Source organism: Crocodylus siamensis, chromosome 12, assembly GCF_052110815.1.
Source record: "Crocodylus siamensis isolate JL-2025a chromosome 12, ASM5211081v1, whole genome shotgun sequence".
Lineage (NCBI taxonomy): Eukaryota > Metazoa > Chordata > Crocodylia > Crocodylidae > Crocodylus > Crocodylus siamensis.
Window position 1 is genome coordinate 48,570,733 of NC_143406.1, and position 70,317 is coordinate 48,641,049.

General features: G+C 51.0%; 2 protein-coding genes across 2 annotated transcripts; one reads left to right on the forward strand and one right to left on the reverse strand.

Moving 5' to 3' along the window:
• Positions 1-3,257: 3,257 nt before the first annotated feature.
• On the forward strand, positions 3,258-32,786 carry SYNGR3 (synaptogyrin 3). The gene is made up of 4 exons (XM_090023397.1): positions 3,258-3,415; positions 16,581-16,821; positions 25,822-25,964; positions 29,405-32,786. Exons 1-4 carry the CDS (start codon positions 3,317-3,319, stop codon positions 29,612-29,614), a joined length of 693 nt encoding a protein of 230 aa, XP_089879523.1. The 5' UTR covers positions 3,258-3,316; the 3' UTR covers positions 29,615-32,786.
• Positions 32,787-36,260: 3,474 nt separating this feature from the next.
• On the reverse strand, positions 36,261-55,464 carry ZNF598 (zinc finger protein 598, E3 ubiquitin ligase). Its single transcript, XM_090023396.1, has 12 exons — positions 55,221-55,464; positions 50,465-50,577; positions 48,714-48,843; positions 46,448-46,659; positions 44,553-44,770; positions 43,908-44,025; positions 42,661-42,839; positions 41,660-41,741; positions 40,228-40,997; positions 39,094-39,223; positions 37,718-37,862; positions 36,261-37,569 (listed from the first exon to the last, which is right to left on the reverse strand). Exons 1-12 carry the CDS (start codon positions 55,392-55,394, stop codon positions 37,222-37,224), a joined length of 2,619 nt encoding a protein of 872 aa, XP_089879522.1. The 5' UTR covers positions 55,395-55,464; the 3' UTR covers positions 36,261-37,221.
• Positions 55,465-70,317: the final 14,853 nt, after the last annotated feature.

Genomic DNA, 70,317 nt, shown 5'->3' on the forward strand with positions numbered 1-70,317 from the left:
TCCCTTAATAGCCTTTTATTTTTTTCATAGTAAAATGTGATTTCTACTGAGCTGGTGACATTGAGGAATGAAAGGCTGAATCCTGCTCTTCCTGCTGGGAGTCAGAAATAGATCTAGAGAAACGATGACTCACCTGGAATTGAGAAAAACTGAATGGCATTCTAACGAGCCTTGGCCATTAAATCTCCTGACTGCACTTGTCAGAGACAAGGATGCAGATTTAACCCCGGGAGCTGGGCTGGTCGGGAGGGGAAGCACAGAGGGCAGTGCTAGGACCATAGCATCCCGCACGGCAGGACTCTCCAACCTTGTTGCACACGCCACCGCCAAGGCAAGGCAGGCCAGTAGCATTATCCCCCTGTCACAGGTGGGAAACAGCCGCTCCTTCCAGAGAAGGGAGATGGTTTCCCCAGGTCAGGAGGGGAGTCAGTGGCAGAGCCAGGAAGAGAACCGGGCTCCGACCACACGTCTGTTCAGGCCTCACGGTTACTTTTCCTGCCTGTTCCTGTCCTGAGCAGAGCAATGATGTCAAAGTTGTCATGGTATCGGTATCTATGAAACCAAAATCATCATCGTTGTGTTAGGAAAACTAAATAAGGATATGATCCTGCAGTCGGCAGGGGGGAAACTCCCTTGGAAACCAGGTGGGGTTTCCCTCCGTGGGGCTCGCTTCTTTTTCCTCGTTCCTCCACCAGCCGGCACAGGAGCGGGGGGCAAGAAGCGGCGGCAGATCCCTCCGGCCCCAGCAGACCGTCTGGGTGGAGCAAGATGGCTTGGCTTTTCCTGCAGGCGGAAAACATGAGCTTCAGCCCAGCCACCTGCCTCTCCTGCTCTTCAGGCGAAGGCTGGAGGCAGCAAAACCTTTCCCCCCAGGGTGACCCCGCCACTGCACTCCCTCCCTCCTAGCTGTGAGCCAGCCCCATCCACACCACGGCATCAAGGCCACCTTCTGCTCAGCCTCCGCTGCCTGAGATTTTGGGGGAGGCTCTTGACTCAGGGCCCATTGCCCTTTGGGCAGAGGATGGGGAACCCCTCACCGATGATGGAGGAGCCCATCATCCACCCATCATCGTTCCTGCTCGGAGCAGGAGGATGGACTAGACCTCCTGAGGTCCCTTCCAACCCTATTTTTCCATGATTTCCATCTTCTCTCCCCAGCCCCCCAGCAGCCTGCGTGGCTCAGGGCAGCGGGGTGCCTATGGATGCTGAGCTCCCCGGGGCTGGGCAGCCACCCTTGGCCCTGCACCCCCATGCACAGGGGATGCATGGGTGGTTCTTGGGGCTGAGCCCCTGGGGCAGGGCAGAGCCCCCCCGTAGCCACCCTTGGCCCTGCACCCCCGCGCACAGGGGTGGCATGGGTGGCTCTCCGGAGCTGAGCCCCTGGGGCAGGGCAGAGCCCCCCCCCGTAGCCCCTTCGGCCCTGCACCCCCAGGCACAGGGGTGGCATGGGTGGCTCTCCGGAGCTGAGGCCTGGGGCAGGGCAGAGCCCTCCTGCAGCCACCCTGGCCCTGCACCCCCGCGCACAGGGGTGGCATGGGTGGCTCTTGGGGCTGAGCCCTGGGGCAGGGCAGAGCCCCCCCCGTAGCCACCCTTGGCCCTGCACCCCCAGGCACAGGGGTGGCATGGGTGGCTCTCCGGGGCTGAGCCCTGGGGCAGGGCAGAGCCCCCCCGTAGACAACCTTGGCCCTGCACCCCCGCGCACAGGGGTGGCATGGGTGGCTCTCTGGAGCTGAGCCCTGGGGCAGGGCAGAGCCCCCCCGTAGCCCCTTCGGCCCTGCACCCCCAGGCACAGGGGTGGCATGGGTGGCTCTCCGGGGCTGAGCCCTGGGGCAGGGCAGAGCCCCCCCGTAGACAACCTTGGCCCTGCACCCCCGCGCAGAGGGGTGGCATGGGTGGCTCTCCGGAGCTGAGCCCTGGGGCAGGGCAGAGCCCCCCCGTAGCCCCTTCGGCCCTGCACCCCCGCGCACAGGGGTGGCATGGGTGGCTCTCTGGAGCTGAGCCCTGGGGCAGGGCAGAGCCCCCCCGTAGCCACCCTTGGCCCTGCACCCCCAGGCACAGGGGTGGCATGGGTGGCTCTCCGGGGCTGAGCCCTGGGGCAGGGCAGAGCCCCCCCGTAGACAACCTTGGCCCTGCACCCCCGCGCACAGGGGTGGCATGGGTGGCTCTCTGGAGCTGAGCCCTGGGGCAGGGCAGAGCCCCCCCGTAGCCCCTTCGGCCCTGCACCCCCGCGCACAGGGGTGGCATGGGTGGCTCTCTGGAGCTGAGCCCTGGGGCAGGGCAGAGCCCCCCCGTAGCCCCTTCGGCCCTGCACCCCCGCGCACAGGGGTGGCATGGGTGGCTCTCTGGAGCTGAGCCCTGGGGCAGGGCAGAGCCCCCCATAGCCACCCTTGGCCCTGCACCCCCATGCACAGGGGTGGCATGGGTGGCTCTCTGGAGCTGAGCCCTGGGGCAGGGCAGAGCCCCCCCGTAGCCCCTTCGGCCCTGCACCCCCAGGCACAGGGGTGGCATGGGTGGCTCTCTGGAGCTGAGGCCTGGGGCAGGGCAGAGCCCCCCGTAGCCACCCTGGGCCCTGCACCCCCGCGCACAGGGGTGGCATGGGTGGCTCTCCGGAGCTGAGCCCCTGGGGCAGGGCAGAGCCCCCCCCCGTAGCCCCTTTGGCCCTGCACCCCCAGGCACAGGGGTGGCATGGGTGGCTCTTGGGGCTGAGGCCTGGGGCAGGGCAGAGCCCCCTGTAGCCACCCTGGGCCCTGCACCCCCAGGCACAGGGGTGGCATGGGTGGCTCTCCGGAGCTGAGGCCTAGGGCAGGGCAGAGCCCCCCGTAGCCCCTTCGGCCCTGCACCCCCAGGCACAGGGGTGGCATGGGTGGCTCTCCGGGGCTGAGCCCTGGGGCAGGGCAGAGCCCCCCGTAGCCACCCTGGGCCCTGCACCCCCAGGCACAGGGGTGGCATGGGTGGCTCTTGGGGCTGAGCCCTGGGGCAGGGCAGAGCCCCCCGTAGCCACCCTTGGCCCTGCACCCCCAGGCACAGGGGTGGCATGGGTGGCTCTCCGGAGCTGAGGCCTGGGGCAGGGCAGAGCCCCCCGTAGCCACCCTGGGCGTGCAGGGGGGCTGGCACGCGTGCAGCGGGGAGGCACAGGCGGGCTTGGGAGGTGAAGCTGCACCTGCAAGCCCCCCCGCCCCCCGGATGGTTCCTCCCACCGCCCGGCGCCGCGGGCCAGTGGGCGAGCCCACGCTGCAGCGAGGCGGGGGTGGGCGGGGGCGATGCGGGCAGGAGCCGCACCGGAGCCGCTGCTAGGCGCAGCGCAGCAGCAGCGAAGATGGAAGGAGCCTCCTTCGGCGCCGGCCGGGCAGGGGCGGCCATCGACCCCCTGGATTTCCTCAAGCAGCCGCAGACCCTGCTGCGGATCGCGTCCTGGGTAAGGCAGAGCCGCTGCCCGGGTGCCTGGCACGCATCCCTTTCCCCTCGGGGGTTTGGGAGCCTGGCATGGCGTGGAGGCAGAGGGGCATCTTCCCCCCCGCCCCCCACCTGCTGCCATTGCTGTCCTGGCACTGGGGGTGCTCGCCCTCCTTCCCCGCAGAGGGGCAAGGCCCCCGGCTCCCCGCTGCCTGCCCCTGCCCGGGCGTTTTGCAGGGCTTCGTTTGGATGGGTGGAGGCGGGGGAGGGAGTCGGTGGCACAAGGCGGCTCTTCCCCTCGTCTGCTTGGCCGGGGGCATGTGTGCGCGCAGAGCAACGTGTGACCCGGCCCTGCCTGCCCCCCAGCGCCCGGGGAGCCGCAGATGATATCATAGTTTGCCCCTGCCCTGAGGTGCCTCTTGCCCAGCCGGCTGGCCGCGCCGCCCGGATGGCTCGGGTCCACGGGCGCTGGCGTGCAGAGCCGTGCGAAGAGCCTGGCTCACACGGATGATGCCAGGAGGTGCAGGGGTGTTGGGCCCACGCTCCGCCCTGCCTCGCCTCCTTGTGCCCAGGGCGGCAGGGCGGCCCGGGCAGCAGTCTGGGGACGCGGGAGACTCCAGGCCTCTCCCGAGAGACCTCCCCCAAGACCCTTGATTGCAAAAGCTCTGGGAAGGGCCCCCGTCTGCAGCCTCAGGAGGGAGGCCAGGGAGGTAGACGCTGCTCCTCTTCCTTGTTAGCGGAGGGGAAGAGCTTGCTCGGTCCCCGGGGATGGGGGGGAACGCTTGCCCCCCCGCTGTATGGGTGCTCAGGGGCAAGGCTGTGCTTGCAGTGAACCGGCTTCAATAAAGGAAAGGGGAAGATTGCAATCTGGGCGGTGGCAATAAAAGAAAGGGGCAGCCCATATTCTTCCTTCGGAGCCATAGAAGACAGGGGCTGGCCACTGTGCCCCTCTTCTAGGCTCCGTCCAGCAAGTAGCAAGGAGTGTGCTTCCCTTTAAGCAGGTGAGTAGCCCCACATGCTTGTGGGTAAGCACATGCTTAAGTGTCCTGCTGCACTGGAGCCAAAATCCGTTCCCCAGGGCTCTGAAAAAGCCCCCACATGCATTACCGGGCTAAAATGGAGGCTGGCTGCTGAGGCGAAGCATCAGGGAGTGAAGTCGATCCGCCGTGTTGCATGCGATTGACACAGTAACATGGCAGTGAACTCATCATAGACGCTCCCAATGTGTCACCTGGATCCAGAGCGGAGGACTGGGTTCCTGGGGGAGTGGGAGCGAAACGCAGCATACAGGAGTAACAGGCAGTTTGGAAAAGGCTCCTGTCCATCTTCTGTGGCAGGTGTATCCCTCCGCACCAGCTGGGTGATCTGAAAGCACCAAGAACCGGTCCCAAAGGCTCGGGAGGCAGAATCTGATGGCCTGGATGAGCGCTCACCCTGTAAATTGTCCCTTTTTCTTGGATAAGCCCCCTTGCAGTGCTGAAAGGGAAACAGCTGGTAGCATCCAAACCAATCATTTCCGCTGACTTGGGTGGGTTTGGGCTCGGACCCCAAACGCCTGCATGAGGCCGCAGTAAAAGGGCTCTGGGCACGACCCCGGCCCTGCAGCCGCTGGAGCCCCTTGAGGGTCCAGTCTGCAGGCTCAGGGCCACGGCTGGGACAGGTCTGAGTCTTGCTTACCGGGAGGCACCAGCCTCCGCTCAAGCACATGAACCCAAACTGTTTCCAACCTGCGGTGGAAGCCGGCGCAGCAGACGGCTCCTGCCCCGCGTAAACAGGGAGCGATGGGCACGTGTCTCCTGAGGTATGCGCTTCATGCGTTGCTTGGGCCCGTTCTTCAGACCTGTCATCTTGGATCTGGGCAACATCAGGTGCCAAATGCTTATTGCTTCCTACAGCCTCATCGGCGTGAAGCGTACCTGCATTTGTGTAAACAGCGCTTAGTGCACCTTGGCAGGCCAGGAGTCCTGAGCAGCTTAATCACGGGCGTGTGGCTGAAGGGGAGAATGAGTAAGATAAACACCTGGTTTTGCCTGGAAGATCCTTTCAAAGTCCTTTTTTCCCCCTGCTGCCACACCCCAGATTGCTGGGGTTGGAGCTGTAAAATGCAGCCTCACTGACATGGACTATGACTGGTGTTTATTCAGTGCTTGTGTGACGGTAGCAGCTAGAAACCCCCGCTGTGGGCCAGGATGTGCGCGGTAGGCTCTGTACAGACCCGTAACAAAAAGCAGATGGTCCCTGCTCCAAAAATCAGGCAACCCGAGTGAGAAGAGTGGTGTTTAATACCCGTGTGCCTGCACAGCGTGCATATGTTATTAGGACAGCATCGCAGCTAAGATGCCCGAGGAAGACAGGGGTGAGTTTGTTCTTTGCTTGCAATGACCTGTCTCTTTTGCTAAAACATGTTTGTGGACAGTCTGAAACAGAAAATGAATGTAATTGGACCACATCTTAGTGACTCAGTCCCTTCCCACTGCCCAGCACCAGTCTCCCCCAGTGTGAAATGGAGGAAATGCTGAAGCTTTGGCTACAGAAGTGACAGGAGGTGTTGGGTGTTTGGGGAATGTGCATGTGGAAGGGAGAGAACGGTTTTACGCGACCCAGTCCTGGTTGCTTTGCTGGGAGAAGCAGTTTCCCAGAAGTCAGGAGAGGCGTTCTTGCATGTAGGCCTGTCCAAGATCTGGATAAGGCCCGGTTCAAGCCTGGACTCCCCACCATCGACACCAGCGGGAGTTTCCTTGCGAGGTGACTGGTTTGATCCCTCGGTCTGACATTCATGGGCCTTCCCGGGGAACCGCAACTCCCCCAGGTGATTCCAGGTAGCGTGAAAGCATTGCCTTTAAATGCAAAAGATCACTGTTAAATTTCTTCAGAAAAAAGCTTGCAGCATGTGCCAGACTTTTTGAAAAATCACAAAACTGGAAAGCCCCACTGGCCGACCAGTTCCTCGTTCACCCCTTCCCTTTTGGCTGCTCTAGTTTGTGATACGAAGATGTGTAACTTGTGTGGTTTCCCCTTTAAACAGCCTTTTAAATAGTAAAACTGTCCTAGCATATAATGGGGATTTATGCAGAATCATCAGTTCCTTTTTTTTAATACCTGTTGTTTTAGCCTGACTATTTTTTTTAGCTGTTGCTCAATATTTAAAGGGACACTGTTGATTTAACTTAGGCATACAGTTAGATTTAATTTTGCAAAGCAGTTTTGGAAAACCAAAAATCAGTGGAAAAATTTTCAGGAAATCTTTGGGATTCCAGAAAAACCAATTGATTGGTTTGTTTCTGGAGCAGATGCTTTCTCTGCTGTACCCAAATGCAGCAATGTAGAGCTAGCACAGGTATGAACCAGAAAGCAAAAATGGCAACAAACAGAAAGCAAACCTGCCTTGCCAGCATTGCAGGCCAAGCTGCGTGGCAGGCGAAGCCCCAAATGACAGCCATGGAAATGTTCAAGGCACAAAGTCTTTTTTTTTTTTAAAGCCCTTTCAGTGTTCATTGCCTGAGATCTGCTCCTGCAGCCTGCCCTGGCACCTCAGCCCCTCGGTCTAGGCCAGCAGTTGCCAATCTCGTTAGACTCAGGGCTCCCCATGGAAAACACCGCTCTTAGTTTTTGCTCCTTTTTTGGCTACAGAAAAATCCTAGAGCAGTTCTTCTGTTGCAGAAAGCCCACAGCAGGGCAGCACGGGTTTCAGCATGCTGGATTCCTGTTGGGAATCTCTGGGTTTAGCTTGTGAAGCCTGTTTGCCCGCCTCGCCGTGGCACCCCACGGGACCCTTGGAAGGATCTCGAGGCACCTGCTGCGGCACCGTGGTTGCGAACCCCTGGCCTGAGCTCAGCATGGGTCGGAGTGGGTGTCACTGCAGGGCTGAGTCCCGGTAACAGCATCGCTAGTTTTCGGACACGGTGGAGGCAGGTCCGCACCTCCTGTGAATCAGCACTGCTGCCTGGACTTCCGTGGAGCGTAGTGGTTTACACCAGTGGAGACCTGGCCTGGCACTGGCCTGTTCGCTGCTTCCTTTTAACCTGCGGCCCATTTTGTTCCTCCGATCATTTCTGATTCGCTGCAGCAAGCCTCCCTTGTCAGTCAGCTGTCTCAGTGGGGAAGGCCTTTTTCCTCTCTGCTCATATGCTCTTCACAGCGAAACCAGCCACGGGACTGACCAGTCGGCCGCTTAACTATGCGTCACAGCGTTGTGACTCTCCCCTGGGCGCTGATAAGGGCACTGGTGTGACCCCTCGTGACACGAGGTTGTGTAGGCTCTGATACCACAAAATCAGCTAAGCACGCACTTAAGTGAACCTCTGCGCCACGGCCTTAATGAGGGACATCTCTCCAGCTGGTGTTGCTGCGAGTGGCAGAAGCTGCTCTCCCTCCCCGTATTCTTAGCTCAGGCATGTTTCGCTTTCCCAAAAAGAGAAGAGCTGGCGGGTGTTTGTGCTTCTGGTACAAGATGTGTCTAACAGGGAAGACGCTGCCTGGGAGTGGAACAGATGGGCTGCGAAACAAGGGGAAGGTGGTGCCAGCCTCCTCCTTGCTGCTGCACTTTGTGGGTATGCTGGCATGGCAGGGACACGTCCTTCCTGCCTGGGAGGTGTCGTTGGGACCCGACCCTGCCCCTCGGGTGAGCAGGGAGCAGGCGCAGGGCTCGTTGTGCGTCTGTCTGATGTTTGATAAAGAAGGTATTCTGAGTTATCGAACCTGGATCCTGCAAGCCTTTTGTCTCTCGAGTAAGCCTTGCTGTCTCCAAGAGGCAAACTGGCCCGGCGGTTGAGGTCGCGTCCTTCAGAGAGCCGGACACTTCCCCTGAGGCCTCCACGAGACATGAGCAATGGGACTGGATCCTGAAAACTGCTGAATAATTCTCGTTGTCTTCAAGGGTTTCACTGACTTGCAAGAGCCCTTCGCGTCTGCAGTGAAGGAAGAGAAGTAGTGGATGTCAGGCTGGTTTTGTGATGCAAAGCTCTGGCTTTGGCTCCTGAGTGCCGCCATCGGTATTTGTGCTACGTCTTACCAGGGGTGTTGGTCGTAGCCGTGTTGGTCTAAGGACATAGGCAGACAAGGTTCTTTGGGTAAATGTGATACCTTTTTATCAGCCCAACTCAGCTTAGTTGGGCTAATGAAAGATATCACATTTACCCTAAGTTTAGTTGGTCTAATAAAAGATATCACATGTAGTCAAGACCCCCTTGTCTCCACATTACCAGCACTTCTGGCTTGTCTTCACGCTCTTGGATTCTGCCCCTCGTCTTAACTGCTTGGAACGGGGCCTCCAGATTTTCGGTCTAGTCCCGTCTTTATGTAGATTCAAAGGCAGGACTTTATGTGACTTAAATGTAACCGAGTTAATGGTGAAGTTTCCCCGCATCTGAGATAAATGCAACTAATTTCCCTTCTTCCTGTCAGCATCAGTTCAAAGTGCTGTCGGCTGGACGTAGGCTCAAATTGCATTGTTGGATTAGGGCCATCGGATGGACTGCAGCTTTCTCCGACGTTATTTCTGTTGGAGGGCGCAAGTCCTCCAGAATCGGCCGTGTCCATCCGTAGGCCGCCCTTCCTGAGCTGCTTAGTCCATCAGACGTGACCTTAAAGCTGTTACAGTCAGCATCATGTAAACCCTGTGCAACGCTGAGGACTGCAGTCCAGCCTCTGCTCTGCAGTCCTAGCCACAGCCCTTCCTGGAAGATCTTTCAGTGCTGAAGGAAGCTGTCGTGGAGCCCAGTCCCCGGAGGGGCTGAGCCGAGGGCACCTGGTGCCCCTTTGCAAAGCATCAGCGCAACGCCTGCACGCCTCTTCACAGCCCGGGGCCCCTGCACGCTGGGCTGTGCAGACCCCTGGTGTGGTATGGCACAGGAGAAACTGAGGCAGGCTGTGCAGGGCCTGGGCTTACACAGCAGGTCAGTGCCCAAGCCAGGAGGAGAGCCCAGGTGTCCTCCTTTGCAATCGGTGCATTATCCCCTCTGGCTGGAAGGAAAGCTGCAGAAAGGTCTTTCCTGCCTAGCCAGGGGGTCGGACTCGATGATCTGTTGAGGTCCCTTCCAACCTTAGCATCTCTGAATGTAAGAAGGCGATAGGGCTCTGCTAAACTCAAGTGATGAGCTTTCCTAGGGGCGAGGGGTGTTGTGGGTGATACGGCCCAACTGCATGGGAGGGCTGGACTTAGCTAAACTTCCTCATGCCTTCCTCAGGTCTCTGGGAGAGAAGCAGGCACGGCAGAGCAAGGTAGCAGGTTGTTCCTAGCTCAGAGATGGAGGGTATGCAGAGGGGCTGGCTTCGCATTAAGACCGCTGTGCCTGCAGGGTAGTGTAGACGCCCTTGACCTGGCTTTGCACTAGCTATTCTGGGTACAGCTTGCAGTGCAACTGGTGATTGAAGCGTAGGTGTGTTTTCATGCTTGCTTAGACCCTGCCCTTTTCTGGATTTGGTCTGTTGGGCTTGGCGCCTGTGTCGCGCACCAGCATGGGGTGCAGGAGGGCTTTGCCTCTTTGCTCTCACTCAGCCCCGTGCTAGAAGGCTTCAGGGTCAAGGAGACTGTGTGCCGTCTCTGTGGACAGGAATAGTTGTAGATTCATAGAGAAGTCGGGCAGGAAGGGACCTCCGTAAGGCATCTAGTACACCCCCCTGCCTGAGGCAGGATCATCCCTGTCCAAACCATCCGTTACAAACCCCCAATCTAAACTCTCCATCAAACTACCATCAGCTCTGACACGTCACACTTGAACCTGCCACAGGTAAAGTGAGCTGACCAGGGCAGCCCACCTCCTGCCGCTGCAAAGGTGGTTCGTATAGGCTCGAGAGGTCCCAGGCCGCGCAGAGGAAGGCAATCCCCCCCAAGTCTGATCGCTCCGATCTTCACTCCCCGGCCTCCGCAAGGGTTCGGAGCAGCCGCGCTGCAACGTCTCAGCCCCTAACCACAGCGGGGGCCGGTTCTGCCCGCGCTGCCTGACTCTCCCTCCCGTTGGTGGGTTCGTGGCACAGCTCTGACATTCAGGCAGGTGCCAGGGAAAGATTTCAAAGCAAAGTTTCACCCAGCAGCAGCTTCCTATTGCAGCTGCACGGAGCAGGTGGCGAGGTAGCCCCCTCTGCCAGGTCCGAGTCCGTGCAGGAGGCATCGGCAGGGAAAGCATCGCAGCCACCATATGACCGATATTCCCTGTCTGCAGCATGAGGATTCGACTTGAGCTTTCTGGATGAACTGGGGTGGCCAGGCCCTTCATGAATAACATCCGTGCCGTCTGCATTTGTGACCTCCCCTGCCACTGTCCTGCTTCCCCCTTTGGAGAGGAACGTGGCAGGTCTCTGAGCCTCCACGCTTGCACCATGCAGCAGGACCGGACCTCGCTGAAAGCAGGGGCAGTCGGGGTCTGCAGGGTATTGATTGTGCAGCTTGGAAGGGGGCGATGGCTCGGGGCTAACCGCCCCGCTTTAGAGCCTCGTCCTCCGCAGGGAAGATGAGATGCCAGCATAGGTCTCCACTGTATGTCTCGCCAGCCTGTGGTGCCTCCCATCACGAGGTGCTGTGCTTGGCTGGTCATGGGTTCAGCACACACCCATGCCACCCACTCAGTCCACATCATCGTGCCCAGCGGCTCTGCCCCCACGGAGCTGGGGGAAGAGGGGTTGTGGTGTTAGCTATGCCCCCTGATGGCAGCAGGCCATCGGGGATGGCCCCGGGGGATGGCTCTCCGTGGAGCTTGGCTGGAAGGATGAAGAGTGAAGAGTATGTGCGGAGGGAGCTGGCGGGGCCCTACAGAGAGCAGCAAGGCGAGAGGAGGCAAGGTGCGGGGAAACTTCTGACACGCGAGCAGTGGGGCTGTGAAGCATTGGTACCGTGACTGCTAAACGCCCTTCGGAGCTGCCTGGGCAGGCTGGCCAGACCCAGCCCGATACCCGCGGGGACCTGAATGCCCCGGAGCTGCCGTTCAGACCTTCAGGGCCCAATCCCACAGCACTAATCTTCTGCCCCGTCTTCTCTTCTGCCAAACCCCACACCGCAGGCCTGTGCATGGGCAGCAACTTTGAAGCGGGAGAGCTGGGCAAGGAGTTGCCTTGGAAAAGTGCAGCCCCTCTGGCTTCTCTGCCACCGGGTGCAGTGAGTTGGGTTAGTCATGCATGGTCAGACAGACTTTGCATCTCTTCCTGCGTGCTGGGTCTGCACCATTTGCTTCCCGTGAATCAGTCTCCCCGAGCACTTCTCTGCAGCCATAAAGGGTGCGTTTTGTGGAAAACAAGCAGAGAAGAGAAGAGAAACCTGCCGTTCCCCGCCCGCCCCTCGTTCCCGTGGAGTGCGGCTCAGTGCCGCAGAGTAAACTTTAACGGGGACTATGATGCGATCTGCACCCAGTGGCGCTCGGAAAGCTCTTATCTCTTTGCTTTGGAGATGGGGCGATTACCATGCAGATCGGTTGTCAGCAGAGGCTGGGCTGAGTGGCCTGAGCCAGGAGCTTCGGGGGTGGGCGAGTGCCACCCTCTGCACCTCTTTGGGGAAAGTCTGCACGTGCTGCGGCTCCTTGGGGACACTCTCCCTTGCTAGGAGCGTGCAGCTGCAAAGAAGAAAACCAGACGTGGGTTTTCCCAAGTGGCTAGTGCTTTCAGGAGGCAAACCTCCGGTACCAAGGAGGGGGCTGATTTTCAGGGGGTAGGTGCCTAGCCCTTCTTGGTAATGATGCCTTTGGAGGTAACTCCAGTCATGCACCCAGAAATGACCCATCACTTTGGAAAATCTCAGCCTTATTATTTTCTCTGGAACTGGACACTGGGACAGATGGATACTGAGGGCCCCAGGGGGTTGTGTAGAGTTGGCTGAAAAATGCCAAGTATTTATCATAGGGAATTTTTAATTGCGTGGGGTTAACCCCCTCCCCCAGATTTCATAAGAAAGTATTTGGGTGGAAAATTAAAAAAAAATGGTTTTCAGACCCTTTCTGGGTAAAGATCTTTGGCTGAAACCTTTTTTTTTTTTTTAACAAAACCTTCAACCAAAGCAAAACTTTTCCACAAGAAACTTTGTTTTGGTTGAAAACCCTGTTTCGAGACGCCTGTCTCCAGCAGGCCTGGCTTTCTGACTGCACCTGCAGATAGATGCACGCGCTGGAATCGTTTTTAGCAATAGCAGTTGGCTGCACAAGGAGAAACTCTGACCGTCCCTACCAAAGCGCCGTGCGCTTCTGCAGCACAAAGCGAGCCCCAGCAGTGAGCGGAGCCCGGGAGAGCTTGGGCTCCTGAGTGCTGCAGCCGGGGCACCCTTCCCGCTGCCCGCCCCTCCTGTGCCAGCGTGCAGATGAGGCCCCCCCGGGGAAGCTAGCCCACCCTCGCACTCACCCCCGTTTCCCCTGTTGCCCCATGACAGAGCAGCAGCCGACCTCAGCCGCCAGGAGAGATGCTGCTCCTCTGGCTGCTGTAGGGAGACTCAGCATCCCAGGGCGCGCCGGGTCCGCGGTCCGTGGTCACTGCCCGAGCCTTGTCAGCACGGCTGCAACCAGTGCCGCTTGTAGGAGGTCTGGAGCGGGCGGCGTCCGTGTTCCAGGCGTTAGGCTGAGTTGAGGCCCACGGGTATCACGTCAGAGGGGAGGCGCCTGCGGGGACCCTTGCCAGCCGCGCTGTCATTCCTCAGGAAAAGGGGGCTCAGTATTCCCGGGGGGGCGGCGGGAAAGCGATCGATTGTTCCTGTGTCCGCAGGAGACGGGACGAGGCGTAATGGACTTAGATTGCAGCAAGGGAGATTTAGATTAGACACCAGGAGGCCCCCTCTAGCCAGGAGGGGGGCCAACCCCAGAGTACATTACCTGGGGAGGCTGCAGAGGCTCCAGCCCTGGAAAATTTTAGGTGCAGAGAAAAGCATGCATCTGGGAGGGTTAGACCGGCCCGTTGCTGGAGCCAGGCGTTGGATTAGATGACTCCTGAGGGCCCTGTTTTCTGAGTCTATGAATTTCAGCACCCTGGGGCTGAGCACAGAGGCCCAGCATCCTGGAAAGAGATGGGATTCAAGCCTCCGAATTTAGGGAGGCTGGTCCATACTCTGCTTGGTATTAGGGCCTTAAGCATGAATTGCAGGAGGGGACTCCAGCATCGGTGTGAGGATGCCGGGGAGGGCGTTCCTCGCAGCTCCATCCCCCCAGCTGAGCGGCCTGGTGGGCTGGGCTTTGAATGAGGGGCCAGGAGGCCTGGGTCTTGCTCCGGGCTCTGCCGCGGGGCTGCTGGAGGGACCTCGAGCAAATCTCAGCACCTCTGTTTCCCGTGCGCGGAGCCCTCCGACACCCAGCGGCGACCGGCTTAGGAGCCGCAGGGGCCGCGAAGGTTGACCGAAGAGCCTCGGCAGCATGCGGTGCCCCCAGGTGAACCGCCGCCGACACGCTCCCATTCAAAGAGAAGAGCGACGGGACGCTAGTTAGCGCGGATAGGGAGCGAGCCCGGGTGCTGCATTATTCATGACTGCAGAAAAGACATGCCTGACGCACGCTGTAAAAATAACAGCTTTGATGCCTGTATTTTTGCAAAGAGCCGCAGGTGACGTGTTGAAGAGCCACTCGTGGCTCGGGGGCCGTGGTCTGGGCCTCGCTGGCTCGGTCTGTACGTCCTCCGGGGCAGCGGCACGCTCTGACCAGCTGCCTGCAGGGCTTCTGCCTCCCTGAACTCATTCGAGGCCCCCTGCTCCACCGCAGACCACCTGCTCCACCCTGGGTGAGGCTCAGGATCTTACGGCGCTTGGGAAAATGCTGCCTCTTGGCTTCTGACGCCTGCACCCAGCGCTCGCAGGCAGCCTGCCTGCGACGGAGAACCCGAGCGTTAGCATCCCTCCTTGCGCAGGCCCGGGGCGCTGTTCAGTGCGGCACCTGCATCCCCCCGGCGCAGGGGCATCCAGTCCTTCACCTCGCGTGGGCATCGCGGTACAGCAGGCACGTTACGTAGGAAGGAGGCCTGTTGACATTTTACGGCAGACAAAAGCCTCGCGATCTTCCATTAGACAGTTAAAGGCGTAAGGGAGAAATCCAGGTGGGTATTCCTGGAAGGAACGAAGCGCAATAATGATGTCGGAGGCTTGGCACGAGTCTCTCCCCGCTGACCTGCCAGCAAAATAATCCCGTGGAATCCGATGTTCTCAATTATTCATGCTGTCCAGGTTTGCATTGTTTCCGTCGGGGCCTGTTTTATACCTGCCGCTGCTATTGCTGATGGCAAACAGCAACTTTGCATTATTTACGAACGGATTTTCACAACGGCTGATATTACAGCTGTTGCCAAAGTGCAGCGAGAATGAGCATGTCCGGGGGGTCCCCCCCACCCCTTGCAAGACGGCGCCCTTATTTTTTTGCACCGCGGCAGTCGCGTCCCGGTGACAGCGGAGCGCTCCGCGCGGGACGATTGCCATCCTGGCTCGCCGGCAAGCGCGGGCTCGGGTTGGGAGAGGGGGCACCGGAGCCCGGTTGCGCGGAGGGGGGGAGACGCTTGCGGAGGGTGGGCTGATGGTCTGGGCGCGCCTGCCTGTCTATGTATGCGCACGAGGCGCCGTGATGCCAGTCTGCCAGGCCTGTGCAGAAGCACAAAGGATGAAGCGTCCTTTCGCGGGGGTGATGGAGGGTGGCGAGCTTTGCTGCCCTGCAGAGGGAAGATGCTCGCGTCCCTGCGTGTCTCAGCCCCAGCTCCCCTGCTTGCAGGCAGCGTCATGGCTTTGCTGGGGTGTTTTGCCTCCGCTCGTGGCCCACCTTTGGTGTTCAAAGGGTGCATCCGAGAGGCAACCGAGACCTGTCTGCGTCGCCTGCCGAGCCCTGTGGCTGCTGGCTGAAAGGAAGGAGGCTCCCAAGCAGGCCCTGATTTGGGGTGCTATGGGAGGGAGACTGCTTTGTGCTCCCGGGTCCCAGCGGACCTTGGTTTGTCCTCAGGCCGCCGTGCAATGCCGTGGCCTCTCCCCTGCGCTCTGTGCTGCGTCGTCCCGCTGCCCGGCTACAGATAACACCGCGTCCCCCGGGGGCAGCTAAGCCAGAGCAGCCGCGTGGCCTGGATGCAAAGCCTGGGCACGTAAGGGCATCAGCGGCCACAGGCGAAGCTCGGGGCCAAGCTGAAAAGCGAGGCCCCGCCACCAGTGGGGAAGCGGGTTCAGAGCCGCAGGGGAGTTCTCGGGAGCGGTGCCACGTGGGGTGCACAGCCCCTTCGGCGCGGCACCAGCGCGCGGTTGAAACAGGCTCCCAGGGCTCTGGGGGGACGCCTGGCTTCTGCGGGTGGACGCAGGCTCAGTCAGGCCCACGACTGGGCTGAGCACCGAGCAGGTTGACCCAGGTTAGGACCGGGCCAGGCCCCTGGAGCTCACGGAGAGGCTCGCCGTTTGTCCAGATGCTGCCCGGGGCTTGGGGGCAATTGCAAACCTGGACAAACGAGAGCCACGACCCTTGCAGATGCAGCTTTGCCAGCCTGGGACCGGGAGTGTGGCAGGAGCGGGTCCACGCTCCTTCTCCCGCTGGCTCCGTGTCACCGAGTCCATCCACGTGGTTGCCGCTGGGCTTTTTGCTTTGTCCAGCCCTGCCAGGACAAGAAGAGCAGTACCCAAGGGGCAAAAGAAAGGGAGAGATGCCCAGGCCGGGGTGGGCACCAGGGCGTATCTGTCCCCAGTAAAGCCCATTGTTAGCAAGGTGATCTGAGCCCCGGCAGTGTTTGCCGTGGCTCTCGGGTGTGCACGTTCAGTGCTCTGCCTCTGTCCTTGGCCTGCGCCCGGGTCCATGCCAGCCCCCAGCCCACGCAGACCTGGCTCCAGGCGAGCTGGGTGGTATTCAGCACCCCCAGGTACAAATCCTGGGTGCTCTGCCCCTCGCCAGGTATCGAGCCTGTTTCAGGGGCAGGCTGCCCAGCCCCTCCGTTCTCCTCTCCAGCTTCACCCCTCTCCATCCCTTACTCCCTCCGTGGCGAGACGGGCCACGGCAATCCACTGCTCCCCCTCTGATCTGGGTAGGGCGCAGCATCCTTTGAGTCGTGTCACAAGCCGAGTTGCTGAAGGGCAAGCGAGAGATCTCGCGGGTGGAGAGGGCTCAGGAGCCCTTCCCCAGCCCGTTATTTTTAAGCTACCCACCCAGCGAGGGGAGAGCGCTCCTAACGAGCGCCACGTTGCCATGGAACCCAATGGAAGATTGAATCCAATTATCTCGCTGTTGGGAAACAAAGCGAAGCATAAACAGCGGCGCGCGGTGCTTTCTCCTCCCCAGCTCTTCTCCATCGTGGTGTTCGGCTCCATCGTGAACGAGGGCTACGTCAACAGGGACAGCACCACCCCCCAGCTGCGCTGCATCTACTACGAGAACGAGGGGGCCTGCAGCTACGGCATCTCCATCGGCATCATCTCCTTCTTCGCCTGCGTCTTCTTCCTCATCGTGGACCTCCACTTCCAGCAGATCAGCAGCGTGAAGGACCGGAAACGGGCCGTCCTGCTGGACCTCGGCATATCAGGTATGGCGCTGGGCTGGCTGGGAAGCTGGAAGGCCTGGGCACACGGTGCGTGGGCCCCGCTTCGCTCTGTCTGCCTGCTCTGTATCGGAGTGGCTGGGGTGCAGATTCCCTCCCCTGAGAAATCGCCCCTGTCCCTCTGAAACAGGGCAGGTGGCAGCAGTAATGCACCCCAGGGAGGCAGGGCTGGCGGCGGGTGGACACCGATGATGCCAGCTCCATGTATCCCACTGCTCCCTCCACGTCCCTTGGCTGGGGCAGCGTTGGTGAGGCCTCCAGAGCAGCAGAGCCGGCAGTTCACTCCCTACAGAGGCATGTGGGCAAGTGTTTCAGGCTCCCTTCAGATTCAGGCGTGCACTCGAGCACCCCTTCCCCCTGCGGTGTTTCCCCCTCTCGGCACCATTGCTGCAGGCTCTGCTCTGTGCTGCTTCGGTTCCATCTGGGCCACGTTTCCCAGCACGTCCTTTTGCAAGCCCCCAGGTTTAGAGAGGTGTTGGGTGTTACATGCAAGCAGAGATGCCGATATAAACCACGGCCCCGGGGGCCGGGCCGCATTTGTTCCTGCGTCCGGGTCGTGGCTTGGTGAACTCGCCAGGTTGGACCTTGCCTTTACTGAAGTCCCGCTTGACCTCAGGCGATCAGGCGCGTGGGTCCGTGGAGCCAGCAGGATGTCTGCGAGCTGAGCCGCCCTGGGAGAGGCCCCCATAGCCCGCTGTCATCCCTGGTCCTGGGTCCCTGGCCTTCCTGCTTTCAAAAGTCTGGTGGTAGCTTTCTCTGGGGAAGGTGGTGAGGGGGGCAGGACAGCCTGGTCCCAAAGGAAAGCATGTGCCAGTGTGTCATCCCATCCCTGGACAAGCCTGCTGCTAAGGCTGGGAAGTGCCCTGAAGGCATCTTGCGGGAGACGCAGGAGGGAATATTCCAGGCTGGGCATCACTGAAGAGTCCCGTACAGCCTCCGTTTCTGCTGCCTCCCAAATCTGCAGCTGCATGCTATTTACAAGGCCCCCTAAGGGATTTAGATGCCCCAAATCCACTCATTTCAATGGGAGCAGAGCATCTGAGTAAATCCTGTCAGCTGCTCTGAAAATCCCAGCGTAAGGATGTGATCCCCCCTGCTGCCGCCTTGTGCTTGGCCTGGCCATGTTCTTCTGTGCTAGGTCTGTGCAAAATGCTGTCGTGCCAGACCTCCTTCTCTCACCCCCTACCCTGCTAGGCACAGCTCGGGGCGTTACGGGGCAAGCCAGGTTCCTGGCACTACAGGGTCCAGTTCTGAGGCCCTTGGACATGCAAAACTGTCACTGCTGTTCACGGAGCGGCACCAGAAATCTTCATTCTGCAACTGGCTCTTGTGCACCATCCGTGGGACTACTGGGAGACGGGGGGGCTGCTGACGGTAGCAGCCCGCTCTGGGATGCGGCTGCATTGACGTCACTGGGTGTTAGTTAGACCAGGAGGATGCTTGGTTATGTATATGTGTGTATACGTGTACTCATGCACACATGCATTTTGTGCATCAGTTGTCAGGACTTTTCCTGGTGAGTGGTCCTTTCCTCCCTGAGCTCCTGCGCTCAAGCCCTACTAAACCATTCCTTCCTCCTAACGCTGCACTGAAATGCAGGTCAGTAGGTGCCAGGTGCCCGAGTGACACGGCGTCCAGCATCAGTGCCAGGGTCGAGGCTGTCCAGCCGCACCAGCCTGCCCTCCCCGCCTGCACCTGCTCTCGGTGTGTACGAGCAAACGGTGGTAATCGCCGTCTGGACACCAGGGATGCGCCCTCACTGCTCTGGGGCTGTCGACGTGCAGCGGGATGTCTCAGATGTGGGTCTGGGCCTGGGGTTGCTCCTTGGACACCAGCACACAGGACGGGGTCTCTGGGTTTGGCACATCCAGGCCCGCCCTTCTCAGGCAGTCGCACCCCAGGATCTCTCTCCTCGGCCTGCCCAGCTCCATCCTAAAGCTCCCGAGGTTTCCTCCTCTTCTGGCGAGGCCGTTCCAGACTGGTCTGAGGGTGAGGAAACCCTCTTCTGTCTCCCGACTGAGATTCATTTGTAGCCAGAGTTCCCGTTTGTTCTCCGTTCTCCGCTGCGTTGACGCAGCCTCCCGACCGCCTCCTCCGCGAGCGCCGCTCCGCCGAGCCGCGGCCCTGTCGTGCCGAAGACCGGAGTGGAGACATCGAATGAGATGTGTCCGCGGTCGAGCCCTTAAGGAATTGCAGTAACCGCCTCCTGCCAGCCCAGCATCCCCTTTGGATTTTGTCTGTCGTCAGCTCCCAGTTAGCCAGGCCCTGGCCCAGGTATACCGTTGATCAGTCCCCATTTTCTCCAGCTTAGCAACAGTGGCTCGAGGCGCTGTATCGGACGCTGCGGAGAAGTTCAGAGAGGCAGCTGAAAGCTACTGTCAGTGAGAGCCAAATCCAGGCCTGCTGGCAGGAAACCGAACTCGCTCTAGGTTCAGCGCCTGGTTCTGCCGTCCCCTGTCCAGCAAAACTTCAGCTGGGCTTCCCCGAGCAAGGCTGCTGCATCAGACCTGTCAGGCAGCATCGTGCGATGTGGTGTGATCCCCTGTCTCCTCTGGCGCTTTGTCCTCTAAATGGCCTACGCCTGATGTTCCCCAAATGCCACTCGTGAGCTTGTACCCACCTCTGTTTCCACACGTGGACGCAGCGTCCGGGCATGACCTTTCCACGCGTGAATGGCCGGCAGGAGGCACTACAGACCGCCCTCTTGCACGTGTGCGAGGGACAGGTGTGCCTGCCCGGGTGACGGCAATTCATGCCGCGTTCGTCCCAGGAGCGGTGGGTGGGAATTAGGCCCCGGTCCCTTTTTCTCGCATTCCTTTCTTCACCTGGCTCCGCTTTTCTACACCAGCCATTGCCCAGAGCTGTTACGGGTCCTGGCGTATCCCTCTTCCTTCCCATTCCCTACATCCCCACCTGGACAGAGGGCAGGCCCTGGTTTGCTTTCATTCCCAGAGCTGTACAAGCAGCTCCCTCGCAGCAAAGACTAAGTGCTGCATTTGACTGGAGCTTGCAGCCTCCATCGTCTCTGTGATCAAAACCTGTCATCTCCGCTTGCGCTCTGATGAGCATCAAACCTGTCTGTGGCGGCCGCAGGGCTGAGCCGAGCTGACCCGCACCGCTCCCAGGACAAACTCTCCAATTAAATTACCTGCTTTAAATATCTTCACATTATCCCACTGGAGGCTTTCGATCCAGCGCCGTCTTCCACCTGCTCTTCAGTTTCTTTCTTTTCTTATTATCCTTGTTTCCCTTCAGTTGGAGGCTGCTTCTTTGCCCATTCTCTGCGGGTAGGCTTTCTGCATTGTTATTCTTTTTGGTACTTAAAAAAAACCCCCAAAACATATAAAGCAATCTCGGAAAAGACTGACTACAAATGCAAATAAAAGAAGATGGATGGGTAGGTGGGCGGATGGATGGACAGACAGGAGGAGTTGAGACATCTTGTCATTTCACAAAGACACTTCGATTTCAATGAGCGTCTCGGGTCCCAGGCGAACGGCGTGGGGAGAGACCTGACAATGGCGGCTTCGGCGTCCCTCTGTGGAACAAAGCACGTTTTGCAAGTGGTTGGGAAGAAGATTTCTGGCCAGTGCTACTCCTGTGCTGATGTAGCCCAGCTATGTCGTCAGCCGATGTAAATCCACGTAGCTCCATCAAGGACGGGATTTGTTTGCGGGTCCTTCCGTGCATGCACCCACCCACCCTCCCTCCATCCATCCACGAGGACACGCACGCAGTACAGTTGTCAGCGCCACCCGGTCGTTACTGCAGATCGTCATCTTCGAAGGTCGTGACGAAGGGGCAGCAGACAAAAAAGAGTTGAGTCGCGAGGTTTTCTCCCCTGTCCCACCCTGCCCTTGTGAACGGAGGAGCTGTGAAGGGTGGATGCAGTCGAGCTCTCCAGGCTCGTGCTGTCCCTGGCTGGGCGGCGGTGTTGCCGTTGCAAGGGGGAAAGGGCTTTGGAGCCCGAGCCCCTCCAGGAGGGAGGTGGACAGTTGTGCTGCGGCGCACACGCGGGCCGCCGGCACTTGCAGCTCTTCCATCTGCTCGCGCAGCTGCTCCCTCAGAAGTGCACTGGTTTCGAACCATCCTGTAATTACGGCTGTAACATCTCCTTCCCGGTGTTTGCACTCTGTTGTCTGCAGATCCCAAAACTGTAATTATCCCCTGGCTTTTACCGTTTATCTCAATAGTCTCCTCTGTTGTTTGTTGTTTTTTTTTCGCCGTCGCGCCACGGCCCGCGGCTCTGTTACGGGGCGTCCCCGGGCCCGCGTGCAGCTTGGCTCAGAACCAGGCTCCTGGCGGGAAGGGGATGCCTGGCCCACCTCGGACGTCCCTTCCTCCTGCCCCTGCGTGCCAGGGCTTAGCTCCGTCCTCAGCAGCTGCCAGCTCCCCGCCGCCCTCCCTGCAGCCAGGGTTTTGGGAGGAAAGTCCAAAGCCCATTCAGAGGCAAAGCCGTGGTTCGGTCGCGTGGCCACCAGGCCCAAAGTCGTGTCTGACCTGCAGTTGCTCCTTGGGGAGACATTGTGTTTCCCCGTCTCAGGTGTTTGAAGCCCCCGCAGGTATCCGGGGTGCTCAGTCAGGAAGGAAAGGAGCCAGGCAGCGTGGGGAAAACCAGCCACGGATGGGCAGCTCCTTTCCCCGCGGCTGTCGCAGGAACGGCTTGGCCCAGCCGGGCCCCGCGCACAGCGAAGGTTGGCATGTCTGGGGAGCCTCCTTGCACCCCGGCGGGTGCTTCCCTGGGGGCTGTGCGCTGGAGAAGGGGAGCAGAAGGCAGGGCCCAGCAGGACGGGGTCTGGGCAGCCGTCCTTCTCCGAGGCAGAGTTAGGGACCAGCTCCCAAGGGAGAAATGAATGAGTCGGTGGGAGCGGCGCTCCCCCCGGGCACCCTTGGGAAGGGCAGGATGGGAGGGCCGAGTCCCGTGGGCAGGTGGCACAGCTGCACGTGCACGCACGCGCTCGCCCACACACGCGTGCACAGGCACTCGCACGCATGCAGACACGTGTGTTAGAAATATTATTAAAAATGCATTATCAATAGCAGATTTAGAAAAAAAAGAAAAACACAGCTGCTACCCATCCTTGTCTCCTTAATGGGAGGGGGGGGGGTGTGGAAATTGAAGGGAAAAGCCACCAAAAGGCCCTTTGTACTAAGGCATCACTCCCTCTCTGTCCTGCAAATTTACTATCTCTTTGTCACACTAAATCACACTTTCTTTCATGACCCCACATTCCTAAGGCTAAGATAAGAGCAAATGCCATTTTTTGCCTTCAGGATGAACCTTGAGTAACCTTGAGTCCCATCCACGCACGCGTTATAACCTAATGCATATTAAGCCTACCCGCCCCGCATACTTAAGTAGTTAATTGTAATGCACATGGGACGTATGAAGCGACATGTTTACATATATGTTTGTATGAACCGGAAATGAGTTGTAAAAATTCCTCCTTCTGCACACGTGGTCAGGAGAGAGGGGATAAAAGCCTGCTAATGATTATGCTCGGGGGCAGAGGGATTTGATCTTTTGTCTTCTCCCTCTGACCCTATTTGCAAATATATACCTTTTGTATTGCTAATAAAGTGTGTCTGAAGCTGAAAGTTTTTTTCCACCTCCCGAGAAACGAACCACGATCTTTTTTAATTCAACACGTGCGTGCATGCGTGCGCATGGGCCCGTTCCAAGGGCATTGCCCCTCCGGAGGGGAGGACGCCCAGCTCTCCAGGTGGCCGAACATGAACGGAAAGAGAGGATACTCAGAACACCATCGACAGCTCTCCCCCGCCGCCAGGCTCTTTCCCGGGGAGCGTGTGGGAGGCCGGCCACGGCCCTCGACAAGCTGCGGCCGCACACCCCCCCTCCGCGGCCCGGGGAGCCGTAGCGGGGGCACCGCGACGTACACACCTGCTGTAGGACCGGGCTTTGTCACCAGCCGCTGCTGCGGGTCGTCACGGCCCAGCGGGCAGAGTGTTGTTCCCCCCTAATTGTTCACACCGCTCCCTGTGCCCGTTGCAGGCTGCCACGACTCACGGCCATGCCACTGCCTCCCTCCTGCAGCTGGCCGTGGCCCAGCAGAGAGGAGGAAGGAGAGACGGGCGGCAAAGGGGCCTTTTGGCCCACCCGGTATTTCTTCCCAGCCCCTTGCCTCCATTTTATAAGGCTAGAAGTTTCCTCGCTGTGTGCTCAGCGGTCAGGGAGAATTGTACGTGGCAGAGCAGCCTTCTCACCAGGGTAGGCGTCTGTGGCCATCTCAGGCCCCTTCTTTCGGACACAAAGCCCCCCACGCGTGCACGCACACGACACCCGAAACGCCTGCAGTGCTGGTCCATCTCCACCCCGAAGTGCCGTGGCCTGGAGGCTTCTCCTGGAAAGGAGACAGGATAGAGGTGGCGCCACGCCGATGGAGAGTGGGCGCTCATAGGGGAGTGCGGGTCCCGGGGCCGGGTGAAGTGGGACCGGAGGCAATACCTGCTTGCAGAGGCAGTGAGAGCGAGTGCGGCGTGCCCAGCCGAGCAGGGGAGCCCCGGGGGTCTGAAACGTCTGCAGGACCCTGCCCGGCCTGGAGCTCAGGCCAGCGGGCGGGCGCCGAGCCCCGTGCAGGGGCAGGGTGGTGTGCCAGCGTCCAGGCACCTGCTAAGACACGAATGAAGTCATCAGCCACCTCCTCTGGATCGAAACAGAACAGCCTGTTCCCTCTCCTGCTTCGAGTCCCGGGCAAGTCGAGAGCAAGCTCAACAAGCCTCTCAAGGGGACCTGACTTGACGGTCCTGTGTTGCCATCCCATGGCGGGGGCTCCTGCTGCACTCGGGATGGGGCAGTGCCATGCGCCGGCGCAGGCCAGGGACCAACTGGCTGAGCAGGAGCTCAGCAGAGAAAGACCTGGGGGGACAGGGGACAAGAAGCTGGGTAGGAGCCGGCAGTGTGCCCTTGGTGCGAGAAGGTGAACGGCATCTGGGGCTGCATCGGTAGCGGTTGCCAGCAGATCGAGGGCGGTGATCCTTCCCCTCTACTCAGCACTGGGGAGGCCACATCTGGAGTCCGGTGTCCAGCTGTGGGCCCCGCTGCAGGATGTGGATGCATTGGAGAGAGTCCAGCGGAGGACAACGAAAATGGTTGGGGGCTGCGGGAGAGGACTGGTGAGGAGAGACTCAGGGAGCTGGGCTCCCTGAGTCTGCAGAAGAGAAGACCGAGGGGGATTTGATGGCAGCCTCCCACTCCCTGCCGGGGGCTGCAAAGAGGATGGAGCTGGGCTGGTTTCAGCGGGGGCAGATGGCAGGACAAGGAGCAATGGGCTCAGGCTGCAGCAAAGTTGGATATTAGGAAAAGCTTTCTCATGAGGAGGGTGGTAAAGCCTACCCAGAGAGGTGGTGGAGTCTCCATCCTCGGAGGTTTTTAGACAAAGCCCTGGTTGGGGTGATGTAGTTGGGGCTGGTGCTGCTGGGAGCAGGGGTTGCACTAGATGTGGCCTCCTGAGCTCCCTTCCCACCTGAATTTTCTCTGATTCCTCCATTTTGCATGGAGACAGCTGGCAGCTTCCTTCTTCCCACCTGAATCACCGTCGATGGATTGAACAAGTGCTCCCGGGGTCTTGTTTCCAAGGCTAGTAGCACTACTCCTGGCTTCGAGGGAGCGGGGGGGAACGTCACTTTTGTCTCTGCCCAGAGATGCTTTTCTGATCCGGGCTCTGTACCGAGAGGTGGTCGAAAGTGGGGTCAGACGCAGACGCCTGGCTCCAGCAAAGTCAGCTGAAGCCTCCCTGGGAGACCTTGCTATGATCCTCTGTGAGATGCTTCCTGATGGCTACTATCTCCTCTCGCACAGGGCAGCAAAACATATTTGTGGTCTGTGTGTTTGCACGTACAAGTGTGTTTCTGTGTGCGTGTGTATGCACGTACACGTGTGTTTCTGTGTGTGTATGCGCACAGGTGTGTGTCTGCCGGCTCCTGTGCCCCACAAGGCACCCCGTTGTTTAATGTACTACTCTTTAACGCACAGATGGGAACAGGCCCGGGTGCTTCTCTGCCCCTGCAGTCACTCGGACCGCGGGGCTGGCGGCACAGCTAGTGCCTGCAATCCGCAGACGGCCCTCTTAAAGCTTCGGGGGACCTCAGGCCCCTCCTGACAGTGCTGCCCGGACCCCCACGTGCTGTTCCCATTGTGCGTCGTAGGCAAGGGGTATGGGGAGGATCCTCAGCACAGTCGCCTCGGGGACTAGGAACCCCACATAAGGTTTAGGCAGCTCCCTCCTCCCCGCTGAAGGTTGTGACAGGCCCCAGCGTGTGGCTGAGGCTGGCGGTCCGCGAGAGCGTTGCTCACCCGGGAAATCTCGCCATCGGCCCCGCGGCTGGCGGGTGACTGGGTGGGAGGAGCGGTGTCTCATCCAGCCCTGAGCTCCAAGGGGGAATAACCAGTGGGTTCTGCTTCCCGCTGTCCCTTCTGCACCCAAACAAGCGACGAGCCCGGAGGAGGGCGCAGGACCTGCCGCAGCCCGAGGCAGGGCGCTAGGATGCGGTCCAGCAATGTGCTTCCCATCGCTAAAGCCCCCAGGGTCAGGAGCTGCGAGAGCTGCGTTCCTGACGGCCCCGGCGTTCCCACTCAGCTGCCGCAGCCCCTCGCAGGGTTTCCACGGGGAGGCAGAGCGCGTACACCAGCCTAGCAGCCCCACAGACAGCCACGGGACTTCCTGCCTGGGTGCGGGTTGGCGGGGTCGAGCCCGGGTGGGGGTGAAAGGCGCTGGCTGGGACCTGGGCCGGCGGGCTTGCATGCTGCGGGCGCGGGGTCCAGCGGGACCTGCTTTCAGAAGCGGGTGCTCGGCACATCCGAGTCGCGCCCCCTCGTGCCAGCTTAGGTCGGGCCCCCAGAAAGCAAGGCCCCGACACCACGGCTCCCCCCTGGGCACCCGGGCCATGCTAGCTGCGTGCGTAAGAGCCCCCGGGAGGCTCCTCCTTCCGGCAGCCGCAGCACCGAGCATCTTCCTCCCGTTCCAGGGATCCTGTCGTTCCTGTGGTTTGTCGCCTTCTGCTTCCTAGCAAACCAGTGGCAGCAGACGCCGTCGCGCAAGGGAGTGTGGCAAGGAGCCGACGCCGCCCGGGCAGCCATCGCCTTCTCCTTCTTCTCCATCCTCACCTGGGTGAGTTCAGAGCGGCTCGGGCGCGAGGGAGAAGCTCCCGGCTTGTGCAGGAGGGAGACGGGCGGCCGCGTGGTGCCCTCTCGCCTGGACTCGCCGCTGGCGCGCGGTGCCAAGTGGCTGGTGCTCCTCGCCCGGGCTGGAGCCCTGCTGCAGGGCCCATCCGCGCAGGGGGCGTCAGTCAGGGTCTGACTCTGCAGGGACTCGCTGGACCGGGCCCCTTCCAGGACGGCAGAGCACTCGCTGTGCCCCTCTGCCAGCAGCCTGGCCCCAGGCCTGAGCTGCGAGCTTTGTACAGCACCTTGCACACCCCCTCCTTAGCCTGAGCAAGGCAGGCCGGGGGCCAGCGGGCGAGCTAGAGTAGCGGTGACGAGGGAAACGAAACGGGAAACAGAACCAGGGTGGGCCTGGGAAGAGGAACCGAGAGCTGGCCGCGGCAGAGGGTTTCGTGGGGAGATTGCGGCAGTCCAGACATATTGAAACTTGGCCTTGGGGAAGGATCGTGGGTAACTCCAGGCACGGCGCCCTTGCTCCGGGGAACTCCACTCTCCTCCTCCCTCGCGTTCCCGGCACCCCCGCCACGTCTGGGGGCAGGTCAGACGCGTCCTCACTTCAGCCTTGGCAGCCGGTGCTCGGGGGACGACTGGAGATAAGGGAACCGCCCCTCCAGGCACCCCCCGCGCTGCATCGCCGTGCAGGAAGCAGCCTCCCGGGCTGTTCCCAGCACGCTTCGCGCTCCCTTGCACCCCGGTAGTCACTGGGGCCTTTCCTGAGCCGCAGTGGGAACGGGGCAATGCCCGTGCGGGCTGCTCCGGGTGCTGGGCGAGCCCCATGGGCAGCAAACCCACTGTGCTGCACTAGGAGAGCTGGAGCATCTTGGCAAACACTGCCTGAGCCTGGTCGGCAAGGCCTGGCCCCGGGACATCCCCCGGCGTGGCTGCTTCCCACCTCCACCCTGGGCACACAGAGCCATGCCAGCAAAGCGTGTAGCACAGGCCGGACCTGAGAGAGCCTCAACCTTGAGAGGCAGGGACCCGGTCGAGGAGCGTGAGGGCATCATAGGATCACAGAAGCGGGGTCGGAGGGACCTTGTAGATCTTCAGTCCGACCCCCGCCTGGGCGGGAGAAAAGACTGGACTCAAATGACTCCAGCCAGGTAGTCATCCAGCCTCTTCTTAAAGCCCCCCAGGGTAGGAGCCAGCACCACTTCCCTTGGACGTTGGGTCCAGCTCCTAGCTGCCCCGACCGTGAAGTCGTTCTTGCGGATGTCTAATCTACACCTCCTCTCCGACAACTTGTGGCCGTTATTCCTTGTCACGCCGGGGGGGCGTGAGGGGAAACAGCATCTCCCCCAAACCCTTTTGGTCCCCCCTTGTGAGTTTATAGACAGTCACCAGGTCCCCCCTCAGCCTTCGCTTGTGGAGGCTGAACAGGTTCAGGTCCCGCAGGCTCTCACTGTAGGGCCTGCCCTGCTGCCCCCTGACCATGTGAGTGGCTCCTCTGGACCCTCTCCATGCTGTCCACATCCCTCCTGAAGCGCGGCGCCCAGAACTGGACACAGTCCTCCAGCTGCGGCCTGACCAGTGCCGCATAGAGGGGGAGGATCACCCCTCTGGCCCTGCTCGAGATGCATCTGTGGATGCAGGACAAGGTGCGGTTAGCCCTGCCAACCGTGACCTCGCATTGTTGGCCCATGTTCATCTTGGAGTCAGTAATGACTCCGAGATCCCTTTCTGCCTCCGTGCTCTCAAGAAGGGAGTTTCCCATCTTACAAGTGTGCTGCTGGTTCCTACTGCCCACGTACAGCACCCTGCACTTGTCAGTGTTGAAGCGCATCCTGTTTATGTCAGCCCACCCCTGTAACCTATCCAGGTCTTGCTGCAGTCTTTCTCTCCCTACTAGCGTGCTCACCTCACCCCAAATTTTGGTATCATCAGCGAATTTAAACAGGTTGCATTTCACCCTGTCGTCCAAATCGCTGATGAAGAAATCGAACAGCGCAGGCCCAAGGACCGAGCCCTGGGGAACTTCGCTGCCCACTGCTCCCCAGGTCGAATATGACCCATCCACCACCCCCCTCTGAGTGCGACCCTCCAGCCAACCTGCAGTCCATCTGACGGTGTAGGCATCAGTGCCACAGTCGCCTATTTTTCTAATGAGGATGGGGTGGGAGACGGTGTCAAAGGCCTTGCTGAAGTCTAGAAAGACTACGCCCACGGTGACACCTGCATCCATTGCCTTTGTGACCTGATCATAAAAGGCAACCAGGTTGGTCTGACATGACCTGCCCCTAATGAAACCGTGCTGGTTGCCCTTGTGCATCATCCCTGAAGCCGGCCCATCACAGATGTGCTCCTTGAGGATCTTCTCAAAGAGTTTCCCAAGGATAGAGGTAAGACTGACGGGCCTATAGTTGCCCAGGTCCTCCCTCCTCCCTTTTTTGAAGATGGGGACCACTTTAGCTATCTTCCAGTCATCCGGCACCTGGCCCGAGCACCATGAGCGCTCGTAGAGCCGTGCCAAGGGCCCTGCAATAACCCCTGCTAGCTCCCCCAACCCCCTGGGGTGGAGAGCATCTGGACCCGCTGACTTGAACACGTCCAGCCCCTCCAGAAGCTCTCCGACCCGGTCCTCCCCAACCTGAGGGCTGGAGGCGTTCGCCTCGAGTCCGTCTGGCATCCCAGCGGGGAAGTCCCGGTCCCTGCATCACTGCGGGCTGGGTTTAATCCATCTCGGGTAACTGTGGTGCTGGGCACTGTGGTCATGAACCCACTCTTTGTGCTGGGCACATTTGACACACGGGGAATACCCCGATCCCATCGGGCACCTTGGGGCCAGCCGGCACAGCCCGTGTGCTCCACCGGCAGCCCTGTCACCCCTCCTGCTAATTGACTTGTTAATGAAACGGCCTGAAATAAAAGCAAATGTGTCGCACTCGCAGCTCCCCCCGTTTGTGACCTGAATACTCGCAATCCTCAGGAAGGGCAAAGGCGTCTCTGCAGAGCCGACCTACTTACTGGTGCAGGAGATGGGGAAGATTTGTCTCCGCAGAACGGGCTGGGAACCGGTGGGGGTGGCGGTGGGGCCATCACGCCGCCCAGTCCAGCCGCTGAGACCCGATACAGCGGGGGTTTGCAGCATTAGGACGGAAGAACACGGGAACCGCCACTTCCTGGGTCCGACCACAGGTCCCTCTTGCCTGGGCTCCTGTGTGACACGGGGGCAGAGCGCCGAGGCTGGAAGAGAGAGGCAGCTGGGTCTGACCAGGGGTTTTCCCCCTGTTCCTCTCCCACTTGCAGCCTCCAGCATTTAGGGTCTAGGCCACTGTGATTCAAGGCCATGCCCCTTGCTCCCGTGCTCGATAGCTACCTACCACTGCCCCTTTCCTCCAATGCAATCAGGATCCGCTGCCACCTCTCCTAACTCCCTCCTCCTGGTTACAGGTCAGCCTCACGGTGAAGGCCCTGCAGAGATACCGCCTGGGAACTGACATGTCTCTCTTTGCCACGGATCAGTTTGCGGCTGCCCCCGACGCAGGCTACCCGGGCTACCCCACTGGCACCGGGGTCGAGAGCACGGAAACCTACCAGAGCCCCCCGTTTACCGAGACCCTCGACGCCAACCCGAAGGGCTACCAAGTGCCAGCATACTGAAGGACGGCGGGCTCGGCCAGGTCATGTAAAAATAGACCACATCTTATGGTGCAGTACAGTTAACTGGTTGATTGCAAATGTATTAAGTACCATTTCCTTCATGTGGCAAGTCAGTGCTGGGTTACTTACTATTAGCTAGTTGTGCAGTGAATTCTGTACAGTGGTATTGGTTCTTGTCTTACCTGTCTAAGGGTTTTTTATAAAAGCAGTGTTCCCTCTAAGTCCAAATAGAAGGAAGGTTGCTACCACACCAAACATGCGAGGCAAAAAGGTGATACATTCTCTAATGCTGCGGCTTGTAACGCCAGGCATCCTAGCATTGCGTTTCGCCGAGTGCCCGGAGAAGCAGACAGTAATCCTCCTGCTAGAAAACACAATAGCTGATGAGCTGATATTTATCTCGTTCTTCCAGAGCTAGCGCAGAATCGTTCTCGCTTTGATGAACCCGGGACTGCCCGCGCAGCTCCCATTCACTCTAGCGGACACTAGTCTTGTACTGTTCCTACAGCCGGAAGCTGCTATGAACCGATCTTATACAGCGTAGAAAGTCCAGCCTATGGGAAGTGCCAAATTTGAAAAGAAATCCTAGCCGTGCTGTTTCCATTGTATATATTTACTGTACAAAAACCTGACTGGATGTGGCAAACTTTAGCTTAGGATTCGTGCATCACAGTAGGGGGTTTTCGGTTTGTTTTGGGCTTTTATGTTGAGTAACCAAATCACGTCTGTGCTTTAGCTTCGTATCTGTTTAGGATCTAAGAAGTTTTTGTTCTAAACCTGTTCAGCAATAGCTTGGCTGCTAATTTGAGAGGTCACTTGTAGACAAAGCGGCATGTTGCAGTTCAACCCCCCCCAGGGCAAGTTCATCAAACTGAAGAGTTTGCACACGTGCAGCGAGTTCCTCCCAACGCTGCGTTCGCTCAGTCATTCAGAGTTGCCCACACAAGCGATCTGGGCTTGTTAACACCCCCCCCCGACTCCAGTGTAAGTCTGATTAATGAGACATCACGAGCCAACCTGGCTCTTTCTATGGGAAACTGCCACTAGACATCAGAAACAGGGAGCAAATAAATTCAGGTGCAGATACATCTTGACACTGCAGCCACTGGAAATACATCAGCCATTCAGACGTTTAGAGCAGGACTGAAAAGGCCCCGTGCCACTGACGCCAATGAAGAGCGAGGATGGCCTGTATTTTCAGTTACCGTGAGAGAAGGGATGGAGTTAACCTAAAACAGAAAGGAAAAAATGATTGAGATTTGGGTCTCTGCTGCAAAATTACTGGCTTGTTCAATTCAGTGATGGGGCCAGTCCCCACCCCACCTTCCCAGCTGTGCAGGGGCCGTGACTTTGCAGAGCGTTTCCTGAGGAGGGACTGGAAGAGCCGACACGCCCAGATGGGCTCAAGCTTGCATTTCTTGCTGTCATGACAGAAAACTTCCTCCCTAGTTAAAATTGTCCATTGCCAACCTGGAACAGCTCTAATCACATGGCTTTTAATGTAGCCAGTTTAAGACTTCTATTTCTTGTTGAGTCACAGAGAAGTGGGGCTGGAAGGGACCTCCAGAAGTCCCCTACTTGAGGCAGGATTAGCCCTGTCCAAACCCTCCCTTGCACGCAGTGTTGGCACAGCTTGCACGGGTTAGTGCAGTAGTTGAAACTCCCGATGCTATCAGACCTCATGACAAGCAGAGTTAAAGTGACTTCCCTCACTTCCTTTGTAGCAACCCCTCCCTCCCTCCTCTTGTCCTCGGTAACGTGGCTATCGAAACTAAATACACGTGCGAACTAACAGCGACGCCTTGTTAAAAACCTTCCCCATCAACAACAAAAACGGAGCTACTTTGAATTCGTGCCATTTGGAACGGATTAAAATATGCCCGCACAGCAAGCGCAGCATTTACCGCACCTGAAAAACTCAGACTTACCTGCCAGTGATGAGAATAGCAAAAAAGCAATGTTTCGTGTAACGTCTGCCAGCCTGAAAAAGGTCTCTGGTTTTAGGTCTAGTTGTTCTTGTCTCCGCCTGGAGATAACATTGCATCCGCGTGGGAGTCCCCCGTGCCCGAGGAAGTCGTGGCAACTCTTCAGGAACTCAGGCCCACTGCCAGGGGGTTCCTGTCCCGAACCCAGGAGTCGAAGGCGCGAGCCCGGGAATACCGCAGTGCTTCGAGCTCGGCGTCTCGCAGCAACCTGGTGCAGCGTAGTTCAAGGGGAAAGCACTGGAGAGATCCCTCCCATTACGTAGACGTGGGGCGTCTGACTCCCAGTACAACACATGCCGAAACCCATTACATGACGGTTGCGATTTTCTACCGAGTCAGTCTTGCCAGGAAAAAAAAAAAAGTCAAAAGATTTTAATACAGGGTACAGTAGAACTGTAGCAATATTTTCCTTAGAGGGAACACTGATATTTTAGCAGCACAAAAGATACTTGTGTTAATATTTTAGCAAAATTATAATCAATTTACATGTTTAAATTGATTGTACGTGAGATAATGTTTGTTCAGTACACTGTATTTTTTCTAACTATATAACTGTTCCAGATTTTCCTTGTAACTGTAAAGAACTAAGTTCTGTCTGATTGCTAGACCTGTCCTGATCAGTGGTGTACATGTGCTAAGTATTACAAATATGAATGTAAGCACCTGAGGCCTACCTTGCATTTTCTCTCCCCCTCCCCGCACCCACGTGGACCACAGACTGGATTTCCTCAGTCTCATTGTAACAAGAGTACGGTCAGAGCAAACACACGCACGCACACTTACACCCCAAGCGTGAGCGGTCTCGATGACAGCGAACGTGAAATACTGCTCTGAGAACGCAGCTAAAGCAGCGAGATTGTAGCTTAATATCCGGTGGCACGAATGCCACGGTCCAGGCAGGGTTGCTGTCTTCAGGGCCACACGTTCTTTTTTTACCGGCTTTAAAGTAACCATCACTATATTTCAGTTTGACTTTTTTTAGAGGAGCCCTTCATAAACTGGATGCTTTTCCCTTTTGGGGCATGGGAAGCACAGCTGAATGCTACTTGTTTAGGATCAGGGGTGTGCAAGCCAGACGCAGCTTTAAAGGCTGTCAGGCTAGGATATAGGAGCACTCACCTGAAGGAAACCCTACTCTGCTCCCTTCCTGCGTGCTGGGAAGCAGGCCCTAAGGGCATTTCCTTTAACAGCAAGCGAGCAGGTGCCCACGCTCTCCATGCTGGCCTGCCTTTGGCACTGGGGGAGTGGTACAGGAGCATGGACAGTCACAGCACGGTGGTTAACATTTTCTAGGCAACAGCAATGAATTACAAGAGGCGCCAGGAGGCCGTTTCAGGCAGTTGGGAGAGGGAAAAGCATAAATAAGAATCTGGCTGAAAGGTGTGAGACGCACCTGCCTGGGAAACAGCATTTACAAGTCTTAAAGACGTTTTCCAGCTCATTCGCCAGAGCGTTGTTGGATGCTCCACTGTTTCACTGGGTTTTTAGCTGTAAAACACCTTCTGAATTAACCAGTATGCTGGAAGGTAGCGTAAGACATCGGACCTCACACTATCCAGTGATGATACGTGCCTGCCAACTGTATTAAATCCTATTCCCAAGCACTTTGCCAAGTCCCAAGGTGTCCCCTCTTGCCATTCTAAGTGTCAATAGTAACAGTGCTGTTTATTAACTGTTGTTGTAGCACTTCTTACCTATCGGTGATTTGTCAGGTAGACTAATGTACACAGATATGGATTGTAATTAAATATATTCTTATGGGCTATGGTTAGAGAATTACTAGGTCCATCAGTATATAATACCTGTAGTTTATTATTTGGGGTTCAAGTAGGACTTCCTCCATGCTCCTCTCACCTCCCAACACTTCCCCATATTTATTCATGGTGAGTTCACCGCTGTATAATAGGGAGTACTGCTTTTCTTGTAACTATCTAGACTAAGTCTAAGCATACCAGGATTTAGTTGTGAATTTGTGCCATGCCAGCTGCTACCCACCTGCTGTTCTTACAAGCTGTTTAATATATAGTGTAGCCTGTTCCCATGAGATCTCCAAAAGCCCAGGAGATCATTCAGCAGAGGGCAGGAGGATGGCACTCTCAGACTAGTTGGCTGAAAGCTTCTGCCTCACGTTAGTGCTAACTTTGGATGCAAGGAATACAGCATCTATACAAAAAAAATATTGATATAAAAAAGAATCACAGACACCTTTCTGGACAAGCCGGCTTACAGAACTAGGCTTCACGCGGATACTTTCACGCTGAGGTTAACTAGCAAACAGTGTGCTTTTGCTTGTGCTTCACGTTACAAAGCCTGTTGGGTACCATGTGTCTTAGGAGAAGCCATGTATTGGAAACCATCTTGCCAACCTTTTCAATTCTGCCCAGTAAGGAAGATGTCAGGGTAGACTGCAGGTTAGTAACAAAATGCCTTTAAGCCTCATGCACGCTTTGGTCAGAACAGCCTCTCTGGTATTAGTGCCGCATCCAAGCAGGAGCTGGATTCTGCTCGTTTTTGCACAGATGCTTTCAGGTAAGCCCAGTCTCCCAGGCGTGAGGTGGCACACACCCTTCTTCCCTGCAGCGCTGAAGATTAGGCCACTTTAGAATAGTAAGTGCTAAACGCAATCACCTCCATCTCTCCACCCACAAAAAATTCAGGCTTGGAGTTTGCTGCAGGTGTGAGTTGAACTTTATTAAAATAAAGTGTAGTCATCACCTCCCCAACAGCCAAACCCTTTATCACCAAGTCATCATTTCCTTGGAATCAGGAGTTCTTTTTCTATAAAAAGAACCTTACAGGACCCCATGCTTCTTGGTCTTTTTTCTATCGCGTGTGTATATAGAGAAGCCTATTAGCTCATTTCCATCATATGTTCATTCATGGTACTTTACTAGACAGTGTTTTTTGGAGCTACTTTTGTCTGAAACCTTCACACCTGAGGCTCAAACGTGGCCTTTGTACACATTGACTTGAAACCCAAATTTAGCTGCCTGTGTTTTGTTGCAATATGAATTTAAACCTCAAATTCTTGAATAGTTTTTAGAATATTGAACTGATACCAAATGGGGTTTGCAGATCTAGGTTTTTTTTTTGCAGATACCTCTCTTGACAAGCAGACCGCTTCAAAGAGTTGCAGTTGTCAGTAACCCTGTGTGCATTGTACAACAGAGTGGATTGTGTATGGAGCCAAGTGCAAATGTTTACAATTTTTGTATATATCTTTTGAGAGAACAACCTGTGACTCTGTATTTTCCGTGTCCGTGTACCAACTGCAACTTATTTTCAATAAAGATTTCAAAATGAACAGAAGTGGCCTGGAAAAAACAAAAATCAGTAATACTTTAATGAGGTGTGCACAAGGACAATGAAATGGCATCATCAGGCTGGATAAATTGGTCACTGCAAGGAAATTACAGCAGCACTTCAAGTTCTCAATTCACCAGGGGGAGCAAGTAACTCGTGGAAGAAACTAACTGAAAGTAAAAGGAAGGGGTAGGAAGGATGCTCCTTCAAAAGCATATGCATCGCATCCCCTCGGAGCTTTACAAGCCAAAGAGAGTCAAGGGGAGAGAAAACTCTTTACATTGTAGATCAAGTGCTTACTACGGTACTACAGGCAGCAAGCCTCAGAACAGATTATTAGCAGGTAAGTGCTTTCCTAATAAGAGTACTTTAGTTGTGGTAGTGTCACTGGTGTAGACAGTTCACCTCTATTTCAAGGGCAGCAGACTGAAAAGACAGGAACAGATATTTGAAAAGCACTACCATGTGCAATAGGCAGGCACTGTTCTTTGGGTAGATGTAGCATCTTTTATTAGACCAGCTAAATAGTTGGGGAAAAATTCTTTTGCAAACTTTCAGACACAAACACCCTTCTTCAGGCTCTCCCAATGCCTAAAGAAGGGAGTTTGTGTCCAAAAGCTTGCAAAATAACTTTTCCCCAACTATTTCATTGGTCCAATAAAAGAGATCACACCACATCTACTAAAAGAACCGTGCCTGCTTGTGTCCTTAGACCAATGTGGCTACAACCAACAACCTTACCACGTGCAACGTACTCATGCTTATTAGACACAATCATGCAGCAGGATACACCCTTGGTTGGGGTGAGGGGGTTGGAAGTCACATTCTGCCCCCATTTCAGGGGATAGAGCCTACCCACCCCCCGTGACTAAGGATACAAGATCAGGTATTCAAAAATGGCCCAAGTACTTGGAAAGAAATAAACCCAAAGATCTTTACAGTTTGGCATCAAACAAAATCAATCATAGAAGGGAAGGCAAGGAAAACAGATTTCTGCAGTCAGGATGAAGGCCTCAGGAATAGCACAAGCACAGGTTCACCATGCTTATGGAAGAGTAGTGTTTTGTCACCAAAAACTACAGAAATTGCTTCCTAATTCCTACTCAAGGACAATTAGTGGTGGTCTGCCATGAGTGGTACAGATGAGACATTAGGAAGCTGCAGCTGGGAAGGTGCACCACAGGGGACACACTCCCTTCTCCATCAACTTGAAGCTACTGAAGGAGGAGGTGTTACAAATGATTAACAGACCTCTTGTCTTCTAGAGCTGGAATTTATAGATGCCAAGGGCAGAAGCACAGCTACTTCAGATCATTGTCACCAAAGGAGGTATAGAAAGTAAACACTCCATACAGCTCTCAACAAATAATCCTCTTTAGTGCAGACCACTGTAAACAGATAAATGCACTTAAAGGCACTGCAGAATAACAACATGTTCAGTGAGCAGCAGCATTTAATGTTCCAATATACCATTTGCTTTGAGCTAATACCATTAACACATCCAAGAAATTAGAAACAGGGCAGTCGTTAAATAAAAGGAGGGTGAATGAGCTGTGCTTTACGGAGAATAAAGCCTTGAACACTATTAGTCTACATGCAGCCCTACAAAAATCAGTTTCTATAAACGAAAATGGTTACATAAAAGGTAGGAGGCAACTTCAAATCTCACGTTCAATTAATCACACAGAGATCAGTCCGATTCAAGTAGTATAATTATTTCGGTGTTCAGACAGTACTTCTTTGCTAGATAAGCAGCCGGATGATTACAACAGACATCTGTAATGGTCTGACACACCAGTGAGCAGCTCCTATTGCCCTCCTCTACTTTGCACCTAGCTCCCTCAATCTTTGTGGTCACAGCACCAGCCTGTAACCTCAGACCAGAATATTAAAAGAAAGAAAAAAAAAAAATATTTTGCAGCCCTTTGCACTGGTTTCTACCTCCAGAAAGCAGACATCCATCTCCCACTCCCCCCTTTAAAACAACAGACTCATTTCTGTATTGGGCTTGCTCTGCTAACATCCAAATCGAACGGTTTCCTCAGCTGCAGCATCTTGCAAGGTGAAAGGTGACCAACCTGCCTGAGGAGCCTGCTGTTTCAGCCTCTTCCCAGTCAGATGTTTCTGGGAAGCTAACCTCTTGGATGTTCTTTAGGTCATGCTGCAGCCTAGCGGTCCCTCGATACAGCACCGCACCGAGCCTTCTAATGGTAACCTATGACTACTCCACTGGCACTGGCAGTCAGCTGCACTGTGTCAACCCCTGCTCCAGAAAGTGCACATATACAATCGAGACGGTTTTATTGGTCTTGGGAAGAGCTAGCTGATGATTCTGCTGATTGCCTGTAAGGACGGGAACTCCTCGTCCTCGAGATGCAGAGCTTTGTGGGAGGTGAGGTCCTGGTGTGTCAGCACCTGCTTACACGTGGGGCAGATGCAGCAGTCCAGGTCGGCGCCGGTGTCTGTTTCCCAGGCGTTCTTTTTGTTCTTCCTGGGTTTGTTGGAACCTTGTTTCTCCTGGACTTTGAAGTCGTTGTGAGCAGAAAGCAGTTCCTGTTGCTTAGCCGTGTCCGGCAACAGCACCAGCAACTCGTTAAAGATTCTCCTGAAGTTGTCCCCGAGCAGGTCTCGGCAGCTTTTGTAATACTGCACCGCGGGCATCAGACCCTTTGGTTCAAAGAGAATCGCCACAATTAGCAAAGAGAGAAAGATGATACTGGCAGACGGCGCTGCCCACCCTCTGCATGGGGTGCTGCCTCCACCCTAAGAGCCCTGCCGTGGGAAGTTGTGATCCAAAGCATCCTCTCCAACTTACCTGCCTGAATTGCCCGGAGTGAGTCTTGAATTTGTTAAATCTGGACTCGTCGCTCTGAAGGAATTCCTTTATAGACTGGATCAGCTGGATGTTTCTTTGCTGAAAGTGTTCAGGTATCAAGTAAGCTCCTTGTGAGGGCTTTGGCCTGCGTTTCGAAAGAAATTGCATTAATCTTAGTGCTCCAATCCCCGACAAAGCACTGCAAAACATCAACGCTGATCCCAACTTTTCTGGCCCTCCTCTTCCCAGGGGTGGCTCCCCTCTCCACCCAGGGACTCCTGTGAGCACCGCAGATCCAACTCTGACATGTCAGAACACTGTTCCCCAAAGGTCAGGGAGTCTGTGCCCATTCTTCCTGGGCAGAGAGAACACCACACCTGCAAAATGCAAACTGGCCTGATCTGCAATTATTTCTTCCTGAGGGGTGGCTACTAACACACGTGCTACAAAGACTGTTGCCACAATTGGAAAGGTTGCTTTTCCACAGCCAGGACCACACACAGGAGATAGCTGCCTTAATGTAAAATCCCAATACAGACGTCTCACGTTAGCTAGATCAAGTTTAAAACATTTACCCTCCCCGCCCCATACAGGCATGACCAAAGCAGCCAACCACAGTATGTGAAGGGTGCTGTTCCTTTATAAGTTCCCACCACAAACAAGCGTCCATCCGTAGGCTCACGTGATGTTTCTCTGTGATCTAGGTGACCTCCTAATAAGGCAGCAGCACCTTGTTGCTGCAAATACGGAGGTAAAATACAAGACTCAGCTCCTTTTTTCAGCAGTGCCGAGTCTGACAAGTCAGGAACTGAAGCAGGACGGAAAGAGGGCTCTGGACTGCTCCAACTCAACTCCTGCCTGAGGCAGCATAGCAGCACCAGCTGGAGAGCCCACAACTGCTAACATGTTTTTCAAATGTAAGGAGGTGTTTAAGCCCTAATGGTACAGGGATCTCCTCCCTCCCGTGAGTTTCCAAGTGCTTGTTCCAACCCAGATGAGGACTCTCTCCTCTCATAGGAGACATGGAATCACTGGCAAAGCTGTAAAAACACCATGCTGTAGAGACTGAGGAGCAAGTTTAGGGGTGAATGTAAGAAAGCCTGAGTTGGTTCTGCTTGGTGTGGATGTTGCGTACAACAAAGACTTGGGGTACTTCAGCCTTCCCCATCTCTCCTGGACTGGGCCAGCAGATGCCAATGGAAAATCTGCAGAAATCTGGATCTTGCCCTTATCTCACAGCACTTGCCTTTGAAATCTTACTTGTTCAGAAAAATCCCCTCAAATAAAGCAAGAAATACAGAGAGGCCCTACAGTGCAGAACCTGCATACCCACTGCATGCAAGCTGATGCCCATGATCCAAGTACCCTTTACTTACTCTGTCAGAGATGTAGTGACAGGTTCAGAGACGTTGGTGGATGGAATAACAGGAAACCCCGGAGGTGGTTTACTAACAGACACCGACAGCCCTGGAGGCAGACTCTTTAATAGCACCACGGAGTTAAAGCCTGGATTAAAATAACACAGACCATGCAGGTTAGATCTTATATCCACAGCAACACAAAGCATCTGAGATTAACAGTGATTGCGTGTCACTGAGCACGAGACTCGGACAGCCGAACAGACCCTGCCGTACCTGAAGACAAAGGTACACCTGAATCTGTTGCTCTGCAGGTCACCAACGCTAGCTGGAGGAAGAAGGCTGCACACTGACTGGCTTTCAAGTATGAAATGAAAGTGGTATCAAACAGACCCATTCAGTGCCAGGTACAGGAAGTGGCGACATCACTCAGACTGCCCCAGTGAAAACCAGTGTTACAATTAGACTCCATGGCAGTCCCTGAAAGGTCAGTTCTGCACTCTCGCTGCACTGTACAGTGGGAAGGGCCCCAGAAGCTGCCACCTGCTGTTACCCAAACAGCAGCAAGGAACAGAAAGGCTATGCTACCAACTGCCCCTGTGTCACTATTTTCATGAGAGGCAACTGCAGCATGGGATCCACAAGCTGCACCGGCACTTGACAGAGCAACCTCCCCTGAACGCAAGGCCACTGCATGCCTGTAAATCTAGTGCAACCAGCGGCAATGAGCTCTTTGCTGTTTATGTTGTCCAAGTGGTGGTTCACAGGTAACTGTCCCTGCAAACAGGGGTTCCCGAACTAGCCAGTGGAATAATGAAGCATACTGGTACACCGCGTCAGACCCAGAGAAGGAGGAATATTTCGGGCCGGGCTGCTCATCTGTAACTCAGCCCCAAACTGAGAACAGTAGCCCTGCTCTCAGAGAGGTACCTTCATTTCAGTGGGATCTGAATGGGTCAGCAGCACCAGGAGGGGAAAGCTTCAGGCTGATCACTGTGGTTCACACTCTGCAGGTTTCCACCATACACCCTCACCCCGAGTCCTGGAAATTGCTCCCATTCCAAGAGGGATTTTGGTACATACTAGGAACTGCCCTGAATCTCCTGCAGATTTCTCTAAGCAGCCCCCACAACCGGTTTTTGCGATGATTACCTGGCGGTGGCATCCTAGCTGGTCCTGAGCTCCCAAGAGCTGGGAAGTCTTCCTGAGGTAAAGGGCACTGGTTAGTTGCTGCAGGTTTTTTAAGGCCAGGTGGCTCTTTGGGTATATTACAAACTGCTACTGATTTCTCTGAGTGACCATTCATGACTGCTGCAGATCTGTCTGGGGCCTGAACATTTGCAAGGGCATTTGGCATCTGTTTGGCTTCTACCACCTTCTCCAAAGATCCAGGTGGGGGGTTTTCCTCCGACGCGGGTGGGGAGGGTGGCCTTTGCTTCTCCACCCCCACCTTCTTTTTCTTGCCCACTTTCGTAAAAGTCTGTGAGGTAGAAGCTGCCAGCAAGGAGGACACATCAACCATTGTCGGTGCGTTTCGGATCTTCTGGGTTGTCAAGCCATTGCCAGCATCTTCATCATCCGACTGAAGGGATTTATTGCTCTTCTTGCCTCCTTTACTGCTGTTGGGGGGAGCTGCCTTTCTGGTCAGCTGGTTTGAACTGGAGCTGCTAGAACCAATGGCTTTAACCACGTTTTTATTAGAACCACTGTTCCATGCAGATGTGATGTTCGATACAGTTTTATTGGTAGGTTTGACTTTAGACACTAGAGCTGGGAAGTCCTCCTCCTGGAAGGCTGTTTTCTTTGCAGTAACTGTGTATGTCAGAGACATCCCAGTCGAGACCGTGGGCGCTGCTGAAGAGGACAGGCTCGGGAAGTCTTCTTCCTTCAGCTTAACAGACACCGGCTGAGCAGCACTGCAACTACCAAAGACACAAAATATGGCAAGTCACCAAGCTACTGCAGGGACAGCACAAATGCACCAGGCTCAAAAAACCCAAGTATCTAACTGCAATTTCTTTCAGCTCTCACTTTAAAAAGATGTTAAGACTGTCTGGAAAATTAATGCACATGTGCTTATCACTAAGGTATGCCTGAAATAAATCTTTCCTCAAAGATGTCCGGCTAGATTAAAAGTACCATTTCATGATCTCTGGCGCAACCTGCCTTCAAATCCTCACACTCCAGATCCATACTGTAAAGCCATGTCTGCAATACTGCTACCTGAGGAAGCACAGCTGACTTCATGAGAAGATGCACATTGTGCTCTCACAGTACAAGGTAACTAACTATCTGCTTGAGCTGAACCACAGGAATATAGCAGGGGAAAGCACAGTCCACGAGGCTGGAATGAGGGATTAGGAGGGGGTACTTGAATCTAGCCAGTATGGGAAGTGACATTGTATCCAGCAGTAACGCCGAGGCCACGTGGGGCTCGTACAGCCAGAGTCTGTGGGAGAAGAGGGCAATTTCCTTAAATAATTTGCAGTTCAAATCATCTGTGAAACAGCTACCTGGAAAGTCTGCGACCCAAGCAAGCTTATGAAACGGACTTCACGTTGCTATAATCTTTACTCAAGCTTACCCTTGAAGGGATCCCACTGCCGAGCCAATTGCTGGAAAGTCATCTTGGCTTAAAGGACCATTAGTAGCTGCTTCTTTTGGAACTTCGACCAAAAAAAAAAAAAAAAAAAGACCAAAGAAAGGCTTTTAACCCAAACCTATTCGTTTCAGTCCTGAAACTACTGTCATGTCACGACTGCATTAGCAGGTTCCAGTTCTAGTAGCTGGTGGTGCTGTTAACTAGGATGTTCCGATCCAACGAAACAAACGGGCAATTAAGAAAATGCACAACTGCCTTTTTTTCTCCCCTGCATTCAGCTAACTATGCACTGTTAGTTCGCCTGGCCCTGGGTGTAGCTATAAGTTAACCATAGTTAGGAAAAACATCAATGGTGCTTTATTCCACACTTCAAAAAAATCAATCAAATAGAGATACTAATCCCATAGAGGTTATTCAGTGTTTTATGATTCTGCATCCCTGGAACACTGACAGAAGGAACAAGTAATATTCCACCAGGTGCAGCAACATCCTTTTCTCAAGGCCTTTCTTTTCATCCCGTCACTTCTGCTCATTTTTATAATATGAAGATTTAAAAATTCACCTCACAGGAAACCTTTATACTCAGGGCAGAGAATGAAAGCAACACAGCAACGTTTGTATGTTATGCTTAAATCCGTAGCTGAGCCAAGGAGGACTCTGTTGCAGCAGTGGTCTGCACACCACAGCGGGAGACTGCAGGCACTTTCATTTAATTATGTGTGTGACATGCTGTGCAGCCCCGTTATGTTAGCTGTGGCTCTGTATTTCTAGCCAAAACCATTTTAGGAATCCTAGCACATTCTTATACTTTCCAAGGGAGGATAACACTGGTGAAAATGACTCCACACAGGATCCTTAATATCCAAAAGCTTCCTTCAATACCTACTGTGAGCATTCACACCCTAGCAAGACTGGGCCCACATCTGCTGTCAGCCCCTGCAGCTCACAGCATGAACACACATACACACACACACACAACTAACCCATAGCTTCAGATGAAGGCTTTGGCACTCGCTTCACGCTGGACGTTTCTGGATCTCTCAATTCCTCCTTTTTCCCTCGATTGCCGTCTTCTTTATCCTCTACCCGCTTCTTTTCCTCTTGTCGCTTTGCTGCAATGGATGCCCTGACTGCTGCTGCAATGTCTCGGTCTTCCTCCTCCCTAGAGAGACAGGACAGATTGTCTTATCAAACAGAAAGGACTGTTACGTATCTTTATCTCCGACTCACGTCCCTTCACATTTTGCAAACAACCTTTTGTCAACTGTCTTATGTTGCCACCTCCTGGAGATGGCTCAAACTGGAACTCTCTACTCAGTTCACCTTATATTGTGTCCCAGTTCAGTCGGTAGTAGAACAGGCAACATTCATCCACTGGTTCTTTTAAGATCCACACCCAGTGCTAACATCTAAGTAACTGAGGTGGACTAGGAATAACAATAATCAGGGATGCATGGGAACAACAATCTCTTCCATTCATTTTCAGGGTATGAAAATCTCATTGGTGGGTCCAAGTAACTCATTGTAAAATGGTTTGTCATGAACTTTCAACACATGCAAGAGCCACATGCGACACACCAACATACATAGTGTTTGGAGATGGATTTTCCCCAGTGAAAATACCAATAATGAACGCACCGTTGACTGCCCAGCAAGAAAAGAAGGAATAGAGATGCGCAATATGCGTAAAGCACTTAAATCTTGTGTGGATGAAGAGACATATAAATGAAAAAGTTTCATTTCAATACTTAACCCTCTCCTTTTTCCAAAGCACTCAGTCTGGCCACCCAGAGATCTGTTAGTTCAATGAAAAGCATGGTCCTTAGAACAGGAAGTGAATGATATTCTAGACCAAAAAAGCCTGCTAAAACTATAAAGCCCTCCTGAGTTACTGCAAAAAAATTCTAATACAATAGTTAGGCATGAAAACAGTCATCTGAAAACGAGACATTTCTAAATTATGCTAGCCCACACACTGCAGAGCTCAGGAAATGTTAAGACTAACACTGTCTCTGACAGGCTCAGAGAGCAGAAATTCAGAAACAATTATTTTGTTTCCATTCAGTGTTATGTGATGCCCAGACATAATAATGAAAGCTAGCAAGATCCTTAATTAAGGAGGTGGCACATTGCAACTGCCTTGCCTTGCACTTCCTCCATATCTGCCCTCCCACCAAGAGAAGAAAACACTGCACATGCAGCCAACAGCTCTACAAATGGTATTACTTACCGCTTATACCTCCAGCTGCCTCTTCTATTTTGCTGTCCTCCTCGGACTGATGTTCTAACTGGTCTTCCTTGTCTGTTATACCTGTCCACTTCATCGTAGTCCTCTCCAGTTACAACACCTGAACAGGAGGCATGGCAGCATTCTCAAAGTTATTTTTTAATCCGGTTTCAGGGTAACACCCTCCTTCCCTACATGATCGAAAGAAGCTAGAATGTACCAGCACTTAAAGACCTTTCCTGACTTTCAATCAACTGCACGCCATAGATTAGATCATCTATACAGCAATTACTGAATTCAAGCACATTTGGCAGCATACAGATGCGCTGTGCTGCAGATCTGTGATGCATGTTTGGGATAATTTGATATGCAGAGATTTCCACACACACAAACCTTCTGCTTGTGCATTAGTTGCCACACTCTTAATAAGGCACATACTGCTCTGATAAGCGCCATGTTTGCTGCTGCTTTAAATCCAAACTTCTACATACCACAAAATTGTACAGCAGATAAAGTCAGCCATGAAAATATCCACCAGTTTTTGAAATGGCAAATACCATGTTTCAGACCATGAATGGGCCATGTTTCTAGAAGTTTTTGGAGAATTAACATATTTCTGCATGTCACCTTTTCTCCAGTCCAACTTACCTTCATTTCTCCGCTGGTGTCTGGGAGCATAGTTAAACTGAAGATCTATCTGCCGGTTCTGCCTGGCCTCAGCTCTGTTTTTGCTGTGGCAGGCTGTTTTGTGAGCTTTGTAATCTATTTCTGTACGGAAAGCATGAGTGAACTGTTCTGTACTGCACCGTCCCTCTTCGCAAAGGAAATGCTTTTCACGGAAGTGTTCACGGAGGTATTCATAATCACTGAGAAGAAAAAAGACCAACTTGTTAGCTCTATGGCACACTGACGTAAGAAATATTTATTTGTAAGCTGAAGTGATAACAATTTTTAACATCAAAATAGTAATTTAAATTGTATTCAATTCTCTGCCTATCCACACTCATAACGTGACATGTTATAGCACTGAGAAGTTAAGCTAAATTCACTGTATGATGCCTCATGTTTTGCCCTGCATAAAAAAAAAATCCTTTCCTTACAGTCAATTGTATTCAGATCCTCTTCTCCTAAAACGTACCTTCGGCCATCAGGGCTAACTTATTACACAGCTGTAGAAATCTGCCACAGCCTCTCCTCCTGGCCTCAGAACTGCATTCCAGAATTTAATTGCTGTTAATGCTTTTTGACAGCCCAAATGCGGAGAAAACTAATACGACTCAGCTGTAAGCTGACGCAGGAGGAACTGAGTCTGCAGAGACCGCAAAGCAATAGTTCCAAGACGAGTGAACTGCCCTGCTCATCCCAACACATTCATATTCAACCACTTATAAAGACGGCAGCTCAGAAGTCCTCAGCTGAAATAATGTATAGTGAAGTGATCAGCAGTAACATCCATCTAGCATGTTCATCCCACAGTCCTAAATCACCCATTACACCTTCCTAAATCTCACAGGTCCACTTCCCAAATAGCCTGGACCCAGCTGCCAAAACTTTATGCTTCTCCCAACAATTAAATACCACCAATTCACTTAAAAACTGAAAGCAAAGGGGAGTTATTAAACATATGGATTTTAATACAGACAGAGAGTTTGTATTATATGCACACAGCATAGCCAGGTTCAAAAAGGGACTAGATAAACTCAAGGATGATAGATCCTTTGATCCCAGCAGTCTTTCCTGCCCACGTGCAGGAGGGCTGGACCCAGTGATCTGCAAGGTCCCTTCCAGCCCCTAACATCTATGAAACTCTCTCTCAATGGCCACTGAATAGAAAGGTTGGAGATTTTTCCGCTGGAATCTCTAACCCAATAAAATCGTGGATACTAGGGAGGGTGCTGAATAGGGCACAGATAGTTCTAGATAACTAGTTCAATGCTTCCCTTCTTTACAGCATACACTTTTGCCACTTGGAGATAAAATACTGGCCTAGATGGATGGACCACTGGTTTGACCCACCGTGACGCTGCTTATGTTTTTTCAGTGGTTTCTATTCTGTTTCTTTTCCTGGTACTTACAAACATCTCTTTACTAGAACAAAAATGTAGCAATTCAGAATTTCCTATTGGCCACACAGGATTCTGCAGTATCCAAAGGGACAGCTGCTTAGCACAGAATATTAGTCCAAACCTCCACAGTGCGGATGGGGCTGTGCTTATTACTGGTACCTATGACACAGAGATACGGTTTCAGATAATTTTTAGAAGTTAGCAGATCAGTCTGCAGGGCAATATCATAGCAGCTATACATGTCATTTCCAGTAAAGGAAGTAAAGGAATAGTTCAGCCCAGGAGAACAAAGGTGGACCTGTAGTTCAAAGACCCCATTCTCACTATAAATTCAAAAGTAAAGATCACAGCCAAGGTGCTCACACAGTTGCCCAGGGTCCATTTAGATATTCCTGTCTCACAAACTGATGGTAGATGCAACAAGCCTTCCATATGAAGCTGAATACAGAGAAACCCAACTCAGCCAGTCCCACAAACCTGTAATATTCCTGAGCACCATCTGAGTCACAAAAATGGCAGAAATAGTGATCTCGTCTCAGGTGTTTCAATAATTCGTCGTTGTCCAAGTAACGCTCATCACAAAATTTACATAGGGGGTGCCCACGATGAGATGTGTCATCTGGGTCCCCGTGGATTCGATGTCGAGCCAGGTCCTTGCGAGAGTACCACTTACGTTCGTACGTAAAGATCTTCAAGGAAAAATTACCTCAGGTCAGCAGACAAGTAGGCAAAACTTATTGCTGGAATAAATCAGGTTCTATCATGTCAGTAGCCAAAATTACTCTCCCACTTGAGCCAGCAGAACACAAAGCAACCATATATAGTCTACACCTGAATGATTCACTGAATCAGTTAGATATCAAGTGCCCTATGCAAATTAAATCTAATTTATACTTTGTTCACTCTGAGCAATAAAAGCAGGATCATCCTTTTACTTTTGTTCCACATGGTAGCACGATATAGCAAAGTATGGGCTATAAATTGTGAAAAAAAAATCTTATCATCATCATAAGAGGGTTGCATTTAGATTTAATAGTCTGCATACCCAAGATTGAGGAAAAAAAATGAAATGAGCCAGTCTGCTATGCATTCAGCAGCATCCCCCGTGCCACTATAGAAAGCCACACCTTTGTAGAAGAGATATGGCTCAGTGCACAACTGCTGCACTAGCCAGTACTCTGTCACTATTGGTATGTAATTTATTTCTGTAGGAAGGGCTCTTGCAAACCAAAGATGCCAAGGAGATGCAACAGGCACTGGTGCAATAAGTGCTTGTTACAAAGCCATATATTCCACAAAAAGGGTAACAGTTATTCAAAACGCATGTTGTCTAGACAGTATTAAAAGTTGTGAGGGGCAGAGTTTGCTTTGACTTCACTAATGTCAACAGATCAGAAAACAAGATCTTAGTTCCACTGAGCAATGAAACTACCCTAATGGCACCAGCTACTGTAAATTAGTTCTCCCAAAATAAAGATACATAGCTTTTTGAAAATTTAAAATACTGTGCAACTGCTGTTGTCATTATTGTTGTTCTGATTGTTTACCAGGGACAGATGACTACAGACTAATTCTTCCCAAAGGCAGCTACCTCCCCAAGTGCTCTTGTCCAGTTTGATCTTTCTTATTCAGTTTCAGTGAAAGCAAGAAACAAGCTACAAACCTGTGCATACAGTGCTCAATGTATTTTCTTCATTTTCTGAAGACTTCCTTCACTCCACACTAACCAGTACTAATGAGCATCACACACATCAGAGGTTAGAGGAATCAAGTGGTAGCTGGCAATTTTAGCCAATTCTCAGACCACTAGAGATGGAGTCATTCTTTCTATTTTTTGAAAGCTGGAATTTAAACTGGTATATAAAGCAATGCCTTTTAACAATCCATTACAACAGCCATTGAAAAGGTAATCCAGGCAGTAAACAAAGCCAGTGAGATCAGCAGTTTTAAGGCCCACTGTGACCTGCTCAAAACAATCCAGCTTTCCAATGGAGTGCAAAAGTAGTTTTGGTAAGCTGCATGACAGATTTTAACACAGTCACTAGTCACACTACATACGAGCAAGTTAAAGACAACATGTCCAAGTTTCAGGCAAGCACAGGTTTCATCCCCCATATCACCACCACCAATAATGTAAAACCAAGAGAGAAGAGATCTGGCCGAGGCAGTCCTACAAGATAATAAATTGCCATTCTTATTTTTTTTAAAAAAGTGTTCCCACCCTATCCCCATGACCTACCTTCAAGTGTTAAACATTTCAGAGTTTGTTCTGATCTCTCAAAGAGAAATTTGAGGTTCTGCAATGCACCTTGTTAATCTGAATTTGCCCGAACACTGCGTGGAATTAGTTTTGTTGTTTTTAAATCACAGCAAAAATAGTGAGGAAAGTTCTATAAATGGCCACTCTCTACGGCTGGACTTTCTGCTGTGACTGCCAGCAGGAAGCAACACATGGTATTTATTCATACCAGAGCTATCTTCATAAAGTTATCTTAGGCTGGATGAGCTATAAATATTTTCATACTTAAAACAGAGCCCAGATGGGTAGCTTTTATTAACCAGTTTATGATAGATACAAGAGGCTGAAATTCACTCAGACACAACAGGTGGATTGAAAGAAATTGTTCCTAGTCCCCATACCATTCTGTCTGTCCGTCCCCATCAAGTATCCTTCTTACCAAGAAAGGTTCCCATATACTTAAACCTCTTGTTTCTGAGTCCTAAATACATATTTATGGCTCACCTTCAGGTGTTTGACACACAATTTACAACAGAAGAGTTCATGTTGTTTTCTCATGTGCTGCTCCAGCTCCACAATGGTATTGAATGGCCGCACATCTAGACAGAGAGGGCATTCATGCTGTAGTAGTTTCCTAAGGGACAAATAAGTCAAGGGACAATTTATCCAGGTTATTTAAAATCTTTTACCTAAAACCTTACGTGCTAGATGGTGTCACATTAATGAGCAAAACATTTTATTAGTCTACTGCATAACACAATGCCACACAGTTATAGGTGCCACAGCAATTTTTAATATAAGGAGATTATAATTAAGTTAATTCCAAAATCATCCTGGGCTACCTCACGAGGAAACGAGAACTAAAACTCATGCTTCCATGCAATTTAGAAGCAGAATTGTACAAATATCACTTCCAATACAATAATATCAGCATACAACGTAGGAATGGGCAGTAAATGACTGTGCAGCAAGTTCTCTGCAAAGTCAAATTGTTAGGCATGAATTAATACAATGCTGCATCTATATTTTATTGTCCAGCACTGCCTTTGGCGAATTTAAAAAACAATGGGGATGAGGTGGAGGGAAGGAGTTCCTGTACTAGAAAAGGAAGCAAGTAAAATCCCATGTCCCCCAACAGGAACAGGATCACTGGCCTGTCCACTTACAGAGAACTTAATGAGTAGTGCCTAATGGAGTAACAATTCTACTCTGTTCATGGAATTAAAAACCTTAGTGACAAATCATTTGGGTTTGAGCTTTCAAAAACATAACTTCTGCAGACACATCACTAAATACCTGCTCTGGGCAGTCACGGTCGGTAATCAATCAGAATGTGCTTCCTACTTATCCTGCTAGTGGCTAAGCATCAGTAACTTGGTTTTTCCTCATCTTTAGGTAGTGGAAGCTCACTTATACAAAACTCATTTTGTTCTGGAGAGCACTGTCCCGGCATAAATGCAAAAACTTTAATCCAATGTGCTGTTTATTTTCCCTTTTAGCTCCATAGGCCAACAAACTGCAGCAAATATGAACCACAAGGCAAGAGATGCATCACCACAGTTCTGTTCTTGGGCCAAACAAAGCAGAGTATGTTGTGCTAGCCTCCAAATAAAGTACTGGATGCCCTGTCTCATCTCGACTCCCTTAACCTTTCTTTCCATTCATCTGATCTACTTCTAATTAAACGTAGCCCAACAGTACTGCGAAGCATGACGTTCACTGCCATTCCATTGTTCAGTGTTATACACCCTTTCTCCACCCTGTCTCTCTCTTGTTTTTAGACTGTAAATAGCTGTTACTCCGCATTTGCATAGTGCCTAGCACAATGAGACCCAATTATTGGCTGGTCTTTAGGCACTAGTGCAGTAAGTGCAATTAAAAGTAATAAATATATTTTCCCCTACTGTGACTCAGAAAACCCAACATCAGTAGCTGTGCTCATGGGAAGATGGAAAAGCAACTTTTAATGAGAGAGCAGAGTTTCTGCACAAAGCATCTGAAGACTGATGATTTTAGACTAAGGATGCATCTGTTTCCAGGCCTCAGTCCTTATGCAGCCTTGTAGACTCCCAGACACACCAGTCTGACCTTCTCCATGCTGCTCCCATTTCCCTTATTTCTGCATGGTACCAAGCACACAGCATAACAGCCATTTCAGTTGGACAAAAAGAAGTTGCATGTTTCCTACTGCACAAGGGGGACAAGAAGATGCTGCTGGAGAGATGCTTGGTTAAGGCAGGAGCACTATGATTTACCTATAAAGCGCATACACTTTTCCATCAGCAAAATAAATGTCATATTTCTTCTCATGCTGCAGCTGGCCGAGTACTATTGTTGAGAAAGATGAAAGCTTCTTTCCAAAGACCACCTACAGACAACACAACAGAAAGGATTAGAGAAAGCACACAACTTTGTTATTTGAAGTTATGTTTATATATATCAGCAGCACAAGCTACAATCGCCGTGAATACTGATAAGCATATAGTGAATTCTTAAACTGAAGAGATGCTCCTACCCTGAGTATTAATAGGAGGCAACACACAGATTTTGCATACAAGACATCAGTGACATTAGCTAGAATCTCATCAAGGAAATACTAGTTAGCAAGAGTCAATCATGAAGACACGCAAAGAGATTTTCAATGGATTAGTAAATTAAAATGCACCCTGAGTGCAGGTACTGTTTCCAGAGAAACCAGCACACTGGTAATGATGCTTCTTCCCTCCTAAGCAACCAGGAACCTCAGAAACACAAATCAGCATTATCATTCATTCAAAAGCCAGGATCACCTGCATCACCAGTTCAAAAACATTAACACAGATAACATCCACATGTTTCTCAGCTGACATTCTGAAAGTGAGAGAGCCATGCCCGTCTGTCATTCAAGAAATACCTTGCAACAACTCCTTAATAGCAGTTAAGTATTATCTGTGCCTGTAATACGCTCTTGCTAATTCAAAAGTAATGGATCCTGCTGACAGAATTCTCCTGAAGGCGTAAGAGAACCTGTGTGGGTTTTGTAACAAATCTGAAGTCTTGATAGTGTAATTCTTTTAAATCAACCAAAATGAGAGCAGTACACTGCATGGATGCAGTGATCTCTCAAACTTATTTTTTTTAAATGTAAAAGGCGTACAAGAAGTTCATCAGAAATCAAAGGTATTTTTTCATCCATTCAACAGTATCTGACCCTATTTAAATGCAACTTAAAAAATAACCTTTTAAATTCAGCCTGAAGTGAACTTTTACAGTAAGTGATTCAATGCTGGCAGGCAGCACGTGTTAGAGGAGAATCAAAACCACAGATTACAGCAGTTTGAAGAATGATATAACACGCCCACACACATTCACCTACGGCCCCATCTCCAACCAAAGCATACATCACGCATATTTTACCGGGCAATGCACTGGTGCCTAAAACTGCCTACTGGTAGCACACAGAAGAGGCCACTGCACTGCATGGCTGCTGGCTTCTTCTAAAGCTCATTCAACCAAAAATAAATCATTTCCAAGACAAACACCTGAGGGGGCACGTGACCAAAATAAGTACATCTTGTTTTTCTGTTCCATTATACACCTCACTGCCATCCATCTTTAAACCTACTGTTACCCATTAAGATAAGGTTGATAATCCCTGACCATTGCTTTAGCCGTTTCCACCTGCGCTATCCAGCATATGTCGAGAGCTGAGATTCAGTAACGCCCTTATTTTCCTCATTGCCCCTCCTGATCACATGCAAACACTACACAGGCTAACAGACACAACCCTGCTAGAGTGCCTGTACCCATCTCCTGCTCATTCAAAGCCTTATTTTTTTTGGTACAGCTCACATGTCCCGGCCGATGTTTTTTGGCCAGAACAGCATTACAGCAGGGCTAAAAGAAAGAGAAGGAAACTATAACCAGAGATGATGTTTCAGGCAATTACAATAAAGGGCTGATTTAATGGGAGAAAGATGGCTTAAAGAACCAAGGCTGAGCCCATGAAACATAGCCATTACTACAAAGCCAAAGAATGCTGAGGCTAATGAGCTGTTCCTATGACTAAACCCAGCAGATCGAAGATCAAAAACATCCGTTCGCTCCTCCCTTTGACAACAGGCACTAAAACAGCAGCAGGAAACTGGATGCTCAAAAGTCCACAATGATAGGGCTCTCTCTCTGAGAATGCCCGAGTTACAAACAAGCCTTTTACATGCCAGATCAGGTCTCCTTCAACCACAGCACACAATGCTTCAACTCTGTGGCACGCTAGACTGTCTTTGGCCTGACACAGTACGCAGGCAGGAACCCTAGCCAAGCAGCCTGTCAATGAGCCAGCCTGCTGACATGGCACTCAGAAGGTTCAGAAACACTGAGGAAAGGGGAATGACGGGGTGCGAGGCCATTAGGAACACTTCTACGAGCCATTCAGACATCCAAACATCCAAATTGCATGGCTGCTGCATTCCAGAAGTAGGATGCAGACATGCTGCTCAAAGACCTTCCTTCTTACTGCAGCCTTGAAATGGACTGGGAGAACTATTCCAACGTGGAGGAGCTTCCATGGACCAAGACCATTCTTTTGTCTGCTTTCTGAAGCACCTGCCACCCCAAAAGCGTTACCACCTTCTCTCTCTAGGCTTCTTTGTAGGATACTCTTCCTTCCACAACCACATGCATTTAAAGTGTTATGCTCTGAAATAAAACCATTTCAAAAAAATTAAATACTATTCTTATATCTCCTGTTAGTTTAACTTCACATTCTGTGAAACTACAACTAACTGAAGGTAGACAACTACTTTATCTTAACTCAACTCTCCCACTTCATGCCAGTAAGGCTTTTGGTTCTTATCCCACCACGTGGAGAAATCCAAATGCCTTTGATTCATTACATAATTCCCAAGTTGCTTTTCCTCAGCCCCCAGCTTGGTCGTCCTTCAACATGAATCAGGAAGGGACATCAGAGCAAGGTCAACAACTGAACTAGAGTCCTTCCAGCCCAAGGCAGAGTAGCTGCAGAGATATGCATTCAAAAAAAAAAAAAAAAAATTCTCCATCGGCATTTTAGCAAAATCCCCCAACAGGAATTTAAATAAGTTGGCAAGAGGCCTTCTCTAGTATCCTCAACAAGTTTATGCAGTAGTGGCAAAAAACAAACAACAGATTCCTGGCCTCCATAAAATCTCGGTCTCTTATGTATGTGGCCAAAAACCTTCATGTTGCCTAAATGATCAGAGTAACTGAAAAACCGCCAATGCAAACAGTTTACTTAAGAGAAGCTCTTCCTTTGCCAAGAAAAAAAGGACTAGCTGCGTTTCATTTCCTAGCATCCCTAACATATTTTTAGGATACCATTTCAGGCATTCAATTCTGCTGCTGATTTGTATTCCTTAACAGGTTTGTCATCTCTCTGCAAACATTACAACAAACATTTTAAAGACTGTCATTTTTTCATGCAAATTTAACATTCTTGAAAGATTGGAAGTTCTGAAAACTAAGTATTATTTGCAGCACAGGAAGCACCAGTGCAAATTGCCTCTACTGCCCTCATCAATGTGCCGTATGTCTGACCCAAAAAATGTATTGCTCAGGATAAGATGCCTATTAAGTCTCCATTTTTGGCATCTCTGCTAAGACAGCCAACATGGCAATTACGGAATTTTTTTTAGCGATGTGGACATTTATTATTCTGAACCCTTCAAGCTCATCTACACGACTCACTGACTTCATTCAAACCACCCAACAAGAGTTGAAAGGTTATTTAGTTCCCTGTGCCTTCCTTCCCTCAAGCTTATATATTGAATATTCCTGTTTTGCTGTTTATCCTGCACCAGAGGAAAAGTACATTAATCCAATGTCAGGTGGAGAGAGAAAAAGAACAGCAGAGGTCCAAGTGGAAGCCTGAACTGCAAAAAAGAAAGGGACAGAGAATCAGTGGCTGGAAAGAGAAAGCAGCCAGCAAAAACAGAGACCCCAAGGCAACCAGGATGGAACCAAGCAGGCAGACGAAAGCAGGTATGACAAGATTTGGGTATCCCCCAAATTTAAAAGCGTAACAAGAAACCAACAGCCTGAAACGCATACTTCCTCTTAACGCCAAAAAACAAGCATGCTTGACTTAAAGGAAATTAAAATCAAAAGGAAGGAAAAGAGTACACAGGTTACCCGCTTCACTCCCTGTTCTTGGACCCTGATTATCAGCAACATCTTTAGGAGCCCAGCACAGCATAGCCAGCAACAAACCTACAAACCAAGCGTGTGTGACAGGGAGGGATTGTTTTGATGAGAAAACCCCTTCCCTCCTCTTACCGACAGCTCTAGGTTTATCCCCAAATTGTTCTGGGACCCATCACGAGCACCTCCCAACTCCACCGTGAGTTTTGGTTAAACTTTCAGTGGCCTCTGGCAGAAACTCCACCTGGAAGAGCTGTAGTGATGGGATCCTAAGGATCTGTACCAGAAACCAGGACCAAGCCAGCAAAGTGGACATCTTCACACCCCACGTCACAGAGAGAAGCTGGGCTGGAAGGGATCTCCAGGGGTCACATCTAGTCCAACCCCAGCCCCATCCAAACCAACCCGTACAAACCCTAATCTACACTTGATAGAAGTGACCATCAACCCCGACACGGCACAGACCTAACACCCCACCCTGCCACCGGTAAAGCAGGGGAACCGTGGCAGCAACATCCTGCTTCTGTAAGTCATCGATATTCACAGAAACAGAGAAAATGGAGCTGGCCTAAAAGCAATACCATCTCCCCCAGCTGAATCAGTCTAATGAAAGCAACCCCATCTCCCCCCAGTGGAGCCAGTCTAATAAAAGTGATGCCATCTCCCCCAGCTGAATCAGTCTAATAATAGCGACCCCACCGCCTCCCTTAGACCCCGCCCCCCGACTCATTTCGCCACAAGAGCAACCTCCACTTCCTCCCCAGCGCGTTTTCCACATACAAAAAATTGTCGAAGTGAAAAAAGGACCTTTCCGGCTCCCAGGTGGTGCCCCCCGTCCCCCGAGCCGGGCCTCACCTGGGCCAGCTCGTCGCGGCACACGGCGCAGTAGCGCACCCCGCACAGCGCCCGCATCCGCACGGAGCAGCGGTAGCAGATGGGGTGGTCGCAGCGGCCCAACGCCACCACCTCAAGCTCGCCGCAGCATAGCACGCACGGCCCGTCCGCCGCCGGGCTCGGGGAGGCGGCCATGGCGGCCCGCCGCGGCCTAGGCCCGCACCGCACCGCCTAGCAACCGCCCCCAAGCAGCGAGGCGCGGGCTAGAGCGCCAGCCTGCCTCCCGCCAGAGAGAGGCGGGGTGGAGCGCTCCCATAGGCCGTCCTCGCTCTCACCATAGAGACGCTGCCTAGAGCGGCACCGCCTCGCTTCGCCCAGTCGGGAACCAGCGAGAGGCGGGATACAGAGCGCCGCCGCTGGTAGGGCCCCTCTAGCCGCGTCTCGCTCACCCCATCTTACCTGGAGTCCTCCCAGAGGAGATACTGTGCTTTAGGGGTGGGATGTGAAGCCTCAAAGGGGCAAAATGGCTTCCTGTGTGTGGGCCTGCTCACAAGGTCCCTGGGGTGCCGGGGGAGTGGGGGGTTAGAAGCATGGCCCTTAAAGGCTCCCCATCACCTAGTGGTAATGGGTTTCTTGGGGCAACCATATCCTAGCAACAGATGTCAGAGGACCAGGCCCCTGCAGCACCTGTGGGGGGTGAGGGGAGCATCCCCTGAGTGCTCCCATGGTCCCTCACACCCTGCATTGCTGACACCAGCCATGATGGGGAGGCCAAAGTTTCTCCTCCAGTGGCCCCTGGAATACCGGCCCTCATGGTGACCCACCCCCCTGAGGAAGGGCTGACATCCGGTGCCATGCTGTATTCTGCTTGGAAAAACAACTGGCCCTTCTCCCGGGGGTGAATCAGGCAGCAAAGGGGTCACCCTCCCCTTCCTACCCCCTGCGGCCCTGCCACCTTGCTCTATCTCCCGCGATTCCCAAGCCCGTGGTATCTACGTGGGAACCCCTCCGTTGTTTCAAGGCAGCTGTCACGAATATCCCTGAACATCCTGCATCTCGAGGCATTTGGTGGTAAGTACAGCACTCAGCCTACTGCTCTGTGATGGTATTAGGGTTGCCCTGAATGAAAGAGAAATCTCCAGGAGACCACCGAGAGCCACCCGGGAGATTATATATGATAGGGCGTTCATTAAAATAAATATTAAATGTCGAATCCGATTGATACAGTAGTTCAGCAGGTTTTGAAAATGTTGAAAATGAAAGGGAATAGCTGTGTGCGTTTTCCCTTTCTGGTGTCAAGTCGACATGCCGTAATTAATGCCCTGACATTGTGTGATGAACCTCCCAGAACAGATTCAGAGATGGCAGCCCTTGATGTTTAAGCACCTTATGTCGCAGCTCCGGCACGTTTTTCCACACCCCTGAGGGTGGTTTCAGGATCCAGGTCACCACGTGGCCCTGCAACAAGTGATGAACGTGGCCTGTTTGCAAACACAACCCCTTTGTACGGTGATGGAGCAGGTTATCTCACAAGGGACAAATAGGGCCAAAAATCCTGGCATTTTATACTAAATATAAAGCCTGGATAGTGTTTGACCTACTTCCTGTATGTGTTTTGAAGCTTTTAAAAAATACAGGAAAAAATATTGGGTTTTGTTTACATTTGTAGCAGAGAGAGAGAGATCGGGTTGTAAAGCCGGTGTGTTGTGGAAAACCATTCAGGTTGTTTTTAGGAGCATGCTGCACACTGTTACTGAAATGCACCAAATCAGGATGGTTCGATGAGAGCGAAGCGCTCTGGAAAGGCTCTGGGAGGTCTGTGATGTGAGCCAGAGATGATAATCAGTGGGCACGTTTAGTACTACAGGAATTTATGGTTGTGTTCCTCATTTGGAGGGCTGTTTTATGCAGTTTAAAAAGTCCTTGTTTTTCATGTATGCCCCAAAGTGACCTACATCAGACCAGAAAAGGCTTCTCTAGGGGCACCAAGAATGGAGGTAGCATGGGATAAGCAGCTCTCTTATTCTGAACATATAAAATGTAATGCTTTCCTGGAGTTTAGTATAAAGGAAGAAAATTGATATATTTTCAGCCTTTTTTTTCCTTACAAAACCCCCTTCAAATGACCTATCATGGATTGACATGTGCTTTCATTTGTGGAGGACTTAACACATTTCTTTAGAAGCTATTAATCACAGCTGTGAATCTTTCAAGAGGGATGAAAATCTGAGCTTGATGCTTTTCTCCTGCCCTCATCTGACACGAAGCCAACCTAACTCGCATATTAAAGAGTATTACCAGGAATCTTTTCCCGCAGCTGCCTTGAAATTGCTGATGTCTAGCTCTCATTATCTTAAGGTTGACTGTCCGTCATAAACTGGAACCATCTTGTCAATTCTTCATGGGTTCACTCCCCACCTTGGGAACTTATTTATTACAAGACAATTAAACCCTGTTTGCAGGCCACATGATGAGTCAATGAAGCATGTAGATGTCGTATGCTTGCGTCATGCTGTGTCTGTGTGCGATGGTGCAAAGGTACAGCATCATGTAATAAAGATACAAAGCCTTCAGGAATGAGACAGGATCCCAAATGATTATTTGGGTCATAGCGTGATTATTGTGGTTGACAACATGAGTATTTGGGCCACTGCAGCAAAGATAGTAATTCCAAATAATTGGGATTGGGTTATGTACTCATCTATATTTTCTAGAGGAGAGAGAAACAGAGGGAGCAAAAATAAATTAAAACATGAAGCAATGCAATACATTCAAGGCCAGGCAGGTATGCAGGTGTCACTCAGCTGTACCCTGTAGCTATTGGGAACATCATACCAGCACTGGGCATAGCGTTCAAATGGGCACAGGTGCTTTCCAACTGGGCTAAAGGAAAATTGTAGTAATCGCTTCTCGGCCTCTTGAAGGCTCGGATCGAAAACATTTACTAGCAGTGTATAATGTGTAACATGTGATTGAGCAGTTCTGATTGTGCTCAGTATAGAACTAGCTAATGTGTTAAGCTATATCTTGACATTATCCAGTCCATAAATGGGGAGCATTTAATAACGTCCATACAAAAAAAAAAGATAGACATTTGGTAAGTATTTTGGCCAACAGAAAAACTAAGTATTTTAGCAATTCAGGTTGTTAGATACATAAGGTAATATTTACCCTCTCTTTGAAGATGCTTAAAGAGACCCATTTAGGGTACTTCAGAGTTAGAGAGTAGATAATATATGTCTTTTTGGTAATCAGCAGTAAAGTGTGCTAGGGGTGGGGGCTGGGGGAGATAATCAGGAATGACTGAGGATGTTGGCTGTAATTACTCCAGGAAATTTCCCCCCTAAATTAATGATACTGTTGAAAATGTTTTCGTGTCAAAACTGCATCACACCAATTTTGGAGAGCAATTAGCGTGAAATGAGATGGAGGCTTCTGACAGTAATGGGCTGTCTTAAGTGTCACTCGTCTGTGAAATTACGCAAGTACCCCAGTGATATGGCCAAGTGTACGATAATAAATATACCTTCATAATTAGGCTTAAAAATGATGTTACTCATCACAGTGATAATTGGGACAAAGCAGTTGGGCAGAACTGTGGGTTGTACTCTTCAGATCTTATCTCAAAGGGTTTTTGTTATGTCAGTAGGAACTGGTCCATGGCGCAGATGTCTAGAATGGTTTGAATCGCAGCCTTGGAGGGCTGGGAGCCTAATACTGTGCACGTTACTCATACAAATGTATTGTATTCCTGTGACTAGTCTTCCTCAGGCGTTCGGTGAAGTGGCTGGATCTGCCAAGGGGAAACATTTTACTGTGTCCCAGGGTGTTTTGATACAAAACGAGGGCACGGTGCAGTCAACATTCCCTCCAGCTGATCAGCTGTGACGTTTTCTGCTTCCGTACTAATATTTAATATGATCAGGGTCTAAAGGGAAGCCTTTTAAGGGCTTTATGTCTTTTCACCGTGGGGTTCAATTTAATTATATTCCACTGAAAGTAGAGAATGTTTTCTTGTTTTTGTTTTTTTTCTCACCAGGTCTGATTTCCCATGCTTACCTAGCTCCGGATTTTAAATTGGAGCCAAAGACGGTGATCCTGAAGGAAGAATATATAAGGTTGGTGATTCTTAAAGTGCGGCTCCGAGGGTCAGATGCACCCTCCCCTCCTCCTCGTAGCCAGAAGGTGGAAGGCAAACTTGATCCACTGCAGTGGCTCAGTTACCTTCGTGCCATGTATGAGTCATTTTCTCTTGTGTGAGAATAGTCAAATGTCTGAGCTTTACTGCTGGTGAACTCAAAGAACACAGTGGGGCACGATCCTCCTTTTGCATGCCATGGTGTAAATGTGGAGTCATTCGGTTAAAATGAATGGGGGTAGCACTAGTGTGAATTCAGGCCATTCATTCTCACCCTTGCATATATACAACAGAGAGAACAAGACAGAGCAGGGTTAGCTGTCAGCTTCATTTTTTTTTCATTTTCAATTAGATCTACATTTATATAACAAATAACTATCCCCAGGCTCTTGGCAAACTGCCAACGCAGCCTTCAGCGATAGAAATGTTGGGCCCCTTGAATTGCTCTTACTTATACTCTTATCTCCTTGGCACATGATGAGACGGCTGTCCTGAGCCCAGCGCCCTACAAGCTGGAGCTGCAGACTTATGTATTGTAAGCTTGACTCCTGGAGCTGTATGCCATGTGTGCATGTTCTGTGCACATGTAAGAGGGGTAAAAGAAAATCTCTGGCTTGTTTCCAGAGTAGCCAGTTACAAGCAACAAGCACCAGAGTGCTGTTGCAGTTCTATTCAAATCTATATTGAAACAAGCAGGAAAATGAAAGTACCAGTAGCCGATATTTAAAGTTCTCTCTGAAGCCTTCTCCAAACTGAATAATTGTGGAAAAAAAATACTGATACAATACATGAGTCATGGATTTAGATTAATTCCTTTCACAGTATACAACCAAAGTATTTTTTATAATGTCCTTTTAGTGGATTGACTCATTCTTCCCTGATAACCTCAGGAAGTTGGTCTCGTTCCCCTGCTAATTATAAATGGAATCTGGATGTTAGCGCAAGGTGTAACCCAACAATCGGGTGAAATATAGTCATACATATTTAACTAGCTTCAGTGCATAATGCAAACATCTTGGCTGATATTTAGTTCTAATACTGATGTTACCATTGGTTAATTTCCATGTTCATTACTTGAAGCACCACATAATGCCAGAAGAAAAGGACCCTCTTCAGATCTTGTCATCAGCAACGTATTTTGAAATAATAACTATGCAGAGGAACATAATGATATCCATTGTGTTGAGAAGAGCAACAGATCAAATATTTATGGTTCAGCACCAAAATACTGTCAACATCTAGATTTAAAGGTTATGTCTTGGATTCATTTCACATCCACAGCTTGAAGTAGATGTGGTACAAGTACAGTAGATATATTTAATGAATAACATCAAGAAATGGTTGCATTCAACCAGGTATCAAGTGGTGCAAGAAGTTGTGCAGCAATTTTTTCTGAGTATTTCCATTGCCACCCTTATCTTACAGAGTTATAAGAAATCAACTCAACTAATTTAACTGCCAAGTAATTGGTTCAGGGTCTGATTGTGTAGCTCTTTTTTTCTCACCAGTGGGCTCACGTAAATCATCCCATTGGCCACAGTCTGGCCATTCATGTTTTAGGGGCAGAGTCTGTAGCTCTGCTTGCTTTGGCTCAGATTTAATCACATCTCACAATTATGGCCTGGGTAGGATTTGGATAGGAGTCTGTAAGAGGGTGGTCTGCATCAAGCCAAAGGCTTGTCAGCCCAGCTGATGTAAAAAAACCTGATGCTTTATGGGAAGCTCAGATGGAGAGTAGCAGGAGGCTGTTTGGTTCTGTGGTAGACCCTGGAGTAGGGAAGCTGAGAGAAATTCCTTTGGGTCCCCACAACCTGTGTGGTCAGGGAAATAGCTCTGGGTTGTGTTACTTTGCAAGATTTTGTGCTTGAGTTAAACCCAGCCCTGAAGCGAAAGCTGATTAAGACTCTGTATATGATGCCAGTTCCTTCCAGGCTGGTGAGCAAGCCCACCAGACAATTGAACTCTAGAAGGAAAACCCAAAATACTAAAGTGGAAGTTGTTACCAATACAGTAGGTGTTGCTCTCAGGCTGAATACTGAACAATTCCTTAATGTGGTGAGAGGATCCGCCAAAGGGATCACAATTTCAGGTGAGTTTTAAAGTCAAAGTCCTGAACACCGGTAATCTTTGCAGATCTCATGGTACTTCTTGCAAGAGTTAAAGTAGGTTTCAGGTCAGTGGACATATTGGCTCTGAACAGTAAGATACAAACAATTAACTTAACTGCTCACGTCACCATCAGTAAATCCAGCAAACAACCCCCACCTCCCATGCCCCAAGACAGACACAGTTGCACAAGCACCCATGTCATGAGTTTTGCCTGTCAGCAGTCAGAGGTGCAGTTTTCCCCAAAACCCTGCACTTATCTCCTTGAAACTTGGCAGGCTTCGTGGCCTCATCAGGGCCACCACCGCTGCAGTTTTCAGCTCGCTGCTTCTTAACACACACGCGGTCATCTATGTTACGAGTTTTGCCTGTCAGCAGCTTGAGGTGCAGTTCCCCCCAAACCCTTGTACCAATCTTCTTGAAACTTGGCAGGCTTCGTGGCCTCATCAGGGCCACCACCGCTGCAGTTTTCACCCCACTGTGGCTTAACACACAGACGTGACATGAGTTCATGAGTTTTGCTTTTGAGAATTTGGGGTGTAGTTTCCCCCAAACCCCTGCACCAATTTTCTTGAAACTTGGCAGGCTTCATGCTCTCAGCAGAGGCTACCACTCCTGCAAATTTCATCCAGATCAGACAAAAAAACAATAACGTTATAGATATTTCATTGATTCCCCATTATACCCTATGACCGGATCTCCGAGGCGGCTCCGAAGCTTTGGAGCTGCTTCAGCCAGTTCAAAGCGGGAACCCAGCCCAGAGCTCCGGATCGGACTGCGGCCATCCGAAGTGGCCAGATCCAAAGCCAGATCAAATAGCTGCCGACTTACACAGGCCTAACCAATATGTAGCTGAAAGGTCAGCAAAGATGATAGGTGCTTTTTTATTGACTTGGATGAGTTTTGGCTCAGATGCATGCATTCACTAGCTTGCCCTCCTGAATTTCAAAAATATCCCAATCTACAAATGCTTATTAATCATCTCGACAAGTCACCACTTTTTCTCAGCTGATCCTTTTTTCTGAGAAACAGGTCAGTTAGAAGGGGCCAGATGAGCATTTAAGTCCTAAGAGTTGTTATCTGTTGGTAGAATTCAGTTTGATTTCAAGTTTAAGGTAGGAACTTCCCCTCAGGCCACTCTTTTTTTCAATTTAAGTCAATGACAGTAACTTTTCTGAACAAAACAGAACGGCACTGAGTTCTTGGCGTGGGTGTTGGGAGCGTAAGCCAAGTCAGCAGAGTAATACATGCTGTGAGGAAGAGTTTTATGGCATTCATAAACATAAATCTGGTGATGGCATTATCTTTAGCTACAGCTTGTTGAGAATGAGAGAGCAAGGTAAGTGCAGTTAATAGAAAAAAAGATGAACATAGAAGGGAGCACAGAGAAACAGTGGGGGAAAGAGAGGGAATTAAGCTTTCAAGGTGATGAGACGATATGCAACTTCCCAGAACAGAATCTAGGCCTTGAAGAAACCTCTGCTTTCACATCACAGCATTAACTTCAGCCAGGCAAAGCAAGACTGCTTGCCATCAAGACTTTCTGCACTGCCCTGTGCCTAAGCGTCTGTAGGCTCTGAAGAAAACAAGTGGTCTAACATATTACCCAGGTCTCAGGCAGCCATGGCTGACATTTATTAAGCAGAGTGGCAGCTGTAATAGTACCTGTGAGGATGAAATCTATAGCCCAGCCTTCAGTAGTCTGTTACCACCAGGCCCAGCATCTTACCATAAACCATTTTCCACTGTAAATTTGTAAGTGAAGATAAGCATTTTTGATACTCCAGAATACTGCGGGCTCAGGCAATGAAGTGCCTCGTTTAAGCTCAAATAGCAAATCACTGAGAATAGCACTCAGCTATCCTGAGTCTGCACTGGTGGTCTGTGCACCAGACAACTGCTTATGAATGAATTTGATTTTGTCCATCAGACTTTTGGGCATCCTTCTTCCCTAAATGTATGCATGGGATGTTAAATACCACAAGGACCACATGAATCAAAGGGCAAAGCCCTGGTTATTGCCTGTGTAATACCACTGCCATACTTTCAGTTCCAGTGTTAATGGTGGTTCAGGCACGGGGCAACGTGTGCCTTCCATGTAGCAATCTTTAAGCGCTGTATAGATCAAGGTCCTGGACTGGCAGCCAGCTCCATACGAGGCTCTCAGCACTGTCAAAGCCCAGGATTCATCTCACAACTCTCCTTCTTTGCAGTAAACATGCCCCCGGTGAGAACCAAATATACCTGCACTCCGTGCACCTGCAGGTTAGCTCACTTTCATTATTGTAAATTATTTCCAGGAGAAAGGCTGAATCATGGAATGGAGGGGGCTGAAAACGTTGCTTGCATTCGCAGCCTCCGTCTGACGTCATCCTCTTGTGCTGCTCTTTTACCTGCACTTGGAGTCCTTGTCCTCTCACCTTTTTCTTATGTAACTGCATCATGGCCTCATAACATTTTCATCATGATTCCTTGGGGTTAGCTGCTCATGTCAAAACTCTGCTATGATAACACGGGCTTAACTCCTGAGAGAGATTTAAGGGCAATATTAATCCTGTACTAGCTGCATCTGTTGTAAACAGGATACTGGCATACATGGATCACTGCTCTAATCCACTGTGATAAGTCCTATGCTCCCCCATTGCATTCAGGTAAGCTGAGTTGGCATTACTCGTGTGACCAAGGGTTGCAGGATCGACAGAGGGCACGTTACACCTAACCAACCTGATTGCCTTCTATGATGAGATGACTGGCTCAGTGGATGTGGGAAGAACAGTGGATGTGACGCATCTTAACTTTAGCAAAGCTTTTGATGCGGTCTCCCACAACATACTCATAGGCAAGCTAAGGAATTATGGGTTGGATGAATGGACTGTAAGGTAGATAGAAAACTGCCTGGCTCATTGGTGCTCAGAGAGTAGGAATCAATGGCTTGACATTTAGTTGGCAACCAGTATCAAGTGGAGTGTCCCAGGGCTCAGTCCTGGGTCTGGTTGTGTTCAATATCTTCATCAACAACCTGAAGGATGGGATGCAGTGCATCCTTAGCAAGTTTGCGGATGACACCAAGCTGTGGGGAGTAGCAGATATGCTGGAGGGTGGGGATAGGATTCAGGGAGACCTAGACAAATTGGAGGATTAAACCAAAAGAAATCTCATGTGCAAAGTCTGGTACTTAGGACAGAACAATCCCTGGCACTGGTCCAGGCTGGGGACTGACTGGCTAAGCAGCAGCTCTGCAAAAAAGGACCTGGGGGTTACAATGGACAATAAGCTGAATATGAGCCAGCAGTGTGCCCTTGTTGCAAAGCAGCTAGCAGCATCCTGTGCTGCATTAGTAGGAGCGTTGCCAGCAGATCAAGGGAAGTTATTCTTCCTCTCTATTTGGCACTGGTGAGGTCACATCTGGAGTCCTGTGTCCAGTTTTGGCCCCCCCCCCTACAGGATGTAGTCACATTGGAGAGAGTCCAGTGGAGGGCAACAAAAATGGTGAGGGGGCTGGAGCACACGACTTAAGGAGAGGCTGAGGGACCTGGGCTGATTTAGTCTGCAGAAGAGAAGACGGAGAGGGATTGAATAGCAGCCTTCACCTCCCTGCAGGGGGGCTGTAAAGAGGACGGAGCTGGACCGTTCTCAGTGGGGGCAGATGACAGGACAAGGAGCAATGGGCTCAGGCTGCAGCAAAGGAAGTTTAGATTAGATCTTAGGAAAAACTTTCTCACTAGTAGGGTAGTACAACACTGGAAAAAGCTACCCAGAGGGGTGGTGGACTCCCATCCTTGGAGGTTTTTAAGACCCTGGTAGAAAAAGCCTTGGCTGGAATAATCTAGTTGGGGCTGGTCCTGCTTGGAGCAGGGGGTTGGACTAGATGTGACCTCCTGATCTCCCTCCCAGCCTGAATTTTCTATGATTCTGTGATCATTCTGTTTGTTAGCCTGTAAGATGTAGGACTGCCCCACTGAAGTTAAGCCAGGGGGTAACCCTTTAGTGTGATCTGGTGGTTTTGTGTGTAAGACTGAGTGTAGACCCATGCTTAATTTCCAGCTTCAGTTGCTGATTTACTTTGTTCCTTCTCTTGGACTTTCTTTTCTCATCTGCAAAATAGAGATTATGACACTTACTCACATGGCTATAAAGTGGTTTGAAATCCTGGAGGAAAGATATCCCATGAGGGCATTTTCTTAGTAAACAAGATGCTATGGTGTGAGCTCAGTGCCAGAATTTCTGACTGAGCAAATAGGTTCATTTGGTTTTGAATAGCAAGCTATATAAAACCATGCAAAGGTCCTATGAGAGAGTGTTTTTTTTTAACTTTGAACTAATAGATGTACTGTTTCATAGAAAGATTTCCGCTGCTCATGGTATACTGTGTATGACATTTACAATGCTCTTTGTTCCATTAGCAGAGTAGTTTGGGAGGGTTTTATTATTCTTTGGAGACTGCAGCTTAGAGTTCATCTTCCATGCACACAGACCCCAGAAGAAACCACCCTCTGAGCCGCACCTGGCTCTTTTCTAAAGATGGTGATACATTAAACATTTGTTAAGAGTTTAATCATTAACCCAATATATATTTTAAAGGGAAGATGTAAAATATCAGGAAATGCCTCCTATTGTTACAGCCACCAAAATACAAAGAAGCTTCACCATGAAGTCAAGATACTCCTTGCCTCAGCATTTGAAATCATAATGTGTTTATATCAGCTACAGCACCTTGGTGTCAGAAGAACAAGGAAATAGCATTTAATCGGCATCTTCTGAATCACTGGTGAAAGGAACAGCTTGGTAACCTGAATGCATTACTCTAGGGCAAATGCTAGCTGTGAGTAAACACACCCGGGTGCTGAAGACACTGGTTAGCCTGGTTAGGTCCCACTCACTAAGTGGTTCATATGTGCTCGTTAACAAAACACACTCATTCTGATTCATGAAGAAAAGTCATAAGGGAGATGCATGCAGGAACATATTGGAGTTGCGTCGATAATGACTGCCAAACTGCCTCGTGGACTGCTTATGCAGAAGTTATTTTTTCTGACCACTAAACATTGCAGTCCATTCTGGGGCGAAACAAAGCAGCAGCTGTTTAAATCCAGGAGAGGAAGCGAAGAACATGATAGCCAAGTACAACTGACAGGAGGGAGGTAGAAAATAAGGGGGCTTAATATTGCCTAGCTTGGACCCAGTCCAGGATAGTTACCAACCCCAGCCTAATTACAAGACAGTGACAGCCACACTTTTTGGCAGGTGTACCACAAATTAGACCCACCTCTTCCCCTTGATCTGCTGCTCTGCTTTCTGCTCCCTGACCAATCTGTTGCTCTCCTGCCTGCTCCCTGCCCAGTCTGCCACCTGCCACACGGAGGCTGCCTATGCCATTTGTCATCTGGGGCTTCCCAAATGTTTTACCCCTTACCTACAAATCAGGCTTCACACCTCTGATCCTGTGAGTTCTGAGGGGAACACTCTCCCCCCAGCTGTGCAGCTGCAAGACTCGTGCGCTGCCAGTTGGTGGGGCGGGTGACAGCAAGCAGCAAGTTATTTTGGAAAATAAACTACATGAGGTAGGCACTGTTCAGTTCTCTGTTTGGACAGTGCCAACAGTGTGGAGGGTGTTTGATGCATCCAGCATCTCCAAATCATAATAACAGGCAATTGCACCCACTCTTTAGAAGTTATTTTTTCCATTGCAAATAGTCATCACTGACTGCTTTTTCTGTTGGTTTTTTTTCCATTTTGCCCCTCTGTACATTTACGTAGTAGATGAGTTCTGCTTGGAAGGTATCAGAAGGCAAGTGTGGTATAGTTCTGCCACTAGCTCATATGACCTTGGGCTAGTCATATAACCCCTCTTTGTCTATTTTTCCACCAGGAAAATAAGGGTAACAGTAGCTAACAAGGGTGCTGTGAGACTTGTAAGACAAGATTATTTGGGTAAATGTGATATCTTTTATTAAACCAACTAAACAGTTAGGAAAATTGTTCTTTGCAAGCTTTCGGGTACAACCTTCTTCGGGCAGAGGGAGAGTCCCTCTTGCCTTGCAGAGTACTTCCAAAGTACTTTTAGATCCTTCAGTATAGAGGTTTCTTTCTTTGCAGCATAGAGGTTTCTTTTTTTGGAGTTCATGAGATCATTTGTCTAAGATATTTCAATCTGCAACAGCCTGATGCATTGTGGGGAGCCCAAATGGCTAGAAATTACCAAATCTTTTAATTGCCAGGCATAAAAAAATTAAGTGCCATAAATGGAAGGAGTATTAACAACCACATTGAACAGAGACCCCCTCCCACCTGGCTGGCTGGCTTCTTAGACTATGTTTCTTTCATGCTTGGATGAACTGCTTACCCCAATAAGCACTAGAGTCATTATAATAAAATGAGAACAAAGCTATCATTAAACTAGACTTGTTTATTTTTCAAGTGCCTATTTACAGGGCATCAAATTCATTTAAAACATTCTCAAGAACCACAAATCCTGCGCAATGCAACAGTCCGTGTGTTGGGAGGTACAAGCTCAGACAACATATTCACTGATCCTGATCTCTCTGATAGAGTTAGAATGATTGAGCCTGTGTGTTAGGATTTAATTCTGTGCAAAATTAAAAGGAAAATACCTTCATTCGTTTCAGTATAACAGTTGTAGGGCCAAATTTTGCTCCTCTTCACCCACATGAATTCAGAATTAATCTTTTTTTAAAGTCAACAGAGTTCATTCAGATTTACGCTAAATCAACTAAGCTAAATTTGGCCCCGTATCTGTATTGTTGGCAGCTCCATTATTGTCACCATTTGTGTTTACCCAGATCTCTTAGTTCTACTGAAGCCAAAGGGTTTTTTTTCCCCGCTGGCTGCAGTGCAGCAGAGTTAGGCTAGCACTGAGTACTTTTGTGAATCTCATCCTGTATCTTTTACAAGTGAACTGAAAAAGTGACATCTGGGCCTCCCCAGAGTCTGGTGCAAAACTTCCTTTGACCGCAGCGCAGCCAGGAGTTCACTGCAGTGCTTTTTACCTGCCAAGAAAGACCTGAGTTTGATGTTTATCCTGCAGGAGTTATGGACACGTTCTGAGGAAGACCTCAGAACGTGGCAGGGAGCTGTAGTCACAGCTCTGCTCCAAGTATCTGTGATGACTGTTGTTATCGGACACTTGCAACATTCATGCCTTTCTAGATATAGAGAATAAGAATTGTTTGCCCAAGCTTTTGTTTTAAAGGTATTTTAACAACAACAGCAATGTCATAGTAATAACATTAACAACAGTGATGATGATGATGATGATGACAGCAGCAGTAGCATGGGAGAATGTATATATATCCTGCCAGCGACATGGAATCCTGTAACTATAAAACCCTGTCCTTCCTGACAGATCCCAGAGTATTTTACAGATGTAATGGACTGATTTGTAAAGTATAAATAGAGAGCATGAAGGGTGTGCCCAAATGAACAGTTATACCAACCTAAAGCAGGGGAATTTAGTACTCAGGAGCCCATGTCAGCGGATCTGTTGTTACTGTTTCATCTATCTGCTTCTGCCCCACAGTACATGAAACTAAACCACAGTAACTTAGGTCATTTGTTCTTTGTTTCATCCAGCAGGCATACGATGTGCTCAGCTGCTCACTTATTGAACGAGTAGGGCATAAGAATTATGATTATTCTGAATTATGAACTATAAGCCCCCCTGTACATATTTTCTTAATATTTTTGAAACACAGGGAAGGGACATTCACTTTAAATTTTGTAGCCTTGACAAGCTATCAAGGTTCTGTCAAAGTGTAAGGAAAGATAACCCACTCAGGGATCTGTCAGAAATAGGTCTGTTATACCCTGCATCTTCAGCAGACCTTCTTCACACCCACTAGGAATATGCAGAACTTCAGTTTATTGGGTGAGGAAATTGTTATTGCGGCACACTGAAAACTACTAACATCCCTTTCAAGACGGGGAGCTAAGGCAAAATTAGAAATGAGCATCTATCTTTGCCAAATGTAAATGCTTTCCTGAGCGCAGGTCTTCTCAGATCCATGCAGCTATAAAGAGGGAAGGAGACATAATGACTTTTCTGTTGAGTGAAATAAAATTGATAATGCATGTCCCATTGTGAGCCTGTGTTCGCTGATCAGTAATGGATGAGGTGCGATTATCTGTATACAGTATTGATGTCATCCATTAATGGCTCCATTAAAAACCTGAAGTGGTAGGGCCATTCATAACTTCCAGAGTGCTAATAACATAACAGAAATAGCACGATGAATAAAGTTTAAGGCCCAGGACAACTCGTTAGGGCAACACCATGGACTTCGGTGAAGTTCCACCCAGGATGAATTTGGCTTTCTGAGTCTTATTCATTAAAAATGATTCATCTTATGTACACATGTAATTTTCATGAAGGCTGTTCAGGAAAAGGTCAGAATCCCCTTCTCACACACAAGGAACATATTTTCACTGACTCATAACCTTTTCAGCACATGAGAGGGTTTAGGAACAGCCAGGGAAAGCCAATCCCCTTAATGCGCTGAGCCTTTACAGCTCACCGTATCTCTCTCTGGCTTTCTCTTGTTTCTCATATCCCTCACCCTCTTTTCCAGACCCCAGTGCGGCTGTCTCTGCAATGCTCTTCCTTGCACAGGAAGAGATTGTTCCTCCTCGTGTTGCCAAGGTATCAATCTTCAGCAAGAAGAGTTGTCCTCAAAGTGAAATCTGTTTTCTGCCCCGTTGCAAAAATATCTAGGAAGGCTGCTTCTCCTTCCCTTTTGAATAAACAGGGTGAACCCTACAGCCATGGTGCTGGTCAAAAGGAGCAGTCCCATATTCACCAGGGTGGTTCAGAGTGCATGTTTTGGCTGGTTCGTTGTTTCTTGTGCCTGGTCCTGGGGC

Bases quoted from the DNA above. Each gene is read 5' to 3' on its own strand.
- SYNGR3 (XM_090023397.1), top strand. From the start codon at position 3,317: ATGGAAGGAGCCTCCTTCGGCGCCGGCCGGGCAGGGGCGGCCATCGAC. The intron at 16,822-25,821 runs GTATGGCGCTGG...CTCCCGTTCCAG, and splicing joins GCTGGACCTCGGCATATCAG to GGATCCTGTCGTTCCTGTGG. The intron at 25,965-29,404 runs GTGAGTTCAGAG...TCCTGGTTACAG, and splicing joins TCTTCTCCATCCTCACCTGG to GTCAGCCTCACGGTGAAGGC.
- ZNF598 (XM_090023396.1), bottom strand. From the start codon at position 55,394: ATGGCCGCCTCCCCGAGCCCGGCGGCGGACGGGCCGTGCGTGCTATGC. The intron at 50,578-55,220 runs GTGAGGCCCGGC...TGTTGTCTGTAG, and splicing joins GCCGCGACGAGCTGGCCCAG to GTGGTCTTTGGAAAGAAGCT. The intron at 48,844-50,464 runs GTAAATCATAGT...TTTGTCCCTTAG, and splicing joins AAAGTGTATGCGCTTTATAG to GAAACTACTACAGCATGAAT.